This window comes from Stegostoma tigrinum, chromosome 5 (assembly GCF_030684315.1).
Source record: "Stegostoma tigrinum isolate sSteTig4 chromosome 5, sSteTig4.hap1, whole genome shotgun sequence".
NCBI lineage: Eukaryota > Metazoa > Chordata > Chondrichthyes > Orectolobiformes > Stegostomatidae > Stegostoma > Stegostoma tigrinum.
This window is the reverse complement of record NC_081358.1, coordinates 53,336,005-53,387,309: the sequence shown is the minus strand read 5'-3', so window position 1 is coordinate 53,387,309 and position 51,305 is coordinate 53,336,005. Positions and strand designations below refer to the sequence as shown.

Below are 51,305 nucleotides of genomic sequence, written 5' to 3'. Positions count from 1 at the left end.
TGAGCCATTGTACTAGTTACAGGGTGAACAATCATTGTGTCTTTTCTTAAATGGTTTTTGATAGTTTCTTGCATGGGAATGAAATCTAAAACACAGCAGTTAAGCAGCAATTCAAAACAGAATATGCATTCTAATTCCATACAGTATAAGCTTTCACTCAAGATAGAGAATTCAAGTTTCATAAAGGATAAGTATGTGCATGTAACCACTGACCTTAATTATATCCATGAGAAAAGAAAATACTGTAAAAAAAACAGGGAATATCGTAGATGGTGGGCGCAGCAAGAAGAGAAATAGAGGCTCAATACTTAAGTTAATGACTTCTTGTCAGAAAACTAAATTAATATTTACTCGTGTATGTGTTTTTTTCTAAAAAAACCTGAGATAGGGAGTCCAGTCATATAATATTTACTTCGCAAAGCAAAAGAATGAGAAAAGATTAGTATATATACCGTCGATCCCCGATTTTTGAACATTCTACTTACGAACAAATCCCATATGAGTGTATATTAATATTTATTTTAAAGATCTGACACAAACATTCCCTATTACTCACGAATGGCTATTTTAAATTGCTTTTCATTATGTTCCAACTTGCAAACATACTAAAGAACTGAATCCATTTGCAAACTAGGGTCTACCTATACTCAGTAGTTTGATGGTGTTTGGGCAACAATGATATGAGGCAGATGTAGAAGGGCATTAGAATTTGAAATTCTACAACATGAGAAGTAACATTGTAGAAATGAGAATGGAGGTTGAGAGTTCTAAGCTGCAGCCATGCTAGGACATGACAGCAGGCACTGGTATATATGCAGTTAAAGAAACCAGAAAAATACTCAGACAGATAGATACACTGACAAAGTGATCCTGAAATGGGAATAGTGATGTGAAGATAGCTGGTATATTGTTGAGGAAATGTCAAAAGTAGGGGTTCCATCTGAAGCGGATCTGGAGTTTTGATCTTGAGTCAGAAAGTGAAAATGACGAACAGTGTCAAGCAGAGAATGTGTAGAAGGAAAGCCGCAGGTACTTTAACTTTAGTGTAGGGAAACAGAAACACAAAAGAATTCTTCCACTGATGGTTAAAGCAAAAGATGGGTGTCTTCCCAGCAATGAACTAGAAGAACCTGATACTCAAAAATGAACTTAATTATGAGAACAGGGAAACTAAAACATTTTCTCCCCCAAGAGCAGGTAGCAAAGTCATACCTCAGAATCTAGAAATTTTGAATAAACTATTGCTTTACTTCCCATAAATATTGCATCTCTTACAAACTACAAGCTGCTTGCAGAATATTCTCATAGGTCTGCCAATTCTAGATCATTTGAGACCATTGCACTGTCTCTTCAAGCCACCATCCAGAAGATAACTAATATGCAGAATAGTTTGCAGAAATTAAAGTGATGCATCATTTTACACAAGCTGGCTGTGTTCTTTATATTATTGCAAAGCCCGGTTTTTAAACACTAGGCTATAAAACACCATCCATATGAAAGTTACTGCAACTGAGGACAATAGATATCTTCAGAAAGGGAAGCCAGACCTGAGCAAACTCTGGTGTTTCTAGCATCACCTTTATATAGAGAGTTATAAATGTAAAGCTAGTTCTGTCTTTAACAATAGCAATGAATCAAGTTGCATCTGCAGTAAATAAGTTCAAAATACCTCAAAGCAATGAGATTTTGCAAAAGCTGGAAGTTTTCAAAAACAAATTTGAAGAATTTGGAGGCAGTGAAGAAATTGCATTCACAACATTAAAAAATTTTATTAAAATAACTTTATTAAACATACAGATTAAAACAATTTAAAAGACAATTTCTATTAACACGTATAAAAACTATACACATTCAAAAAGCTACCGTATATTTACACATACCTGTTGTCTCGAAATTGGGCAGTGCCAACAATTAACAGTTCTTCACAAACATCTGAAACAACGGATGAAAGTTAGATTTCAAACTCGTTGTGGTCTTCATTTTCTCAATGTCCAACAACATTTTCTTTTAACTTAAAGAAAAAGGGGATGAGGAGGAGAGAGTAAGAGGGGAAATAAACCATAAGTTTATATCACCATTCATTTAATCTAAGACAGCCTACATTTGTAGCAATAGTCCAGGGATATATGATTATACTTTTTTGATCCCATATTCATTGATCTTGGATTGTTGTGTTTAATTATTTCCCTCAAAAAAATTCATAACATTTCACAGTGACTTTGGAGCAAATTGTTTCTATCAAATGTACTGCATGTTATCAAAGGATACAGTGTTATTTGGAAAACAGGAAAAAAAAAAGGCTAAAATTGGATATGCATTTACACCTAAGAGAAAGGGGAAACGTTGTAATCTCAGCATTACAAATTTCCCCCCACTCACTATTCATTATATACAAACTCTTATGTAGGTAAACATCAAGTAGTTCCTTCTGAAATGTTTGTACACAGGTGCACAAGCAGCTTATAACACCCAAGAGGTTGAGGAGAGGTGGAGAAGGTTCACGTGCTTTTACATATACACAAGACTACAATCTCTTCAAATTCCGTTTGCTTTGAGCACTTCCCGGTGGTCCTCCTTTATTGACCAAACGTTTTGCAGACCTGCTGCCACATTCTTTAGAACCATGGAAACCACAAAAACACTGAGTGCAGAAGTCAAACGCACACCCTTCTCGACTGCAGAGGCCTCGTTTCTTCATTGGATTGTACCGAGCAGGTGACTGACATCGTGGGCATGGTTTTAGAGCTTCATCGTTAAAGAGTGTTTTTGCAACCTGATGGTAAAAATAAATATTTAAGACACTTGATCTTATACTATTAATCATACTCAAAAATGTACTCCTTTTCTTAAGACACAATTTCAGAGCAAAAATAGTCTACCATACTGCTTTGAAGAATTAGCATCAGAAAGCATTCACGTCCAATACAATACTGCTAGCTTTCTACCGGAAGTGATAAGTAGAATGATACAAACAATGCCTGGTCTTCTTTTCTCCTTTAACTCAGATATACAAAGCAGACGCAGCAATCCTTTATCACAAGAGTTGAACATAAAAGGAAGATGTTAAGTCTCATTATACATGGGCACTCTTTGCAGTTTTGGTTTCTTTATTTAAGGAAGAATGCAAAGGTTTTGGTGACAGGTCAGAGTTGGTTTGCTAGATTGATACCTAGAATGCGTTGGTTGACATATGATAAGCCTGACAGCCTGGACTTGTTTTCACTGGAGCTTTTAAGTACAAAAGATCCTGATCAGTCCAAAAGGTGGATGTGGAAAAGCTGTTTGCGTTTGTGGCTGAGGTCAGAACTAAGGGGCACTGTTTTATAATTAGCGGTCACCATTTTATGATGGATGAGATTTTTTTATTTGACTTGAGACCACTTTGGAACAACGTCTCAGAAGGCAGTTCAGGGGGGATCTTTGAATTTGTTTTTAAGATGGAGGTAGATTGATAACCTTGGATTCTTGTTAGAAAAAGGAAATTGGGGAATATGAGAATGTGGAATTTGAAGCACAAAAGGATTAGCCTAGACACTATTGATTGAGAGAGAAGACGAGGGGCCAAAAGCCCAACATCTGCTCCTAATTCACGTGTTTGTAACTGCACATTGAAAGAAATGCCAAACATCAGGATTGATTTCAAAACGTAAAAATTCTCAAAACGTCTCTTGAAAGAATAAAAATAAAATATATTGTAATAGACCTGCAACGGGATCAGTGGGTTCCAGGAACTAAAAACTTGCATCACCAAATATTTGGGTTTATTTTCCATGTTATAATTCCTAATTACAGGTGGTCCAAAGCATCTGGCCTACCAATGCTCAGTGCACACATGGGACAGTACCAATTACATATGGTATTACAATTCGACTTGCTTGGTAAATGAATTTTTACAATCTTAATCGAGAAATTGATAGCTTACAGAAGGCACCAAGAGGTTTATTTCAACTAACCTTTAAAAACTCCTCACGTTTGCTAGTTGACTTAGAAACAGTGCTGCATCCACCAGGGGTGACATCTTGTTGAGGGGATGGAGTTGGAGTGAATGTAGCTTTTGCTTGGGCCTGAACAGATCTCAAAGCAGAACGACTTGGATGATTACATCTGGTTTCAGCATCTGCAGCCCGAGGAATGCTATTCTGTTGAACAAAGGTATTCAGTTATATATCCCAGCTCGTTGGTGATAAAATATCTACTTCAAATCATGCAAGTTCCTATTGTTAAATGAAATCCTATGGGATTTCATTTAACATGTATAAAATTTTTTTCTATCCTATCCTACAAGGTCCTCCAAAACAGAGTAAATGGGTCATCCTCACATTGTCAGGTTGTAACTAGTGCTTTTGTAAAGATCAGAAATTGGGCCTCAGCAGTTCCTAATGTACAAAGAATTGGACATAGGTACCAAATCTAATATTTCCACATTTATAGATGATATGAAGCTAAGCAGGAAATGTGTCTTTTATATTCATTAATGGGACATGGGTGTCATTAGCTGGCCAACATTTTATTGCCTGTCCCTAGCTGCCCTTGAGAAGGTGGTGGTGAATTGCCTTCTTTAACTAGTGCAGTCCATGTGCTGTAGGTTAACCCAAAAAGTTCTTAGGGAGGAAATTCTAGGATTTTGACCTAGCAGTGAAGGAACAGTGCTACATTTCCAAGTCAGGATGGTGAGTGGCTTAGAGAGGAACATGCATGCAGTAGTGTTCTCATGCATCTGCTGCCTGTGTCCTTCTGGATGGAAGTGTTTGTGGTTTTGGGAGGTACTGTCTAAGGATCTTTGGTGAATTGCTGCAGTGAATCTTGTAGTTTGTACATGCAGCTGCAGCTACCAATCATCAGTGGTGAATGCAGTGCCAATCAAGCAGGCAGCTTTGTCTTGGATGGTGTAAAGCTCCTTTAGTGTTGTTGGAGCTGCACCCATCCAGACAAGTGGTGAGCAGTCAATCACAATCCTGACTTGTGCCTTGTAGATGATGGACAGGCATTACAGGAGTCATGAAATGAGTTACTCTCCACAATATTCCTAGCCTTTGACCTGCTGTTGTACCCCTGTGTTTATGTGGCAAGTCAGTTGCATTTCTGGTTAATGGTAACCCCCCAGGATCTTGGCAGTGGGGGGATTCAGTGATGATAATATGACTGAATGTTGGGGGGCAGGGTTGGATTGTCTTTTAATGGAGAGCGTCATCACCTGGCATTTGTGTAGTGCAAATGTTTCTTGCCACTTGTCTGTAGTAATATTGTCCAGATCATTGCATTTGAGTATTAGTGAGCAAATGGATTTTTTCAATAATTGACAGTGGTTTTAGTCTTCATTAGATGCTTAATTTTTTTTTAAAAATTGAATTCTAATTCCACTATCTGCAATGACAGGATTAGAACCCATGTCCCCAGAACATTAGGGGACTTTGTGGATTAGTGGTCTAGCAATAATACCACTAGGCCACTGCCTCCCTAATGTGTGTCATCAAGATGATGCAAAATACTTCCACAAGAATTTAGAAGAACTGAGTGATTTGTCAAGAATATGACAGATGAAATACAATGTGAAAACAAAAATGGGATATTATCCATGTTAACAGGAAGAACAGATGGACAGAATATTTCTGAAATGGTGAGAGTTTAGAAAGTGTAGATATGCAAAAAGGACCAAGATGCTCTCACCAACAATCACTGAAAGCTAACAAACAGCAAGTTTTTAGGAAAGCCAATGGAATGTTAGCCATAACTGCAGCAGTACAGGAATAGGAAGGTCCTGCTTCAGTTTTATAGGAGTTTAGTCAGACTGCACCTGGAGTACTGTGAGAGATTTTCGTTTCCTTATCTCAGGAAGTGCAAAGGTTCACCAGCATTGTTCTCAGAATTGCAAGATTGTCCCATGAAGAGGGATTGGGCTTTCTGGCCCTGCATTCTCTAGAGTCTTGAAGAATGAGAAGTGATCTTATTGCAACCTACAAAATACTTACAGGGATAGACAGTTTAGATGCAGATATGTTTCCCCTGGTTTGGGAGTTAGAATTAGGAGGCATAATTTAAAAATAACTGGAAATATCATTACTGAGATGAGAACTTTTTTTTGAAAAGAAAGCTCAGAGGGCTGTGGAGCTTTGGAATTCTCTACCAGAGGGACTGTGGAAGCTCAGTTGAATGCATTTAAAGTAGAAGTTGACAATTTTTTGATCACCAGTAACAAAGCATTATGAGGATAATGCAAGTAAAAGGGTTTGAAGTGTTCAATCTATCACAAATGTATTGAAAGACAGTATAGTCTCAATTGGCTGAACGGTCTATTCATGTTCTTAAATGTCTTTTTAAAACGCAGCCTTCTCAACTTGACTTGTACCTTCAAATACCTGCAATGTATAAACAGGTAGTCTGCTTTTCAACCCTTTTAAAATGTTGCCACTTTTAGTTTACAGCACCCCTCATGTTCTTTTAAGTGTATCATTTGACATGTTCTGTCATTACTCTCCATCAGCCATGTGTGTGTTTCACCGTGCCTGTCCTTTACTATATTTCAAAACGCCTGCAAACTTTAATACTGTGCTCTATATGCTAGAGCTCAAACTACTAATCTACAAAAGCTAGTGATTCTAACACCAGCCTTTAGGGGGGCACTGGTGCATTTATTTATAAATCAACCTTTTCAGATGTGACATCTTCATAGCACATGGCTTGACCCTGGACCTGCTACCACTACACAACAAAAGTGCAAATTATTTATCTGTTCCGACATATCTCTGGGGCAGATTGGACTTGAACCCATGTCATCTGGTCTAGAAGCAGCATTACTACCACTGAGACCAGACAAATACTTTTAAACTTGTTTTGACATGTTACAATAAACCACCATGGCAGGTGGGTGAACACAACCTTCTAGCTCTGAGGTAAGGACAATGTCACAGTAGATGATGATTTCTGGACAGTAGGGATACATGTCCCTCCTGTCTGAGGATATATATATATTTACCATACTTTTCTGCCCTTCAACCAATGTTGGATGATCTTTAATTTTGTTAAGACAATCATTGTGTTGAATTTTTGCTTGGCAAAGTGCAAAGTCACCATACACATCAAACCATTTCATTTTTTCAAAAGAGCTTGATCAAGTTAGACAAACCAAACTTGTGTCATTAAAAGTTCTAAACTGGCTGCTGGTTATTATCGAATTCTTTTCCTCACAAACTAACTTTCTCTTATTGTCTCACGTCTCCCCCTCCCAGTGATAAACTGATTGGCTTTTTTCTTTCTAGGTGTAATCTTTGAAGTTCTATTGTATTCTGGCATCACCCAATCTTAAAAGGAGGATTGCAAGTTATGAAACTAGCCTCTGCAATTTCCACCATTTCCCGCATTTTATAGAATTATGCCCGATCAAGGCCTGGAATTATTTTACATGGAGGACTGCCACCTTTTAAAAGAGAAATGCTTATCTAATATAGTACCTCCTCTTTGACTACTATATTAGATAAGAGGACATGTACAGCAAAAAAAAATGCTTACCCCACCTCTGTCCTGTGCCTCTACAAGACCTCCATTAATGAACCACACCACTCTTGACTACTCAATTATGTAGATGCTACACAAAAACCTCTTGGATCTGTTAATCTATGTTAATGCATTGTTTTATCCCCCTTATCACCTTGAATATTACTTCTGTACTTTTGATAATCAGTTTGGTTCTCTACAATGAGGTACTGAAATTCAGAGTCATAAACCTAGTTTTCCCTTTATTTTTAATCCGTTAGGAGTTCTGGATGCCTGTGCTTTCATTCTTGTAGAAAGATGCCTATCTGTACTCAAACTATTTCTATTGAAAGGTCTCATAAGATCAAGACAGCCATATTCTAAATTCTGCAGGTTTAGATTAAATAATTTTACAAACATAATCAGGAGTTAATTGCTGTTATGGTTTGTTAGGCAGTGCCAAAATCTGAATTATTGGATATAACAAGAAATTATCCAAAATTTAAATCTTTATAATACAACCTAAGTGGAGTATGGATTCAAATAAAAGAAACACCATCAGGTATAAAAATAAGATTCTGTTCATTCAGGTTTATGTGTAAAAATAAAACTTGCATTAAATGCCCATAAGACTGTGATGTTTCTATAAACAAACTTCATTCTTCATTAGCTTTATATCTGCTGTGTTCAAAATATCCAAGAGTATGAATTACTTGTTAGATCGAGCAACCAGAATGGAGAAGTTGCTGACTATGGCAAGCTGCAGCTCAGGCAACTGTCTCACTCCAATAGGCTGTAAGAAAATGCCAGTTTTTAGCCAATTAATCCATTTTGATGCCCAGCTCCTTTCCCACTCCTCCCAACTGGATGTTTCTTTGGCACATTCCATGGTAACTACATCAAATGTTTCTCAACCCTTTCTGGTTTCTTCTAACTTTTGTTTATATAATGTTGAAAAGAAAAGACTAATTCAGACTATACTCCCAATTCAGTTCCACAGTTCTAAAATGAAGAGAAAACTACCTCAGTCTGCCTTCCTCTACAACAATTATATTTGTATGACTTAAGGTTAGCTTATTTTAATATGCAGAGTGAATATTTCCCTCCGTGGGGAAATCTAGAAAGAGGTATCATAGGTTTAGACTGAAGAGTGGCAATTAAAACAGGGATAAAGAGGAACTAAGTTTCTCAAAGGACCACAAATATGTGGAATTCACTACCTCAGTGGGTGGCTGTCAGGAGACTGAATAAAGTTAAATTTTAAAATCACATTGCAGAAGGATGATGGCCCTCTCAGGTTTTACTTATTAGTGTTATCGTTATGTAAAATTTAGCAAACCTTAATTGGATGTTGAATTGCAGACTGACAGAAGATGAAGATGAAGCTGAAGCTATAACATTATGGATACCAGCAAGAAACTACAAACATGAGCTTTTCAGGGATCTGTAGCATAGCAGGACCTAGATCAGATGGGCAAATGGGCTAAGAAGCGGCAGGTGGAGTTTAATTTAGACAAACGAGAAGTGCTGCATTTTGGTAAGGCAAATCAGAGCAGGATATATACAGTTAATGGTAAGGTGCTGGGGAGAGTTGCCAAAAGAAGAGACCTTGGGGTGCAGGTTCATAGATCCTTGAACATAGAGTCGCAAGTAGACAGGATAGTGAAGGCGGTGTTTGGTATGGTGTATGGCCTTTATTGGTCAGTGTATCGAGTATAGAAGTTGGGAGGTCACGTTAAGGCTGTACGGGACACTGAACACAATATTCCAAAAGTGGCTTAATCAATGTGGTCTCCCTGCTATAGAAAAGATGCGAAACTTGAAAAGGGTTCAGAAAAGATTTACAAGCATGTTGACTGGATTGGAGGGTTTGAGCTATAGGAATAGGCTGAATAGGCAGGGGCTATTTTCCCTGAAACGTCAGAGGCCAAAAGGCGACCAAACAAAGGTTTATAAAATTACGAGGGGCATGGATAGGGTGAATAATCAATGGCTTCCCCCCCCACCCCCCCCACCCAAGGTATGGGAGCTCAAAACTGGAGGTTTAGGTGAGAAGGAAAAGATTTATAACGGACCTAAGGAGCAACTTTTTCATGCAGATGGTGGTGCATTATGGAATGAACTGCCAGAAGAGATTGGGAAGACTGGTATGATAAAAACGTTTAAAAGGCAGCTGGATTGGTATATCAATAGGAAGGGCCAAATGCTGGCAAGTGGGACTAGATTAATTTAAGATATCTGGTCAGCAAGGACGAATTGGACTGAAGTGTCTGTTTCAATGCTATTCATCTCTATGACTCTGTGACCCTAAACATTTTGTCACAGGCTGTTGCACAAAATGTCTGACTTTTCAACTATCTTCAGTTAACATATGATTATGTTTTTTTTTTGCAATAGCAAGGACATGTTAGAAGAGAGTAAAAGTACAGGTAAAATTCAGAGCTTTCTGCAGAATTCTCATGTGTAGGGATGCATAAATTGCCGAATTATAATAAAAGATTAGTTCTATTATACTATTCTTCAAAATTAGATTGCATATCCAGGTCTGATACTCTGTAGGTTTATTGTTTAGCTCTAACTGCTTCAGGTATCTTGTTTTACAACATGGTTCTCCAACCGTTATTGTCCTTGAAAACAACTAACATCTTGGGTCATAGTCTTAAATCTTGCCCCCATTTTGCTAAGGCTATTAGTATATTATTTTATAATATTTTATATTATTTATATTACTATTGCTTCCTTTGTATCTCTCTTGCTCTACCCCTTAAAATTTTACTAGTCACTACCAAATGTTTAGTTTTTCCCTTGCCAAAGGAAATGTCTCTTGGTGTTCATTTGCAAACGTTCTTGTGTTGACTTTTCTTAAAACTTCATTATCTGTGTGTTTTGTCCAACTATTACACATCACAGAATCAGAGTCTATTACCGAGCTGTACATCTCTTCGGTCTAACTCATTCATACTGTTCGAGTTCTCAAACTGACCTAGTCCCATTTGCCCCACATCCTTCTAAATCTTTCCTATTCATGTTTCATTACTATGTTGTCTTCAGTTTGGCTTCCATTGTCTCATATTCCAACTATCTCATCCATATAACATCATTTGCCAGAAGTAGCATTTCACTAATTGCAATCTGCTTTCCATAAAAAGCATTCTTATTTCTAAAGCAGTCTGACATTCTTGTGAAGGTATAGATTGCAAGTGAACTTCCTGATGCCTTAATCACCTTTTTTCATTACAATAAGTTATTAGATTAGTTATCCAGATAAGAAAATGATTTGCCTCGTTTTATTTCTTTTGATTCCAGTGTTATTCTGCATCTAGGTGAAATCTTTTTCCTTAATATAACCATGCATATCTTTGTGTTACAGTTCAATAATAATCCATTAACTATTTTAGTTTGATTACAATTCTGTCTAAGAATATAGGAAAATCTTAAGAATCTTAATAACTACAGCAGATACAGAAGAAAACTCTGAGATCAGCACATCTCAAAGATTAATTTATATCCTGTCCAACTATTGAAACTCCTGTTAATATTAATTGAGTTAGCTTGATGAGAAAATGAGAAAGTACATTAGAATATTTTTTTTCATTTTGAACCCTTTGTCCTCAAGGTTCTAGTTGTGTCAGTCTTATTAGCTGAAGTCAAGAATAGAAAAAAAATTAACATAAAGGCTTTTAAAAAGAAAATAAAATCAGATAAGGGAGGTCTTTGCCCAACCATATGACCTGCTATATACATGAGTGAACAGACTTCTTCCTTGATCTGACTTTTAGGGTATAACTTAAGTCATCCACTTTTGATGCATTGGAAGAGATACCAGCTGTGTGTAGACAATTATGTGAGGTGGAGGAGTAGAAACTGGCAGCATCTTCTAAACAGCTTATTTTTCTTTCCCCTCCCCTGTCATGTGAGGCCACTTTGTTTAAGTGCATGGGGTCCTTTAACTACTTTTTGCATTGTAGCTTAAGAGGGTTGACATGTGCGGGAAAACTTACAGGCTGCAATGCTGTTTGGAGAGAACATCACTTCTAACCAAAAATGATAATTACAGAAAAATAACATGCGTTCGGTCTTTGAAAACTACTGCTTAAATGCCAAGTCTTATTTATTCTTAAATAAGAAATCAAACAAACAGTCACCAACACATTTTGGGCGTCAAAACATTGGACAGTCCAGAAGAGCTTCACATTTATTGGAAAACTCAATGCTTCTAAGGCATATTTATAAAATTTACTAAAACATGGATCGTTGACAGAAATTGCTACGGTTTCTGAAAAAATTGAAGGTCATATCTACAGCACATTGCTGTATGTGTTAGTACAGTGATGCACGAACAGTCTTTTTTTCCCCCCTAGAGACTAACTTTATAAAAAGGCTGAGGACCAGAAAAAGCACATACCATTCTTTGAATTCGAATTTCGTCCAAATAGTACTTCGTCCTGAGATATGATGCCTGATCTTGCTTGACAATTTTCTTCCAGATTTTGCTCACCATTCTTGTTCTGGCATGAACATACAAGCATTTCATTCACAAAACAAAATGGCATCAAGCAAAATACACATCAGATTTAAATTGCATCATATAGTATGGGCAAATGACATTTAAAGTAAATATTCAGTGCTTCTCAGACAAGAGATAGGTACTTTAGTTAATTTCAGCCCAGATTTTAGATTCTGAAAGGTGGTAAAGCTTGTTGCTGATATTCACATCCTATAAACAAATGAAAATTAAGTTGAGATATGAATTGTTTGGAGTGGGGAAAGAGAGAGAGAGCGCAAGAAAAAAAAGGGAAGTAAAACTGTCAGAATGTAGTTACAGCCTTTGAAATGTTTTAATATTGTTTGTGTAGATGGTGAAGTTATTGAGAAGGGACTCAAAAAGACTCCCTATTATTTCAAGGTTCCAGCAATTAGCTAAAATCATACATCAGTAAGTTTACTACGCACCAAGTTCATAATTTTTTGAGAGTAATAGGAAAAACTGCTGCATATCTGGTTAGGAATATACAGTGAAAGAATTAAAGAACACTGTACATGTTGTTAATCATTTAACTGTAATGTACAAATGTAAATAAAATGCTTTCAAAGTGTAAAAAGAGTTCTTCAGTTCTGTCTGTCACCAACTGGTTTTCTGGAATGCAACATATCTTACCTGCCAAGATCATCTATGGTTAAGTGGAACAAAATTGTAGCAAGAACATGGATCAGATTTCTGCTGAATAGTTCCTTTAGGATATCCACTTTGTCCAAACCCATTTTTCTGCCAATGAGTCTAGATAGTGATGGCATAGATTCATTCAATGACTTTTCCTCTGACTGACAGGGATTGTGCATAGTGGCATCCCCAAGCCTTTTTCTTTTTCTCATGCATATTTCCTGTACTAACTGTAAAGCAGGAGTACTAGACAAATCCTTAGGCTTTACAGGCTCCTCACAGGCTTTTTCCTCAAACACCAATTCATTTTCTCTAGTGCAAGATTCTAAGTTGCAATCTGATTTTAGAAGAAAAGCTCCTCTGTCTTCATCATCTGCCTCCGACTGGGAACCTCGCTCACTAAGAGTGGATAACCGCTTGGATCTTTCGAAGCTTTTTTGGGAATTTTTGCAGTCTAGCAACCTGGGTGTTCTCTTTTGGTTTTGCACCAACTCTTGGAAGGAATGTTCATGGTTTGAAAAGGAATCAGATTTTTCAAAGCCAACAGAAGTGTAGCCACTGTCTTCAGTTGTTGAGTTATTTAATTTGCCATCTGATGCAGTCCTGGGTGCTGCCCTGTCTGCCAAGTTTTCACTAAGATTCATTACAAAGTTGTTCACAGGAGTAAGGAACTGTTGGTCTTCATTTATTTCAGATTGTCCATGGTTAGATGGTGTTTCAAAGGGCTCAGTTGAAGTGCATTCATCATAGCCTTCAGAAAAAGAGAAACTGCTGAAATCAAGCTTACTACTTATTGTAGATTGCTCAAGGGTTATACATTCAACAGGTACTAACTCATTTTTACCCTTTAAGTCATCTATTGTAGAGGTACGCTGCTGTGCAAATAAATATCTTTTAGTTCTACATGAAGTGCCACTTTCCACGCTGTTTAAAGTGCTTGTTGCCAAAGCTTTAGAATTCAAGTCCTCAGGAGAGTCCAGTGAACTGTCTGAACAAAAAGAACCTTTACAATCTATTCTGGTACAGGACAATTCTACCACACCAGCTTCATTTGATTGGTTAAGAGTTCTATATAATTCTACGCTTCCACTGGAGGTTAAATGTGACTCAAGAAGTCGCCGCCGTAATGTGATTGTCTTGTAAGTTCTCCTGGGGGTTTCAAACTGAGGTGGGAACGTAGAATCAGTTCTTTTCTGATCACACCATTTTCTTTCTACTGAAAAGCATGATGGTCTACCAGCATACAATCGATTTTCATTGCACGCTACAGGAGACAAGTTAGCCATAAGTGATTCAAGCTCTTCTACAGTTCCACTGGAGTAATTAACTGAGTGAGTTGTGCTTTCTATTTCACCACAGTTACTGTCCTGTCCTAATGATAGGCATCCATCAGATGTAAAACTTTCTGTATGATTAGCCACTTGTTGCTCAGGGCCAGTTGCCAGATCACATGAATGCTTCAGTGATCGCAACATCTTGGCACAAAGGACCACACAACTTCCAGTCCTACAAAAAAGAAATTACTTGTGTTAAAACATTAATTATTAAATAAATTAATTGAAATTTTGCAAGAAATTTAAAAACAAATCTAGAATTTCATGCAACTTTAATGGAACAACATTGATCTTCAGCAAATGTAGAAATTTACCATTAATCATATATGGTTATCCTGTATTTTGTACTTGGCAATTGCACTTTTCTCAAAATTTGATCCCAGCCATTCCTCATATCTGACTCTGTAGTTTGAAGCGACTAAAATAAAAAATCTGACTTAAAAGTTAATCAGTTATTTGGTACATTTTCACACAGGAATTAACCTTGATGCAATATACAGGACAACGACTAGGGTATAGGTGAGCACAGATCAGAGAAAGTACAGGTGCAGACAGCATACAGTGTCCTGAACTTTATTAATAGGGGCGTAGAGTACAAGACCAAGGAGTTGATGCTGAACTTGGACATGGTACTTGTTATATAGTACTGGAGAAAGGATGTGAACACATTACAGACTGCAGAAATCATTTACAAAAATATCTCTATGGATGAGAAACTTCAATAATGAACATAGGTTGGAAAGCTTGGGGTTGCTCTCTTTTAGAGAGAAGGTGACTAAGAGGAGATGTGATAGCTTTGAAAATCATTGATATGGAGAATGTGATGCGCAAAAAAGATTTTTAAAGCAATGTGGTTAAGGTCTGGAATGCACTGTCTGGAAGCTTGGTTTGGGCAGTTTAAAATCAGTGGGAATTGGATGGATAATTTAAATCGAAATAATACGCAAGGGCATGAGGACAATACAAGAAGATGGCACTAAGTCAAAATGCTCATTTGTTGTTCTGGTGCAGACATGACTGATCAAATGGCCGCTACCTGCAACCTGCAACATAAAGTTCATGATTACCAGGCAAGCGATTAGAAGCACCAAGTTCCTAAAGGAACAAATAGAGGGGAACATTTTGTTGGACTTGTTTCTTCCTGCTCTGCTCACCCTAAATACACTATCATACAAATGTGAAAGAAACAAAGAAAGAAAGATGGAAAAACTCAGGTCAGGCAGCATCTGTGCTTAACTACTGTCTCAGAAACTTGATTGAGCTTTTTAAGGAAGTAACCAAGAGGATTGATGAGGGCACAGCAGTTGACATTGTTTACTCAGATTTTAGTAAAGCTGTTGACAAGGTTGTGACCAGTTGGTGAAGTTAGATTGCACGGGACTCAGGGTGAGCTTGTCAATTAGGTACTAAATTAGCTTAATTGTAGAAGACAGAGTGTGACGGTTGAGGTCATCTTTCAGACTGGAGACCTGCGAACAGTGGTGTTCCACTGGGGATTGGTGCAGGATCCACTTTTGTTTGCCATTAATGTAATAAGTTAAATGAGAATATAGAAGGCATAGTTAGTAAGCAGATGATACCAAAATTGGTGGTATAGTGGCAGTGTGGTTTTCTAAGATTACGAAGAAATCTTGAGTAATTGGATCAATAGGCTGAAGAACAACATATGGACTTTAAATGTATAAATAGGAGGTATTGCATATTGGTAAAAGAGCAGGACTTATAAAATTAAAATTAGGGCCTTGGGTAGTGTTGTAGAATAGCCAGACCTAAGGTTCTGATACATAATTCCTTGATGTTTGCATTACGTATAGATAGGGTGGTTAAAGGCGGTATTTTGCATGCTTGCCTTCATTGCTCAGCCCTTTGAATATGGGAGTTAAGGATCAACAAAACTTTGATCCGGCCTTTTCCTGAGTGGTGCCCAGTTCTGGTTGCCTGTTATAGGAAGGATATCAATAAGCCGGAGAGTGTTCAGTAAAGATTTTCCACGATGGTGCTGGGAATGGACAGTTTGAGTTTAAGGAGATGCTAAATAGGCTGTGACTTTTTCCACTGGAAAACAGGAGATTGAGGGGTGACTTTGTAGAGGTTTATAAAATCATGAGGGGTATAGAGAAGGTAAATGGCAAGTGTCTTTCCATTTGTTGGGGGAAATCAAGGCTGGCAAGCATATTTTTAAGGGGAGAGTAGAAAGATTTTGAGAAGACACAAGAGGCAATTTTTGAAAAAAAAAAGTGGTTTGTGTGTGGAATGAACTTCCAGAAGCAGTAGTTGATGCAAGTACATTTACAACGTTTAAAAGACATCTAGAAAAGAAACATTTGGAGGGATATGGGTCAGGCGCAGGCAGGTGCAACTAGTTTAGTTTGGGATTATGTTCGGCAAGGACTGCTTGGACCAAAGGGTCTGTTTCCATGCTGCATCACTATCGGAAAAGGAAAGGAGGAAACTAAAACAAAAGGAAACAGTTCTTTTTAATTCTGTGCCTTGTTATGACCCCAGTTATATGAATATTGGGCAAGCCAAATATTTGTTAGGATGGCTCAAAAGACCACATCATTTAATGGATCATTATTATACAACTGCTTTACTAAAGTAAATATGAGCAGTAATGACTAAATAAATACAATTAAGAAGATAATGATTTAAAACAATATACACTTCTACCTTTAATTAGAATGTAACAGACTTAGCTCAGATTTACGTGGACTCACAACTGGTGCTTGGAAGTCAGTTCTTTACTCCGCATCTCTGACTGCACAGTTCACAGCTCAGGTCTGTGGTATATCCCTAGCAATGCAACTTGCTCATTCACACACAGACACCCTTGTTATCTATCCCATAGATGGAATTCTCTCTTTACAGAGCTATTTGGCCATTCCCAATTATCTGGAACTCTGCTTTTAAATAAAAAAGCAAATCTAGGTTTTTCTTTTGAGCCTCTGTACATCTCCAACAATGATCTCCATAGCACGCTCAAGGCTTTCTTGCTTTTAAACAGTCTCTCAACTCATTAAGTACTTGAAGCATTGTTTACAAGCATATACATAAATTTTTGGGTGTTTTGTACAATACCCAGACTGTCATACACATAATGGTTGGCTATGACTGAAGAATGTGCATTAGGGTGACGACGTGTCAGCAAAAGTGCTAGAGAGCATCTCCTTAAAGTTGAGTCACTTTTTGGGGTTTTTAAAATATTAGTTACTTGTCCTCGGGTTCAATGCCAATAGTTCCTCCCATAAGTAGACCTGTGTACTGTAAATGCCCTTCAGCTCAATACCTCAATTATAATAGAAAATCATTATTGTTCACGAGTGTAATATACCAAAATTCAGACTTGATTGAGTAGCAGACTGAATGTAAACTCTGATTAGAGTCATGTTCCAAATCAAAATTGTAACTTAGAAAGTATAAGTAAATCATAACCGTTATTTGCATAGAATTGAAAGCAACCTTGGTGATACAAGTTTATGACTGTATTTGAGAGATAGAAAACCAATGTTTAAACATTAAAAACACATTTAATAGGATAAAGAAAGTAACTATTTCCCAACTGGAAAAATGAACTACTAAACTTGGAGGGGTTGAGGATCATCTAAAAAAAAATTTGGAGCTACACTATTTTGGGAGCAAATTCATGAAACAGTTTTTGTGATACTCATGAGTTAGTGATTAAGCTTTCTGTATTCATTACACTGAAATGTGACATATCATAATTTAAACTTCACTTGTTCTGAAGAAGCTACCAACTCAACAAGTCCTCCAATTGTTTAGTACTGCTACCAACTTAATAAAACAACTTGTGCATTTTAGTGTTAACCAATCATCCATGTTTGGTTGATGTCTCAATTTTATCTATGAAGTATATGACAAAAAAAAAGCACACATCACCCACCATCATACAAATAGAGGTAGTGGAAATGTGGAACTCAAGACCAAACAGAGTCAACTGAAGTGTTCAGGATTCAGAATGGCATATTTTTGCTGTGCAACAGACAAGGAGCAAAGACACGTAACAGTCAAGGTACAGGTCATCCAATTGTTGACAGCAGCAACTCAAGGGGTTGAATTGGCCTATTTCTGTTCTGATATTATATACAGGAGTGTTCAGTCCTGTTGATTATTTACATTATAAACTATGCCCCAAATAAATGTGTTTTATTCTCTGTTAATAAATAACTTTTATAGGTTTAAAAACCTGAGCAAGATTAATCATCTGCATGAATCCACATGGAAACAGTCTTTTCACTAGAAGTCATATCAGCCATGTATTTTGTAAACTCAGCATTTATTTTCTACAATGGTATAACATATACCCAATGTGCACTGCATCTGTTTAAAATGAAAAAGAAATCAGAACATATACCATTGGTTTTTGCAGCTAATTGTTATGTGTGCACAACATGTGTGTTAAAGCCTTAACGGGGAAGAAAACAGAACAGATAGAAATGTCAGGTAAACTGTCTACTCAACAATATTCAAATGGTGCAAATGTGAATAGTACCACTTTACAATAAAAATGCTCTTAATATCAAGTCACATTTTACAAATTTAATGAACTTTATTAAATCACCCAAACATAATTTTATATGGTAGTGCCCAAAAAAGTTTTCATAATGCCAAATATTAAGCTTAGCCTTGACAGCGTACCCCTCCCCCTTTCATAGCTAATACAGTCAAGTAAATATTTTCATCTCAGGCTCCCTGTTGTATTCACAATGAGCAAAGTGTTCAAGATATCAGCACCTCCACAATCAATTAAACATTCTTCATGCACTTTAAAAATAGAATCCAGACTCTAGTCAATAGTATGGTAGCTTGCCTACCCGTTATTACATTTTCTTCATATATATCATAACAGGCCAAATATGTTCCATACCAAGGACCAATCCATATCATAAGATACTTCAGCTCCCACCCAGTGCAAGACAACATAATTATGTTAATAGTCATAAATCAGTTAATTACACAGACAGGATTAAAATCCAAGATCATTCTCCTAGTCTTTGCTTAATATTAAGCAAAACAAGACAAAATTGCAAAGGTGTTGGTTTGTTTTGGTACACCCCAAACTCTAAAGAGGAAAAACATACATGGATGTTTAGACCACTCCTTGAAAAGTTTTAAGCATTCCTTACAGACTTCTAGTGAAAGCATAACAAGTACAGAATATGCCTCCATAACAGCACCAATTCGACTTCCCTGTGGGTATGTAATAACACCCTTATTCAGGATAGGACGGCACGAGCAGCCACCACCTACAAGCAAAAAGAAGAGACATACAGTGACAAACTCCAATAAAGATTAAAACTAAGCTGGAGCTTTAAGGGAGTCAGGAGACAGAGGTGAATGTACAAGAGCATCACAAAGGAAAAGGCAGCTGGGGAAGCTGAAAGATCTGAAGGTGGATAAATCACCTGGACCAGATAGGCCACACCCCAGAGTTCTGAATGGTTGGGGATATTGTAGAGGCATTGCATTGATGGTGATCTTTCAGGAATCACTGGAGTCAGGGAGGGTCCTAAAGGATTGGAAAATGGATGATGTAACACCCCTTTTAAAAGGCAGGTAGGGAGGGAGAAGACAGGGAACTATAGGCTAGTTAACCTGACCTCCATCATTGGTAAGATTTTAAGGGTCCATTATTAGGGATGAGATTGCAGAGTACTTGGAAAGGCATAGTAAAATAGGGCAGTCAGCGGGGCTTTGTCAAGGGGCGGTCATGTCTGAGGATTCTAACATTTGTTTGAGTAGGTTAGACAAAGAGGAGCCAGGGGACATGATTTATTTGGATTTCCAGAAGGTCTTTGACAAGGTACTGTGCAGGAGGCTGCTTAATTAAAATATAAGCCTCATGGCGTTAGGGGAGAGGTAGTGGCATGCATAGAGGATTGGCTGACTGGCAGAAGGCAGAGAATGGGGATAAGGGGTTCATTTTCAGAACAGCAGCTGTTGACAAGTGGAGTTCTGCAGGGGTCAATGTTGGGACCACAACTATTCACATTATACATTAACAATCTGGACGAAGGAACGGAGGGTATTCTTCCCAAGGTGCAGATAACTGAAAAATGGGTGAAAGGACAGGTAGCATTGAGGAGGCAGGAAGCTGAAGAAGGACTTTAACAGGCTAGGAGAGTGGGCAAAGAAGTGGCAGATGGATTACAATCTGAGAACGTGTGTGTTATGCACTGTGGTAGGAAGAGTAGAGGCATTGATTATTTTTAAACAGGGTAAGGATCCAGAAATCTGAAGCACAAGATGACTTAGGAATCCTCTTCAGAATTCCCACGATGAACATGCAGCTTCAGTTGGCAGTTAGGAAAGCAAATGCAATTTTTGCATTCATTTCAACAAGGCTAGAATAAAAGAGCAGAGATGAACTGCTGAGACTGTATAAAGCTCTGTTCAAACCACATTTGGAATCTTGACAACAGTTTTGGGCCACATACTTAAAGAAAGATGTGCTGGCCATGAAGGGATCCAAAGTTTACAAGAATGGTCCAGGAGATTAAGGGCTCATCATAAGGAGGGGTTGAGGACTCTGGGTCGATACTCAATGGAATTTAAAAACTTACAAAATACTAAGAAGCCTGACAGAGCCATACAGTCATACAACAGGGAAATGGACCCTTCAGTCCAACTCATCCATGTCAAGTTTTGTAAACTAAATTAGTCCCACTTGCCTGCATTTAATCCATGTCCCTCTAAACCTTTCTTATTCCAGTACGTGACCAAATGTCTTTTAAATGTTGTAACTGGATCCACGTCTGCTAGTTCATTCCGCATATACACCATCCTGTGTGGAAGAAGTTGTCCCTCCTGACAATTCTAAATCTTCCCGTCTCACCTTAAACCTATGACCTCTAGTTTTGGACTCCCCCACCCTAAGGAAAATACCTTGGCTATTCACCTTATCTACAACCCTCGATTTTATAAACATCTGCAAGGTCACCTCCTGGTATCCAGCAAAGATGATGTTTTGGCTAGTGAGAGAGAGAACAGGGCCCAAGAGCGCAGGCCATTGATGGCACGACCCTTTAGAACTGAGATGATGAGGAGTTTCTTCAGCCAGAGGGTGGTTCGTCCGTGGAGCTCATCTCCGTGGAAGACGAAGGTCAAGTCACTGAATGCATTTATGTCAAATATAGATAACTTGTTGCTTAGTAAGGGATTAAGGGTCACAGGGAGAGGGTAGAAGAAAGGGGTTGAGAAACATATCAGCCACGATCGAACGGAACAGCAGACTGGATGGGTCGAATGACTAATGCCTGCTCTTATATCTTCTGGCCATATTTTGAAATTACTTTTTAATTCTAAATCAAAATAGGGTCACCTTTCAGAATTGTACAGCCGCTCCGTCTTTTCCCATCCGTGGACATTATACAGTCCTTCCACCGTTTGACGTCCGTGGCCATTAACACCGTATACAAATACACAGTTGGTTCTGATGAACGCTGCAAATTAAGTTGGTAACACTGCGGGTGCCCAGTCGAGGAGGAGGTTGCTGCAAGAGGTGCTTTTGCTATAGCAACGCGCCCAGAGCTCCAATCCCTCTTTCTTATCGTCTTGGGAACCAGATGCTGTCTCCACGCGAAGCCCTCTTTGCAGGTTCCCTCGTTTGGATTTGAATTTTGCGCCACTGCGATCTAATTGGGCCGTTTGCAAATGCCCGCTAAATCTGTTTAAATGACCGCCAAATAATGCGTACACAAACTCATACACAAATTGCCGTCTGTAGGACAACTAAGCTGACACAGCTCCGAGAGTCGGTCGTTTAAAATGTCTTGCTTAATTAGCGGCGTCGGCTCCATGTACAGTTTATTAGTGTATTTTATTACGCGATGGGTAGTTGCCAGTATTTCTCACGCAAAAAAAGCAAGCAACCGCTTGCAAGTACAGTTTAAAACTCAGAGGTTTGGCGTTAAAATCCGTCGAAAATATGACGGGAATTTTGATACTGCTTCATAAAGACAAAAAAACCCGGAAAAACGTCATTTACGCTTCATATATTTTATTGATGCTCAAAGTCCTGACTAGCAACCGAGTTTACTGCATTTGGCGTACTGTTGAATTTTAGAAATACTATTATTTGAACGCCCTCACGAAGTTTGTCACTGATCCGATTGCTGTTTCGTGTTACATTATTCACACGAAGCCGATTTGTTCGGATATATGTTTTGTTTTGGGTTAAAGGAGTGTTACCTTGTTGCACCGGATTGACACCAAGTGTGCTAAGTTTGTAGGAAACAACTGTTTGGTGCAGATGGCTAGCGCACCCGAAAAATGCTACAATGTCGGCAGCTCCTTGCTTGAAATGCCCAGACAAATGTTTGTGGTAGTGAGAACAGCCGACAGCGAGACAGACAGCGCGCAGAACTTTCTCTCATCTGTCCGATGTCTCCACCACCACTGGTTTGGAGTGATGTGAATTAGATCATAGAATCTCTGCATTGTGGAAATAGGCTCATCGGTGCAACAAGTTCACACCGACTCTCAACTCATCCCACCCAGATCCATCACCCTAATAACCCACCTAATCTAGACATCCCTGAAGACTGGGCAATTTAGCAGGGCTAATCCACCTCGCCTGCACATTTTTGGACTGTGGGAGGAAACCGGAGCACCTGGAGGAAACCCACACAGACACCGGGATAACGTACAAAAGTTACCAATAGAAAGATTGTCTCACAAGCCTAGATCTTTATTTGGACTCTGACCCCTAACTTTTCTTATATTCTGTACTGGCAGAAAAGACTTTATTGGCAGGAGCCCAATTCTGCCACTCATCTTTTGTTACTGTAACTGATTCCACGTTAAAAGTTATCCTTTGTGAAAGTTAAACTTCCACTCTAAGAACTTCTGTAGAGTTGCTAAACACAGCAAGGTAGTTGCCAATAGCCACAGGTAATATATCTGATAGCATGGGAAGAGGCAACATGTGCAGGATTCCTTTGAGCACTGTAGTGCTCAAGAAAGAGTCAGGGAGATTCTAAAGGCACAATGGAATCTGCATGCTGTCTACTTTTGTGTACTTATATATTTAAAAGTGGAAAGGAAGTCCTGCAATACGTAAAAAGCATTTATAAAAAGCAAGGAAATGAATTATATGTGTAATATTCCTGGGCTGGGGCAGGGGACACATTCATGGCTGCACTACAGAGTCAAATGGCATGTCACAGGATGAAAATACCCAGTTATATTGTACATGGCAGCATTACAGGAATCAAAAAATGATATTTCCCTCCAAAAATAAACAGATGTAGAACTTTCTACACAGTAGAGAAAGGTATTATATGTTATAGTAGATTTTGAGATCAGAATTGGTATCGAAAATTGTTGAGGTCCCACTTAAAGTGGAGCAAAGCAAACTGTTGTAGAGTATAAAAGGCCCCAGAATAATAAGAATACGTGGAACAATCCCTCGTCCAAAGCTATACTGGCCCTATCCTCCAACTCTTCCTTCATCACATCGATGACTGCATCAGGGGAGCTCATGCTCCCACAAGGAGCTTGAGCAGTTCATCCATGTCACTAATACCTTCCACCCCAACTTTAAGTTCACCTGGGCCATCTCGGATTCCTGTCTCCTTTGTAGGTGTCTGTTTCCATCTCTGGCAACCACGTGGAAACAGATATCCATTTCAAGCCCACTGACTCCACAGCTACCTAGAATACACCTCTCACCCACCTTCCTGAAAAAATGCCGTCCCTTATTCCCAATTCCTTCGCCTCGGCTGCATCTGGTCCCGAGATAAGACATTCCACTCCTGAACATCCCAGATGTCCCTCCACAGTGGTCAAAAACGCCCTCAACCTCATCTCTCACCTTTCCCACAACTCATCCCTCACACCCCCTCCCCGCAATAACAACCAAAGCAAAATCCCCTTGCCTTCACGTACCACCCCACCAACCTCTGGCACTTCCACCACCTGCAATCTGACCCCACTTCCAAGGACATTTTTTACCTCCCCACCCTTATCTGCCTCCCAGAGGGACCACTATCTCCCTGACTCCCTTGTCCGCTCCACACTTCCCACCAGCCCCACCACTTTTCCTTGCAACCGCAGGAAGTGCTACACCTGCCCCTACACCTCCCCGGTCACCCCCATCCCAGGGCCTAAGAAGACCTTCCACATCAAACAGATGTTCACCTACACATCTGCTAATGTGGTACACTGCATCCACTGTTTTCAATGTGGCCTCCTCTACATCGGGGAAACCAAGCAGAAGCTTGGAAACCACTTTGTGGAATACCTGTGCTTGGTTCGTGACAAACAACTGCACCTCCCAGTCGTGAACCACTTCAAATCCCCCTCCCACACCTTGGATGACATGTCTATCCTGGGCTTCCTCAAGGGCCATAACAATGTCACCCACAGGGTGCAGGAACAGGACCTGGTATTTTGCTTGGGAACCCTGCATCCCAATGGTATCAATGTGGACTTCACATGCTTCAAAATCTCTCCACCCCGACTGCATCCCAAAGCCAGCCCAGCTTGTCCCCACCTCCCTAACCTGGCCAACCTTTCTCCCCCCTATCCACTCCTCCCACCTCAACCCCTATCTCCACACCTACCTACCAGCCTCATTCCCACCTCCTTGACCTGTCATTCTTCCCTGGACTGACCAAATCCATCCTAACTCCCCACGTCCACTCACCTTTACTGGGTCCATATCTACCTCCTTGGCCTGTCTGTATCCTCTCCACCTATCTGCTCCTTTATCCATCTTCCATCTGCATTCCCCCGCCTCTATATTTATTTCAGAATACCCTTCCCCTCCCCCATTTCTGAAGATGGGTCCACACCCAAAAGGTCAGCTTTTCTGCTCCTCTGATGCTGCTTGGCCTGCTGTGTTCATCCAGATCTACACCTTGTTATCCCAGAATAAGACAATCTCTCTCAAGACCGTGCACTAGTTTGTTTAGGAGCAGCATAATAGAGCAAATTCATATGCGGCTGAAAAACATGTTTAGCATGGAGTGTTTCAGATTTCAGGGGCATTGGGATCAATTCGGATGCATTAAGGACCTGTTCAAGATGGGCAGGTTTGGAATCAATGTTCTCACTGGTGTTGAAAGGGCTTAAAGGAGTTCAGTTGGCACCAGGATTGGAGGGATAAAAGTGCTGACTGAATTAGGAGAGACAAATAACATTACGATAAAAAGACAGTATTTGAAAAAAACCACACGGGGAGAAATGCAAAATAGGCAAAGAGGCATGTGTGTAAATCCACAATGTTATAAACAAGACTGATGAGTTGGAGGTACAAGGAATTAAGTGAATACATCAACAATGGACATGAAGTCAAAACAAGGGGAGGATTGAGAACTTTTACTCCTGGCTACAAGTCATTACAGGAAAGAGTTCAACATTTCATCCTTTGAAAACCATGGCTTCCTTTCTTGCTATGTAATTCTGAGATTCCATCAGGGTGCAACTTTATATTGAACAAGTGAACATGGCTAAATATGCGGAATTAAAACGAACAAGATACTGGAGCAGGAAAAAAAAATTTTGCATATCAAAATATGTGTATCTGGTTGCAAATATCAAAATCAAATTTATACAAAGTTTGAAAAATCACCAGGAGAAAAATATCCACTCAGCATGGGCAGAATGATCACACATGAGCCACTGAAAGTTCTGTTTCATGGTCATCGTTTGCTTGCGATCCATCCCTCATACAATCACAAAGCTCAGAATCACTAGGAACAGCTCTCTGAACTCTGGTAGTATTTGCAACCAGATACGCAATAAACATGGTCTCCCCAAGCTCCAAAATCATCCAAAATTTTAGAACTCCTACAACTTAGTTCAAGTCCCACACCACCCCTTTCCTCACAATGCTTATCCAATAGATTTTAAATGCCCTATTCTGACATAAATGGCTTCAACCTCTAACAATAATAATTGCCTCTGTTATCAGGTTCTAGCTACAGCACGGATTGAATATTCTCAATTCCTCCATTATTCTTAAAATGCCAATGCAGATTTATTTCTCACAGACACGTCACCCTCCACTCTAGATTCCTCTTCCAAATTTTGTGTTTTTAGTTGTTGTGGAATTTATTGCTGGTCCTTAACTATTCTGGAACTGAGTGACTTGGTGGTTCACTTCAGAAGGTAGTTAAAGATCAGCCACATTATAATGGATCTGGGGTCACACATAGGCCAGCATGGGTAAGGAGAGCAGATTTATTTCTGAAAATGACATTACAGAAGCAGATGGGTTAGTATAGCAAACTGAAATAAGGTTTATAGTCAACTACAAAGACGAGATTTTAATTCCAGTTTTGTATTGATTGAACTTGGATTCCAATTTCAGTCCACATCCAGAGAGCGTTAGTGGCTTCCGTATAACTGGTATTCTGTCCCGTTGAGAAAACTACTGAGCAAATTTAGCCTTTAAAGTTTTCTTCTACACTGCATTTGCTTTTGAGGAAATAAAGACTTGAATACAATACTAGCCCCATCTCTATCAAGTTGATTTTGACCATTTTCGTCACTTCTCTGATCCACTTATGGTTAATTGCAAACAAACAGGAGGCTGGAAGAACACAGCAGGCCAGGCAGCATCTGGAGGAAAGGAGCAGTGAACATTTCGGGTATTACCCCAGGTTAATTGTCTTGTTTTCTTATATTAATTGCAGTCCCATTAATTGCAATGGGACTATCACTTCATAGGAATACATTTTATTTTCTAAAAGTGTCTTGGTCATGGTAGCCTTTCTGCAGTTAATTTTTTCACATTCTTGACTGTTGATTTCACATGGATTTTTATTTAGTCGAATTCTCATTTTTAAGTAATTTATCATTTGTTTCCACTTCTACACTGAAATCAACCTATTTGCAGGAATAAATATTTCAATTACTTGCCCCACTCCATTTACAGTATAAAAAGTAAGCAATGTAAAAACAGAACGTTGATGATACTCAGCAGACCTGGCAGAACCTGTGGAGAGGAAACTCTTAGCACTTCGGTTCTATGACCTTTCATCTCTTAATGTAGCTTATTTTAAAGAGAGTGCAACATGAAAGGTTGTCGTACATAATAAAAGTTTGTGTGGTTGGGGTAATATATAAACATGGATGGAAAAATTGGTTAGAGGACAGAAAACAACAGTAATAAAATTGAAGATCGTAAGAACTGCTGATGCTGGAGTCAGAGATAACACTGTGGAGCTGGAGGAACACAGCAGGTCAGGCAGCATCAGAGGAGCAGGAAAGCTGATGTTTCGGTCAGGACGGATATAGTCAGGTTGTTACTAGTTGGGTGCTGTAATAATGCTCTAGCATCAACTAATTTCAATATACAGTAATAACTTGGAAGAAGGGAACCATGTATACGATATCCAAGTTTGTTGAAGATACAAAGCTAAATAGAAAGATCGGAGGACAAAAAGACTTCTCTTCTCCAGCAAGCTGTGGACGGTTTGTCGATAAATTCAAGGCTGAGCTTGATTGATTTTTTTGGACATAAGCCAATCAAGGCAAAATAGGGAAAATTAGTCAGAAAATGAGAGTTAAAATGAGAGTTAGCTGTGACTTTACTGAATAGCTTGAGACATACACCCTCTAACTGCTCCTATTTCTTTTTTCTTGAATATTAGCTCTGTTGAATATGCTGAACTGCATCTGACATCTATTTTTCCAAACAAATCTTCTAGCGGACTCTCTCAATCCCAGTCTTTCAATCCAACATGAAACATTTGCATATAAAATAAAGAGTGGCAGCAGTAACATTGATCAATGTGCAATCTGTCATCACATCATTGCAATCTGAAAATGCCAATAAAATCTAACTTTTGGTTGCTGCTGTCCATTGTCTACCATTTTCCTAATGCATGAAATACATTTGTCCTTCAATTGCCGGATGGCAACTTGAATTCCCTTGGTAACAAGGTGACATAGTTCTATGAAAACTTCATGTTTTGATTTTCTGGCCCCACATCACTTTGAATTGTGGTTGCCATCTACCAATCTATTTCTAGAAACCATTACAAATTAATTTGTGCTAATTAAGTTACTTTGCTTCAACTTTAAAATCCAGAGCTTTTAAAATCCTCATCAATGGTGATCCTTACATTAAGCTTAAAGAGCCTACAGTTTTGGAAGTGAGAGAAAATGTTCTGAGAAGGAGCCACAGGATTAAAAAATTAACACTGATTTCTCTCCACAGATGCTGCCAGACCTACTAAGCTTTTCCTGAAATTTGTTTTTGTTTCTGAATCTGCAGTTCTTTCAGTTTTTTATTGGGAGAATATATTCATAGTTTTCATGCAATGCTGTTTCCTGGGTATTTTGGTATGCATAAACATGCTTGGATCTCTATATCCCCAAATACAAACTTCCATATTTAAATCAAAAGTAAATTATCAATACAATTAGTGAAACAGTGGAATTCCTTGTAAATACATATAAATATTGAAAACCCATAAGATTAAAAACAAATTCAAACATTTTTGTTCAACGTATTTCCTGACTTTAAAGATGCTGTAACTATCACCATTGGAATTTTGTAAGTGCCCCTCTTGAATCCAAACTGCTCAAACAAATGAGGAAAATGCTCACACATCCCAGGGAAACTCCTCTGATAACTGCCATGGAATAAAACTGCAGAAAGTAAATCTTCTTATAAACCCAGAAACATATTCCAAAGAGTTTGCATTGCCCCTATCCTGTATGCCAAAAGAGCATCTTTGGAGCAATCCTACAGCTGGTTTGAACATGGATCTTTAAGGCCTCCAATGGAACTGCTTTGGAATACTCCATGTAAAGGTTCAGTTTAGCAAGCAATAAAACCACATTTAATTAAGATGCTCAAGACAACATGAATATAGATAAAATTAAATCACTCTCTTTGGTGGGGTTCAGTATTTTGAACAAAAAAGGTCATGCCCAGACTTTTTGTTGTATATAAAACTATGCACCCAATGAAGGTTTCCAGCAGTTCTGGCAAGGTTTCTGCATTCTCCTTTTCTTAAGGTGATGGAGGCTTGCTGGAATACAATTTATAGGCATTGGCACCTCTACAAAAGTCCACTTACTTGCCAAAACACAGATTCTATCTCCTCCTCCCACCTTAAGCCCCACCCCCATCTCCTACCTACTAGCCTCATTCCAGCCCCTTGTCTTGTCCATTCTCCCTGGACTGACGTATCCCCTCCAGAAACTCCCCACCTACCCTCACCTTTACTGGCTCCATCCCTCCCTCTTTAACCTGTCTGTCTCCTCTCCATCTATCTTCTCCTTTATCCTTCTTCTATCTGCCTCTCCCTCTCTCCCTATTTATTTCAGAACCCCATTCCCTTCCCCCATTTCCGCTGAAGGGTCTAGGCCTGAAACGTTAGCTTTCTTGCTCCTCTGATCCTGATTGGCCTGTGTTCATCCAGCTCTACACCTTGTTATCTCAGATTCTCCAGCATCTGTAGTTCCTACTATCTCTGTACAATAGCTAACTAGCCAAGATCACATAGACTGCCAGTGAAACATGTAATCCAACATCTTCAATTGCAGACCTCATTAGTATCTTGTAAAATTTCATTGAATCAAAAGAGCTGTTTATAGATAGATACAAAGAAAGGCAGATTTTTTTTTATTTTTCAGGAAAAAGACATATATAAAGTCAGAGGTTATAACAGCCTTATGCAAAAGATTCCTTCAAATTATCAAACCAAAAATCATTCAGTATAAATCTATGTAAGGCAAAAGGAAACTTTTTGAGATCCAGATTGAAAAGGCCTGAAATCGTGATCAGAGATTTTATCAATTATTCAAATAAGAAGAGATTATACATAAAAATATTTACCAGAGCATGCTGAATTAACACGATATAAATGATGCCAAGCAATGTACAACGGAATCAAATGTTGACATTTAGAGGGGTTTGGGAAAGAGACAATGCATTCTACTCCCGTCTCGTTCACCACCCCCTCCCCCGCTACCCCTCCACCACTGACTCCCGTCGTCTCTACGAGATGCAAGAAAGCATTCCCTCGAGCACGCAAACGTACAACTTACTGAAGCGAAGGCAGACTCAAAGTTCTTTCGAGTTTGTAGAGACGCCTCGAGGCTCAGCGAGTTCAATAGAGCAGAAACACTGAGGGAGACAGACGAGGCTCTATTTAAACCACGAAGCACCGCCTCGTACTTACCATAGAAGCTGCTGCAAAAGCCCGGCAGGTCCGGCTGCAGAACCGGTTCTGTGGACCCGAAACGTTAACTCTGATTTTTTTTTTCTTCACAAATGCTGCCAGACCTGCCGAGCTTTTCCAACAACTTCGGGTTTTCTTTCGGATTTACAGCATCCGCAGTTATTTCGGTTTTTGTTTCATACTTACGTAACTGATACAGCAGAAGCTTTCAATCCACCAAGAACTGAGTGAGAAACCTCTGGTTAAACGGCACTTACATTTGCATTTTAACAGAATACTTTCCGAAAGTTTATTTCTTCAGATGTCACCCCTCCTCATCATCCAGTGCCGCCTCTGCCGTTCGAATTTCGTATCCAAAATTATGATTGGTTAGCCGGGCGACCTGTCAGCGGCCGCGTTACTGTTCTCGCCAACCGGAAATGGTCGGCCTGTCGCGCGTTTGTGCTGCAGAGGCCATTTTTCCAGACGGTTTCAACGGGCGATGGTAGGTGCCGCAAAGGTAGGAGGGAGGGAATGAGTACAAACAGATCGATATCCCGAGAATAATCTCGAAGTAATTGGTCTCCGGATCGATAAAAAAATTCTTTGGGGGAAGAGAGAGAAAGAGAAGTTATTGGTAATCCTAGAGGCCTCGGGCTTAGTGTGGGATAGGAGTTGTTGGAAAGCATCGGAGCGAATCGATGGAAGGGTAACTGTTGCTTCTGCTTTGAGTTTTACCATCTTGTTTCGTTGCTAGGATTCTAGTGGCGGGGAGCAACTGTGGAGGCATAGACGGGTGCTGTTCAGCCCGCTAAGTCTGATTGAAAAATGCGTTGGATGTGTCACTTCTTCTTAAAAAAAGTTTTCTGACTTTCCCACACTTAACCACTTCTTAAACTACCTTTCTAAATCTCACTTTTGTATATTCTGTGTCAAATTTGGGGAGTGGGGGCAGCAGAGTGATGAGTGGAATAGCATGCTATTAATCATTCGTTCATGTCTTGAATTCAGTATTACTATTCCGAACAACCTTGTCAATCTCCGCTGTCCTTTTTAAAAACCGAAAGAACTGCAGATGCTGTTAATCAAGAACAAAAACAAAGTTGCTGGAAAAGCACAGCAGGTCTGGCAGTATCTGTGAAGGAGAAAACAGAGTTAACGTTTCGGGTCCGGTGACCCTTACTCAGAACTCCGCTGACGTTTTATTTATACGTGGGTTGGGGGCGTCTTTATTGCCCGTCCCTAATTGCCCTTGAGAAGGTGGTGGTAAGCTGACTTCTTGAACATGCAGTCCAATACTGTTGATAGACCTAACAATGCCATAGGGAGGAACTTCCGGGATTTTGACCCAATGAAAGAATGGCAATATACTTCTACGTCAGGATGGTTACTGGCATGGAGGGGAACTCGCAGATGATGGTGTTCCCATGTATCTGCTGCCCTTGTACTTTTAGATGAAAGTGGTCATGGTTTTGGAAGGTGCTGTCTAAAGATCTTAAATGGATTTCTTGCAATATAGTGCCCAGAACTGTAGGCAGTTTGAATTTAACTAGTGCTGTGCACAGTTCTCTCATGTCTCCCTGATCTTACTTTCTTCTATTAGTTCAGGCAGAGACCATATACTGTATACCTCCCTGATCACTTTAACTACCTCTCTGTTACATCAGGGATCTGTGGATCTCTATCCAATGGTCCTCATTGTCTACACTTCTTATTGTCATACTATTTAGTGTGTATTTCCTTGCCTTATTTGGCTGACAACTGCATTGATTTTTCTCATGCAGATTCCTCCCTTACTAGGAACTATGTTTATTTTTTAGTATCAGTAAGCTTAATTATGCCCCAGATGAGGTTTCCCACATTGACCTGTGCTTGTATGACCTTGTAAAAAAAACACATTGTCACGCATGACCTACGTTCCAATCCATTCTGACGATCTTGCTTTATACTGTCACAAATTTTTTCTCGTAATTTGTCCTCCAAATACGGTCGGATTCTTTTGACCTGTAAGAAACTTGGGCTATCCTTTCCCCATTCTGAAACAATGAATGACTCGCCTGAAACCTGAAGCCAGAAGATTGGAAAATGACACAACTTTACTATTAGAAATAATAAGAACTGCAAATGCTGGAGTCACATAACAGTGTGGAGCTGGTGGAACACTGCAGGCCTGGCAGCATTAGAGGAGCAGGAAAGTTGGCATCTCGGATCGGGACCCTTCGTCGGAAAACTTCACTATTTCCTTGTTTGTATTCTGTTAGCCTGCAATACGTTTCATCCTGGAAAGGCCCTGGCAATGTAATCACTTAAAACCTGTAAATACTGCCTTGCTAAATTGGTGTACAAATATATATTAATCCTATGCAATATTTCTTTCTACATTGTCAACCTGTTTCATGAGCACAGTTGCAATATCTTCATTAAGAGTCATGCCTGGGCCTTTCACCTCCACTCGTGACTTATGGATCCTTAAGTTTCCTTAGTTGTCCTCTTGCTCTTTTTATAGAGCATGTTTGGTTTACTTTAATTTTAAATGCCAAAATTTCTTCATACTATGTTTTGGCTTTTATAATTTCAGCCTGCACTTTCTAAACTCCTTTAGACTCCTTCAGTTTTGAGTTTTCAGCCTTTGCCACAAGATTTTTTTTGCCATCTCCTACTCCATGTGCTCCTTGATATTCACAGGTACCATGTTGGCTTAATCACACCTGAGCTTTGTAAAGTGGGACATTAAAAAAAATCTTTCTTGTGTTTCATTTTCCATTACTGCAGTAAAACTCACTGCATTACAGTCGCTAAGAAAATGCTAAGCCACTGATCTGCTTACCTTTACTTTTCAGAAAGTTGGACCTTAAACAGTAATTTTATCCCAGTTAGCATTGAGGTAATTGAATTCCTGGCTATTGTTATTGTTCTGCACTTGTGTATTTATTCTTTGATTTATCTCTAACTGTTTGGAAGTGTACAGTATACTGTCAATGGTGATTATGATTATCCCTTTTATATTCCTTAGTTAACTTGTTTGGTCTCATTTGATCACCCTTCTGGCATATCATCTGATGTTTTGTCTATAACTGTCTCTTTAATATGAGAAGGGGTACTGAAGTCTGACAGGCACTGTGTGGGGCTGAGGTGTCCCTGCTACTCTGTTATTGTGCGATTACCTACCCTTATCAGAAAATAATGGAACACTTTGAATTCTAATTGCTATTTTACCTTTGCTGTTTAAATCTAATTATTAATTTATAACTTGCTATTACTTCATTATTAGATGAGCTGAACCAAATTCCCGAGCTTGGGGATCAAAATTCAATTTGTAACACTCATTAAACAACTACTTACCTGCTGCTCTGTGATGTCACAGCTTAATTTTTTTTCTCTGTTGCTTTTGAAACCTTTTGACTGACTGTGCTGTCTGCCTCCCGTACTGCATATTCTACTGTGATCTTTCAGTATTGTGCAGTTCAAGAATCTCTGCGCTATCCCTTTAAATGGATGCTTAAAAGATGTGATCTGGTTACTTTTTTTTAAAAATTCCTAATGGATAGGAGCAATGCTGGCAGTGATAATTGCTCTTGTGAAGGTGCTGGTTAACCCCTTAATTGAGCTGCTGCAGTCAATGTGTTGTTGATATGTTCTCAGTGCTGTTAGGAAGGCGATTCCAGGATTTTAAATGAGGAACATTGAAGAAATAAAAATATAGTTCCAAGTCAAGATGGTGTAACTCAGGAGTGGAGTTTGAATTTGATAATACTGTACATCTGCCCTTGTCAAAGTTGGGAAGAAGTTGCAGCTTTAGAATCTGCTGTTGAAGGAGTTTCACCAGAGTCTGAAGTGCATCTTGTAAATTTCTTGCATGTGGCACAGACATAGGCTGCTTTGATACATGTGCGTTGGTTTATAGTCCACTTTTGCCTCACCTAAATATATCGCACTGTGGATGGAGGCCATTCAACTCATTGTATGCACAGTGGCTCTCCAATTGAGCAATTCTCCTTGTGCTACCTTTCCACAGGCTTTTCCTGCAGCTGTACATTATTTTCCTTTTCAAATAATGGTCTAATTCCCTTTAGAATTTCTCAGTTGAGCCTGTCTCACCACACGGTTAGTCCCTAACTAATTATGTTGCAGAAATGTTTTTCTTTGTGCTGTTTTTACATGTTTTGACAGTTACTTTAAAGTTGTGTCCTCTCTTTCTCAATCCTTACACCAGTGGGACCAGTTTCTTCCTATCTACTCAGTCCACCAAAAACCTCATGATTTTGAATACCATTGACAACTCTCCTCTCAGACTTCTCTTCTCTAGGGACATGGTACCATGTTCTACAGTATATCTCTATTTTGATGTTCTTCATTCCTGAACCATTCTCATGAAACTTTTCTGCACTCTCTCCAATGCTCTCACACGTTCTTTTTGGAGCCCAATAATGGACGCACCTGTCCAACAGAGGTGGGACTATTGTCTCATACGAGTTCAGCACTGTAAATCTGTTTCTCCCTAATACTTTTGCCTGGTTTCTCTTACATCTATACTATTTGCTTCAGTCGCGCTCTCGTGGTAGGAAGTTCTGCATTCTCACCACGCTTTGGGTATAGAAAATTCTTCTGAAATTTCTGTTGAATTTCTTCGTGATAATCTTATATAAATGGCCATTCCCTCAACAAAAGGAAATATACTGTCCACTCTATTTCCAAAAACAAACAATAATTTTAAAAATATCTACTGGGCACCCATCAGCATTTTTTCAAAGGAGAGAAATATAGTCAGCCAATCCTTTCTTGTTATATATACTCTTAAATTTGAGTTAATGTTCTTGTAAATCTTCTGCATCCTCTCCAGTGTCTCCATATCCTATTTGTAATATGGTGACTAGACTGCACACAGTACTCTATGCTGTTACCAAGTTTCAATTCAGGTTTAGTGTAACATCCCTGATTTTCAAGTTCTATCCGTCCAGAAATAAAGCCTGGTGCTTTGTTTGCTTTACTTATGGGCTGTAACCTTTGGCTGAAATTCTAATTATTTCAGTATTTGTACCCAGTTGACACTTCCAGGTAACAACTGACTTGCTTATTCTTGTCAAAATGCACTCTGTCACCTTTACCTGTAGTGAACTTCATTTGCTAATTCTTTTCCCATTGTGCATAATTTTATAAATGTCCTCCCCTGTGGTTTTTCTTTTGAAGCCCTTGATGTTAACCTTCCCTTGACCAGCATCACCACCATTTGTTTTCTTGATGACTATATTATTACTCACATTTGATTGTCTTTCAGTTTAACCTGAAAATTGGATAGACATGGACATCCAGAAGGACTTGCAGCCTCCAAAGCAACAGCCCATGGTCTATATTTGTGGAGGTAATGTTAACAAACCTGGACCACTGTCGACATTTCTTATTTTGAATAACAAAATGGATTGTATTGTTACAGCTTTGATTTGATTTGTTATTGTCACATGTACCTAGGTACAGTAGAAGGTTTTGTTTGCATGCAGTAGAGGCAGATCATACCATACAAAGTGCATAAGAGTAATAGAACAGAGCAAGGAATACAATGTTATGGCTGCAGAGAAGTTGCACAAAGAGCCGAGGTCAACATTAAATTTGAGAGGTCCACTCAGAAGTCTAATAACAATGGGGAAGAAGCTGTCCTTGAATCTGTTGGTACACGTTCACCTTCTACCCAACAGAAGAGTTTGTGAGAGATTATAACCAGCGTGCGAGGGGTCTTTGATTATGTTGACGACCGAAATGTGGAGTTTGTTAGGGAACACTTGCTCCGAGTAGTGGATAGGTTTGTCCCACTGCGGTAAGGAAGAGATGGTAAGGCGAAGGAACCTTGGATGACAAGATATATGGAACATTTCTTCAAGAGAAAGAAGGAAGCTTACTTATGGTCGAGGAAGCAAGGATCAGACAGGGCTCTAGAGGGGTACAATGTAGCCAAGAAGGAAATGAAGAATGGACTTAGGAAAACTAGAACGGGGCATGAGAAAGCCTTGGCGGACAGAATTAAGGAAAACCCCAAGGCATTCTACACTTAAATGAGGAACAAGAGGATGGCCAGATTGAGGGTAGGGCTGATCAGGGATAGTGGAGGGAACTTGTACTTGGAGCCAGAGGAGGTAGGGGAGGTCCTTAATAAATACTTTGCGTCAATATTCTCCAGTGAGAAGGACCTTGTAGTTTGTGAGGACAGCGTGAAACAGGCTGATATGGTCGAACAGGTTGATGTTAGGAACGAGGATGTGCTAGAGATTTTGAAAAACATGAAGATAGATAAGTTTCCTGATCCAGACAGGACATACCCAAGGTTACTGTGGGAAGCGAGGGGGAAAAAATAGGTTCACTTTTGGCAATGATTTTTGCATCCTCACTGTCCACTGGAGTGGTACCAGATGACTGGACGATGGCAAATGTTGTTCCCTTGTTCAAGAAAGGGAATAGGGATAATCGTTGGAATTACGGACCAGTCAGTCTGTCTTCTTTGCTGGGCAAATTATTGGAGAGGATCCTGAGAGATAGCATTTATGATTATTTGGAAAAGCATTGTTTCATTAGAAATAGTCAGCATGGCTTTGTGAGGGGTGGGCCATGCTTCACAAGCCTTATTAAATTCTTTGAGAATGTAACAGTACACATTGACGTTAAAGCAATGGATGTGGTGTATATGGATTTTAGCAGGGCATTTGATAAGGTTCCCCATGGTAGGCTCATTCAAAAAGTAAGGAGGCAAAGGATCCAGGGAAATTTAGCTGCATGAATATAGAATTGGCTGCCCAGTAGAAGACAGAGGGTGGTAGTAGATGGAAAGTATTCAGCCTGGAGCTTGGTGACTAGTGTTGTTCCGCGGGGATCCGTTCTGGGACCTCTGCCGTTTGTGATCTTTATAAATGATTTGGATGTGGAAGTGGAAGGGTGGGTTGGTAAGTTTGCCGATGACATGAAGGTTGGTGGAGTTGTGGATAGAGTGGAGGGCTGTTATAGGTTGCAACAGGACATTAACAGGATGCAGAGCTGGGCAAAGAAGTGGCAGATGGAATTTAACCCAGAAAAGTGTGAAGGGATTCATTTTGGAAGGTTGAATTTGAATGCAGAATAGAGTTAATGGCAGGATTCTCGGCAGTTTGGAGGAACAGAGAAATCTTAGGGTCCACATCCGTAGATCCCTCAAAGTTGCTACCCAAGTTGATCGGGTTGTTAAGGTGTATAGTGTGTTGGCTTTCAATGTCAGGTGGATTGAGTTTGAGCCGCATGGTTATGCTTCAGCTCGATAAAACTGTGGTTAGACCACACTTGGAATATTGTACTCAGTTCTGGTCACCTCATTTTTGAAGAATGTGGAAGCTTTAGAAAGGGTGCAGAGGCGATTTACTAAGATGCGGACTGGAGTGGAGGGCAGGTCTTATGGAGAAAGGCTGAGGGAGTTTGTGCTTTTCTCACTGGAGCGAAGAAGGATGAGAGGTGATTTGATCGAGGTGTACAAGATGACGAATAGCATAGATAGAGTGGGTACCAGAAACTTTTTCCCAGAGCAGAAATCACTCATGAGGGGACATAATTTTAAGGTGATTGAAGGAAGGTATAGGGGAGATGTCAGAGGTAGGCTCTTTACACAAAGAGCCGTGGGTGCATGGAATGCACTACCAGCGGTGGTGGTAGAGTCAGATACTCTAGGGACATTTTAGCGACTCTTGGATAGGCACATAGATGATAGTAAAATGAAGGGTATTCAGGCTGGTTTGATCTTACAGTAGGATAATAGGTCAGCACAACATCGTGGGCCAAAGGGCTTGTACTGTGCTCTCCTGTTCTATGTTTTTGTCTGCCATTCCAAGGCAGCAGGAAGTAAAAATTGAGTCAATGAAAGGCAGGTTGGCTTGCAAGATGGATTGAGCTGTGTTCACAACACACTGGAGTTTCTTAGGGTCCTGGGCAGAGCAGTTGCCATGCCTAGCTATGTTGCACCCATACAGAATGCTTTTTATGGTGCGTCCATAAAAATGTTCAGTCTTCATGGACATGCTGAATTTCCTTAGTCTTCTGAGGAAATATAGGTGTTGTTGTACTATGTTGATTGTTGCATCAGTGTGGGTGGACCTGGACAGATTGTTGGTAACCATCTCTCCTAGGAACTTGACACTCTTAACCATCTGCACTGACATAGATAAGGGCGTGCACTCTGCCTTGCTTCCTGAAGTCAATGACCAGTTCTTTCATTTTGCTGATGTTGAGGGAGAGATTTTAATCTTTACTCTATGTTACCAAGCAAACTGTCTCTTTCCTGTATTCTGTCTCCTCATTGTGAGAGTTCTGGCTTACAACTGTGGTGTTGTCACTGAACTTGTAGATGTTGAGGATCCAGTTGCAGAGGGTGGAGCAGAGACTTAGGTCTCAGAGTTTGGAGATTAGTTTGTTTGAAATTATAGTGTTGAAGGCTGAACTGTAGTCAATAAGTGTCTACGTTATCCTGATGTTCCAGGGATGAGTATAGGGCCAGGGAGATGGCATCTGTCATGGTGCTGTTGCAGCAGTAGGTGAATTGCAAGGGCTCAAGGCAGGCTAGATTAGATGTAAGCCATGACTAACCTTTTGAAGCACTTTTATAATTATGGAGGTCAGAGCCATTAGGTGGTAACATTGAGGCAAGCTGCTTGAGTTTTCTTTGGTACTAGGACAATGGTGATCTTGTTCAAACAAGTGGGGATTTCAGATTGTAGTAAGGAGAGGTCAAAGATATCAGTGAATACTCTTACCAGCTGGTATAGGCAGAATCTGAGTGCTTTCCATAGGTTCACTCTCAAAAAGGCCAATCTGAACATAAAATGCATTGAGTGCATCGTGGAAGGATGTATTTTTAACCGTTTTTCTTCACTTCATAGCCCATTATGACATGCACACTGCTGCAAACAGTGGGTGCCTGTGTGTTTGGTTTGGATCTTTAGCTTAGTGCAGTATTGCCTCTTGGCATCTGTAATGGCCTCGAGGTTGTATCTGAATTTCCTGTAAAGGTCAGGGTCATCTGATTTGAATGCCACACACCTGAACTTCAGTTGATAATCCATCTCCCAGTTCATCCATGATTTCTAATTGGGAACATTTAAACTGACTTCCTTGGTTTTCCTGTACACGTTTTCTAATGAAGTCTGTAACGGTAGTGGCATACTCATCCAAGTTGGCCCCTCAGCTCTTGAATATGGACCATTCCACCAATTCTGAGCAGCCCTTGGAAGCCCTTCCACTGCCTCAGGCCAGCACTTTTTGTATATTGGACAAATACTTTTTGTATTTGGACCACACTTTTCAATTTCTGCTTGTAAGCCAGGAGGAGGAACACAGCATTGTGATTTAATTTTCCAAAGTGTGGATAGGATATGGAACATTAGGCATCTTTAGTTGTGTAGCAACGGTCAAGGATATTCTGCCCTATGATGGGAAAGGAGACGTGTTGATGGTATTTTGGTAGCACACCCTTAACAATGGCCTGGTTGAAGTCACCAGTTACGATGAATAATGCCTTGGTAATCTATCCCAAGTCCATTTGTAGCAGCAAATATTTCATCAACAGCACTCTTCACTTTTGCATGGGGTGGTATGTAGACTGCTGTCAGGATAGCTGAGGTGAATTCTTGCAGGCATGTAGGAGGGATGGCACTTCAGTGTTAGGTACTCTAGGTCGGGGAGCAGTAACTCACCAGGTTCGCTACATTTTAACTACTTTTCACTACTTTTTAAATCTTCCTCTTCTCACCTTAAACCTATGCCCTCTAGTTTTCAATTACCCATCCCTAGGGAAAGAAGACTATATGTATTCGTCCTCTATATGCCCCTCATGATTTTATACACCTCAATAAGGTCACCCCTCAATTCCCTACATTCCAAGGAATAAAGTCCAATCTTGGCCAATCTCTCCCTATAACTCAGGCCTACTAGTCCTGGCAGCAATCTCATACATCATCTTTGCACACTTTACTGTTTAACTATCTCTTTCTTGTGACCAAAACTGTACATACTCCAAGTGCAACATCACCAACAACTTATACAACTGTAACATGACATCCCAACTCCAATACTTATTGCCTCAACTGATGAAGGCCGGCATATCAAATGCCTTCTTCACAACCCTGTCTACTTATGATGCCACAATCAACAAACTATGGACTTGTATTCCTAGGTCCCTCTGTTCTACAACACTCCTTAGGACCTTACCATTTACTATATAAAGCCCGACCTTGGTTTTAAAATGCAACTCCTCACAGTTATCTGTATTGAATTGTATTTGCGAATCCTCAGCTCGCTTCCCCATCTGATCAAGATCTCTGTATGATCTATGATAACATTCTTCACTATCAACTGCACTTTTCTAATTTTATATCATACGCAAACATACTAATTGTGCCGTTGTACATTCACGTCAGATCATTTACATTTATGCAAATAACAAATGTCCCAACCCTGAGCCTGTGGCACACCACTCCAGTCCGAGAAGCAGTGTTCAGCCATCAAACCCTGCTTCCTACCGTCGAACCAGTTTTGAATCCAATTAGCTAGCTCTCCCCGAATTCCATGCGACCTAACCTTCATGACTAGCCTGCCATGTGGGACCTTGTCAAAGGCCTTACTAAAGTCTATACAGACACCATCTGCTGCTCTTACCCTCATCTATCTTCTTGGTTACCTCTTTGAACAACTCTAAAAGACTTGTTAGACATGACTTCCTGCACACAAATCAATGCTGACTATCCCGAATCAGACCTCGACCATTCAAATGTTGGTTGATCCTGTCCCTCAGTATACTGTCCGATAGCTTGCCTACCACTGATGTCAGGCTCACTGGCTGGTCTTTGTTACCTTTCTTAAACAATGGAACAACATTAGCCACCCTCCAGTCTTCCAGAACGTCACCAGTCGCTAAAGATGAAGCAAAAATCTCTGCACTTTCTTCCCTAGCCTCCCACAATATCTGAGGATGGACTTAATCAGGGGATTCATGCACCTTAAACGTGATCTAAGGCTGCAAAGACCTCCTGTCTAGTCATGTGTGTACGGTCCAAAACATCCTCACTTGTTTCCCTTGTCCCCTTTTGGAAGGGGATTAATGGTACAGAAAGAGGAGGAAACTTGCTGTCATGTTGGTCTGATGCACTTTTTAGCAATTAACATAACACCATACACATCAGCTGGAGAATAGATTGTTGTAGTGCTTGCTATAAAGACAGGAAAAGAAAATGTTTGATTTACGTTGTGATTTCAGAAATTAGTAAAATTGGGTGGAGTAGGAAAAGCCAGTTGCCTTAACTTGCAGTGAACAAACTTTGTATAAATTGGAGTTGGATTTATTTTGTTGTGTTGTTGCTGAAGACAACCCTGATTTTTGATGAAGAAGTGACAAAGAAAAATGCAGTCGTTCCAGTGCAATTAAAACTCAACAAAGTAAACCACTGTCTATTTCCTGATCGCCTTGCACAACCTTGTTCATCCATTGGGGTGGGTATGGTAACAGGAACTGCAGAATGCTTCCAAAGCTGTGTAATCCACCTTGGAATCATAAGCATGTGTTGCCTCAGATATTTAAAACTACTTTACAATATTGTATGAGGGTGAATTCTTGTTTTTCAAACATTTCGTTTTGACATCTGAAAGAAAAAGCTTCAGTATTTGCAACAGTCTTCTTACCTCACCTGATGTTATTACTGGACAAACCACATTTTCTAGACTGAAACCTGGCTTGATGGATCATATTTTGATCTGTTCTGGTTTTAACAAAGTGGTCTTTTACTAAAATATAAGTATATAAAACTCACAAAACACAAGTTCTTTATTTTAGAAAAGATAAATTAGACAGAAACTAAACAACGTACATATTTTCAAGCACAATAAAAATATGATCTCACTAATCCTGAAACATTCTTCTATAAATTAAAAAGAATTAAAAAAAAACAACTTCTCTGCAGTATCCAAAACCTACCACTTGTATAAAACTCTCACCAACGACCTTGTATCTGGCACCTGAGTAGGTTGCTTATAGACTGGAGCTGCAGATAGCCTCTTCCTGGAGCTGTTACATACTTGAGCTTAAATGCACTTTACTTTAACTAACTTTTTCAGGGTTTCATTTCTGGCCTGGGACTAATACTAACTTTTCACGGTAATGCAGCTTAGTTCACTTTATATTGTTCTGTTCCTGATCCAAACAACAATCTTCCCCACTCAAAGTAAAACTAAAATCAAAAGTCTCTGTCTAAGTTATCAGTATCTTCCTTAAGCTTAAACAATACCAAGTTCCTGAAATACCCATCAAACTTTAAGACCCCATTATATACATTGCTGCAACTCTAAACAAACTAAAATGAACAGTAGTTCATTAATGGTGCATGAAAACCTACTCACTATAAAGCCAGGCCAGAAAGTGGCAATTTTTCATTGTAAATGTGACAATAGAGCTAATTCAATTCAGTTTCAGTCAAGAAATCACCATGGCTACGGAAGTACTTAAAAATTAATAATTAACTTTAGACACCTATATTCAGTTATTACAGAAGACCCTCATTAATAACTCAAACACAAATGTATGATAAATATCACTAAACATCACAATCAACATATTTGTTAATTTTTTGATGCTTCTTCAGAGAAGATTTAACACCATCTGAGTTGATTCTGCCACACATCCACAATATATCCAGTTATGATATCTAACTTTAAATTTTCATATTAAATATATTATCTTAAATAAAACTTGTCATACATGTTTCATGCAAGAAAATATTTTATTGATTCTGTAACCATAATAATTCAATCATTGTGCCAGTGTTTCATTTGTTCCGGAGCTTCTGACTAGTCATGAGTTCTTGATGATTTCCCACTGTGTAAATTTTCTGTATGATCTAAATTACAAGAGATTACCTTGAATGTACCAGCTTCAAAGGTGTCTCCCAATTTGAGGTCAACAAATTGTTGAGTTCTCATTTAGCTAGTTATGGTGGCCAAGTTGATGCTTTGTTTGGTAAATTGTTTGCAATCAGAACTTTTCCTTTTTTTTTAAAGCTGCATTTGCTGCATGAGTCTCATGCTATTTTCCAATAAAGCTTCATCATTGTGCACTAAAGATCTATACTTGTGTTTATTAATCTTTCTTAACACCTGAGGTTTTAATTGACACCAGTGGCAGTGAATTGATTTGCCACAGTAAATTGGCAACAGGTCTCACTGACCTGCAGAATTCATTCCTCTAGCTGAGAAACTGCTCAGAAAACTAGTTTTTTTTTCTCTGTGTGCACACAGGTCTGTATACAAGCAGTATTTAACAGACATATATTTATGCACCTTTTTTAAAAATGAATCTGACATGAATATAATTATGACAGATGTTGAACACTGGGCTGTTTAATTATTTATGTATTGCAGAATGTCATACTGAAAATGAAATTAAAGCGAGAGATCCAATCCGATGCCGAGAATGTGGTTACAGAATAATGTACAAGAAGAGAACAAAGAGATGTATCCTTAAACAATATAACATTACAATAGTTTAATGCCTTGATGTTTTGCCTGTAACATATACAGTGTATATGGGGATCTGAACTGAAATGTGACCATTATTAAACACTTATGCTTATTTTTATTAATAATATCCAAGTTTGGGCTTCTTGGATTGCTGGATTGATTGTAGTAATGCTATTAACTTGAAAACTACAGCAATTCTTCACTTAAAGTTGCATACTTGAAATCACATCTCTAACTGAAACACAAAAACAAAGTGCAGAAACACAGTAGTCTGGTTTCTGGTCAGAAGAAAAGTCATACTGGATTCAAGTCATTAATTCTGTGTCTCTGTCTGTAGATGCTGCCAGCCTGCTGAGTTTCTCCACATACTATTTAAGTTTCAGATCTCCAGCATCCATACTACTTGCTTTAAGTAAAGTATGATTTCCCAAGTCAGTGTTAATGCCAGAGTTGTGTTTCTGTGGAATAACTTTCGTTCAGGAAAAGACAATGTCCAGGTTGAAATACTACACTGTAAGCATATTTGTAGTCAAAATTATTTGCAAGCTAAAATAAGTCACTAAATATCAAATAAGTACCATATTGAGTGGAATATATTATAGTGTTTTAAAACCGCTTTCTGAAGTATTGTACTTTTAGATTGGCCAGGTTCCAATGAGTGGCAGAGTTAGTCAGTTCAGATACCTGCTGGCCAGGCCTAACTACTTGCATCAAACAACTTTTATCAGTTGATAGAACACAGGACTCATGAGCTGAAAGGGAGGTAGCGGCCACACGCAGAGAACAACTGTAGAACAAACCCAGGGCCAATGTCAGAAAGAGAGTAATGGAAGGAGCCCAGGTAGAAAACCAAGCAGAGTGGGAGGAGCAGCTGAAGTGCCCAGTGCTTACAACAGACACTTGGAACTTAAGAGTTGAGGGTGGTGTCAGGAACTCGGAAGGGGGTCTTGAAGACCTGAGGGAAGGACCATGAGCACTGCGGAGGTCATGAATGATCAGGTTGTTGACTTGCTCACCTAGCTGGCTTGTTCTCATTCGGACTTCTCGTCACCATGCACATCATCAGTGAAGTCTCCAAAGAATCAGTGTTATTCTTCTCAGTTTGGAATTTATATTGTTTGGTCCATTATGGCGACTAGTCATTTATGGTTTTGATCTGTATGGGTTTGTTTATGGGATCCAATTCTGTGTTTGTCGATTTGAATTACGGGTAGAGAACAATGCCTGCAGGAATTCTCATGCATGTCTATATTTGGCTTGGGCTACTATGGTTATTATGTCCCAGTTAAACTGATGGCCTCCATAGTCTGAGTAAACTGATAAAGGAGAGTTTGTCGTGCCGTTTTCCTGCTAGCTGATGTTCACATATTCTGATGGTTAGTTTCCTTCCTGTCTGTCCGATGTAATGTTTATGTCAGTTGTTGCATGGTATTTTGTAAACCACATGGTTCTGCATGTTGTCTTTAATGGGGTCTTTAATCCTTGTGAGTGTTTGTCGTAGAGTGGCTGTGGGCTTGTATGCCACCATGATTCCTACTGATCTTAGGAGTCTTGCTGTCACTTCTGATATGTTCTTGATGTAGGGCAGTGTGGCAAATGTGTTAGGGCATACTGTGTCCTCCTGTTGTTGTCTGTTTGGGAGGTAGCTACGGATGAAGTTGCGGGAATATTTGTTCGTAGCAAAGATTTCGTGTAGTTGCTTTTTCTTTTGCCTTCCTAGTTCTGGAATGTTGCGGTGTGTTCTGGCCAATTTAAATTGTGTCCTAATGCAGCTTTGTTTGTGAATGTTGGGGTGGATGCTGTGGAAGTTGAGGATTTGATCAGTGTGGGTTGCTTTTCTGTATACTGAGGTTTGGAACTCGCTGTTGGTCATAAACTCAACTTTTAACATCAGAAATGGAAGTTTTCTTCTTCCCTTGTGAATTTAATCCTTGTGAATTTGTTGTTGCTGAGGTGGTGGGCCTCTTCTAATTTGTTCAATTTAATAAATACAAATGTGTCATCTATGTACCAGATCCACAGTTTAGGTTGAATGCAGGGGAGGCTTCTGCAATGAGTATTGAGATGGGTGACTCCATTAGTGTACTGTCGGTCTATTTGTATACTTGACCATTAAAGACACAGTGCGTGGTGAGGCACTGTTCTAAGAGTTTAAGTATGTTGTCATTGCTGATGAAGCTACTGGTCTGTGTTGCTGCTTCCTCTAGTAATGCGGCCACTATTTCTTTGGCTAGTGGAATATCGATTGATGTGAATAAAGCTGCAACATCAAAGGATACCATAATCTTATTTTTGTTTTCATCAGAGGCTTCACTGATGATGTCACCTAGCATGGTGACGAAACAGCTGAACAAAAAACAAGCCAGCTCAGGAAGCAAGTCAACAACGTCACCCACAACCCGAGCTACAGATTTTTACCAAAACTTTAAAGGTCATGAAAGATGTTAAAGCAAAACTCAATGTTAAACGAATATATTGACATTTCTTTAATTCCACTGAAGAAGTAATGTTATGAGAGTTAACTTTGAGCGGGGACTTAACTGTATTACATTGTAGTTTATGTACTGATTGTTGAATTTACCACTGTTAATGTCTGTAACAATGGAAGGTTTTCTGCTTAATTTTAAATAGCTCTAGTTTTACAATTCATATTTTCTTCCTTAACTTGAATCTTCACAGTGGTTGTTTTTGATGCCCGATGAACGTCAATATTTTCCTTAAACTTAGACTGAAAAGAATTGCAGGTGTTTCTGTTTAGCCTTGTCTCACATGTAAATTTCCTCAGATTGGAAGACTAATATTTTTTGTTACTATTTTAGTTAGATTATTTCTTGCATTCTTCAAAATGAAGTATTTACAAGACTTGTTCTGTTTTATTTGATGGAAATAAATTGCTATCTTTAAAGCTTGTTACACCACTTTATTACATTTTTCTTTCTGATTGCTCGCAATATAAAATATAAAAGTAATTCTCACTGCACTGAGGATTAATTGCATTAAAGAAAATATTTTATCATAACAGTATTCAGGTATGACAAACCTACAAATGCCAAGTATGATGTGGCACCTCCAGAGGACGAGTTGTTCAAGACACAGATGAAGCAAGATTGATTTGTCTTTTCCAGCGTAGAAGTTTTATTTCTATTACTTGTAGGTTTTGCTGACTAAACCAGCATTTCCCCAATCTGTAATTGCCTACATGGCAGTTAAAAGTCAAGTACATTGCTGTGGGCCCAGAGACACATGTAAGCCAAACCAGATAAGATTGATTGATTTCCATTCTTAACCAACTCTTCTGAACTGGATGGGTTTTTACAATAATTCAGCAGCTACAAGATCTGCCAATAGCTTCAAAATCTCCCCCCTCCCCTCACTACATCACAAAACCAGCCCACCTCCCCCCCCACCCCCCACCTCCCCCCCCACCCCCCACCTCCCCCCCACCCCCCACCTCCCTAACCTGTTCTTCCTCTCACCTATCCCCTCCTCCCTCCTCAAGCCACACCTCCATTTCCTACCTACGAACCTCGTCCCGCCTCCTTGACCTATCTCCTCTCCACCTATCTTCTCCTCTATCCATCTTTGGTCCGCCTCTCTCCCCCCCCCCGCCATTTATTTCAGAACCCTCTCCCCATCCCCCCCCTCTGATGAAGGGTCTAGGCCCAAAACGTCAGCTTTTCTAACCTTTAGACATTATGTACTGCATCTAGTGCACACTCTGTCAGCAATGTGTACAATCTATAACATGCACTATAGTTAGTCACCAAGGCTCCTCAACATCATCTTCCAAACCAATGACTCCTACCACTGTATTGGACAAGGCAACAGATGCATGGAAAGATACTACGTGCAAAATTCCTGTCCAAGACACCATCTTGACTTGGAATTAACTCACTGTTCCTTCATTGTTGCTGGATCAAAGTCTTGTAATTCCTTTCCTGACATCCCACAACTTTTAAAAAGAGAGGGCAATATCACGTTGTTTCTAATAGATGGTTTTGGTGTGTAGTTCGTGAATGATTTACTGCAGAATGCCTGACTTTTGCTGCTACAATATTGATGGCTTGTCTAATTACATTCTGAATAATGCTGTCCCACTTTATCCCTCTGCAGCATGGTGGTGGATTGAGTGATTGAGGTAGGATAAATGCCAAAGAAAGATCATGCAGCCTGCCTCAATGAGTACCGCCCAGTGGCTTTGACCTCCATAATTATGAAGTGCTTTAAGAGGTTAGTCATAGCTCCCAGCCCATCGAATTATCTTGATTCTTTGCAATTCACCTACTGGCACAACAGATCCACAGCAGACACCATCTCCCTGGCCCTACGCTCATGCCGGAAACGTCTGGATAACAAGGAAACCTATTTCAGACTCCTAATTATTCACTACGGTTCTGCCTTCAACACAATAATTCAAAACAAACTCCTCTGTATACTCTGAGACCAATGTTTCAGCTCCTCCCTCTAAATTGATCCTCAACTTTCTGACCCATAGACTGCAATCAGTAAGAACAGGCAACAACGCCACCTCTGTCCGAATCCTCAACACTAGTGCCGACAAGGCTGTTTACTCAGCCTCCTATTGTGCTTCTCATAAACTCACGATTGTGTGGCTAAATTCCATTTCAACTCCATTTATAAGTTTGCTGATGACAGCACCAGTGTGGGTTGGATCTCAAAACACAGGAAAGAGATTGAGTGCTTAGCAGCATGGTGTAAAGACAACAATCTCTGTATCAATGTTAGTGAAACAAAGAAGCTGGTCATTGACTTCAGGAAGGGGTATGGGGCCATGCATCAAAATCCTGGGAGTAATGATCACCAACAATCTGCCCTGGTTTAGCCACATTGACGTGACTGTCAAGAAAGCCCAACAACGTCTCTATTTTCCTAGGAAATGCAGCATGTCTGCAAGGATTCTTACCAATTTTTATAAAAGCACCACAGAAAGCGTCCTATCTGGATGCATCACAGAATGGTTTAGCAACTGCTCTTCCAAAGGACACAATAAACTACAGAGTTGAGAACGCAGCCCAGTCCATCACAGAAACCAGACCCCCCATCCATTGACTCAATCTGTATTTTGTGCAGGCTTGCGAAAGCAATCAACATAATTAAAGACCCCCTCCCTCCTCAGTTATACTCTCTTCCACCCTCTTCCATTGGGCAGAAGATGTAAAAAAAAACTCTCTCTTTCTGCACCCTCTGTGACTGTAACACTATTCTTCACTCTGTTCTGCTACCCTGATGCACTTTGTATGGTACGATCTGCCTGTATAGCATGCAGAACAGCACTTTTCACTGTATCTTGGTACAATCAATCAATCAGTTAGTATTACCTTTGCATGTAGTGATATTCTGTCATTGGAGATAGTAATTGCCCTTTCTGGCACAAATAGGACTTCCCTCTAATCGCTCAAACTTGAATATTATTTGTCACTACTAAATATGGGAGTAGACTGTTTCATTTTCTGAGGAATTTCAGATTACTACCTGTAGACAAATTGTCAACAGACCTTCCACTTCATTCTTACGATAGAGGGAAATCTATAATTGAATAGTTGATGGTCAGGCCTAGGGCATTACCCTGAAAAACCCCTGCACAAATCTGGGATGAGATGATTAGACCATATGTCTGTTATTCAGCCCCTCAAGTTTGCTCCATCATTCAATTAGATCTGAATTGCACTTTATTGCTATATCCCCATAAACCTTGATTCTCATTACTGAAGATCTATTTCATTCTTTTATATGCTTGACAACTGTCAGACTTTGGGAAAGAAGTTGAGGGTTGGATGGAGAGATGACGGCAGTGTAAGGGGAGGGGGTGGATGTGTCATAGATGTCTACAGTACAAAAGAAGGTCCTTTGGCCCATTGAGTTAAAACAGGTCAAATGTAACTAATTGTTCTCTGCAGTGGGAGGGAAGGGAAAGGTGGGGTTGGATGAAAGGAGGGAATTAGTAGGAAAGGACGTGAGTTGTCAGAGACCATATTTTCCTTTTTGGAATTGTAAACTGAAATGGAAGTTGGACTGCTGTAACTGAAAAAAAAACAGCTTTGCAACTTAATGATCAACTGTTGCATGTTACTTGAGCTGTGCAATGATGCTTCTTGAAACAAGGAGCATGAGCAGCCAGTGGTTGTCATCCAGTTTGGTACCAATGACATAGGTAGGAAAAGGAATGAGGTCCTGCAGAGTGAACATAGGGAGTTAAGGCAGGAGGTTAAAAAGCAGGATCTTAAGGGAAATAATTTGTAAATTGCACCTGGGGCTACGTGATAGTGAGAATAAGAATAGGAGGATAGGGCAGTAGAGCTGGTGCAGGGGGCCAGAATTCAGATTTTTGGATCATTGGGATTTCTTCTGAAGCAAAAGTTGACCTGTACAAGAGGGAGAGGTTGCACCTGAATTGGAGGGGGACCAATATCCTGGCGGGGAGATTTTGCCAGAGTTACTGAGGAGAGTTTAAACCAGTCTGTGGAGGGGTGTGACCTTAAGCAGTACTGAGACAAGAGGGAAGGTTGAGACTGGTCCAGAAGTTAAGAGTCCAAGTTAAATAAACGAGGCACGTAAGTGTATGGGAGAGAGCAATGGAAGAATGATGAATTAAACTGTGTTTATTTCAATGCAAGAGGCCCGACAGATAAGGCAGATAAACTGAGGGCACGGATGTGAACGTGGGACTGGGATATCATTGCTATTACACAAACATAGGTGAGGGAGGGAAATGAGTGGCAGTTCAAAGTTCAGGAGTACATATGCTATAGGAAAGGTAGAAGGGGAGGTGACAGAGGAGAGGGAGGTAGTGTTTTTGAGTAGGGAAAATATCACAGCAGTACTTAGAGAAGTTATTCTCATGGGATTGTCCAGTGAAGCTGTACAGGTGGAACTGTGAAATAAGAATAGGATGATCATTTTGATGGGATTGTACGATAGCACCCCCCACTTCCCGTAGTCAGCAGGTTATTGAGGATCAAAAAAATGTAGGGAGATCACAGATAACTGTAAATATAATAGGGCTCTAAACAATGTGTTTAGAAAGGGATTTTGCCTTTTCAGACAGACTGGAACTGCCATAGTATTAAGGGCCTGGGTGGGAAGGAATTTAAGTGTGTTTGAGAACATTTTCTCAATTAAAATGTAAATGGCACTTCTAGAGAAGGGGTCACACTTGATCTTCTCTTGGAACTAAGGCAGTGCAACTGACTGAAATGTTCGTCGGGGAGCACTTTGGATCAGTGACCATAATTCTATTAGTTTTAAAATAGTTATAGAAAAGCATAGGCCTGGGCAACAATGAAAGTTCTAAACTGGAGCAAGACCATCTTCCAGAAAGAAGTTGGTTGGGGGAGGCTGTTCGCAGGTAAAGAGATGTTTGGCAAGTGGGAGGCTTTCAAAAACAAATAACAAGAGCTTGGGGGCTCGGGTCAAGAACATAAAGGAGGTATAGGCAGCCGGGATTAAGTGAATCCCTTGAGGAATACAGGGATGTAAGAGTACAGCAAAGAAGAAAATGAGGAGGGCAAAAAGGGTTCATAACATAGAAGATTCCAGTGGCTGATCATCCAACTCAATAGCCTAATCTTGTTTTCTCCCCATAACCTTTGATCCCATTCGCCTCAAGTGCTATATATTCGATGTTTCGACATCAATTACTTCCTGTGGTAATGAATTCCACAGGCTCACCAA

The 51,305-nt window shown here is 39.7% G+C and overlaps 2 protein-coding genes across 8 annotated transcripts; one reads left to right on the top strand and one right to left on the bottom strand.

The window, feature by feature from the left end:
- Window positions 1-1,865: 1,865 nt before the first annotated feature.
- On the bottom strand, window positions 1,866-30,459 carry fbxo43 (F-box protein 43). Of its 5 annotated transcripts, XM_048529975.1 has the most exons (6): window positions 30,386-30,431; window positions 29,995-30,073; window positions 12,629-14,137; window positions 11,876-11,978; window positions 3,954-4,139; window positions 1,866-2,773 (listed from the first exon to the last, which is right to left on the bottom strand). In XM_048529975.1, the coding sequence occupies exons 3-6, from the start codon at window positions 14,104-14,106 to the stop codon at window positions 2,525-2,527; spliced, it is 2,016 nt and encodes a 671-aa protein (XP_048385932.1). In that variant the 5' UTR covers window positions 14,107-14,137; window positions 29,995-30,073; window positions 30,386-30,431; the 3' UTR covers window positions 1,866-2,524. The 5 variants fall into 5 exon arrangements, with proteins under 5 accessions (XP_048385932.1, XP_048385930.1, XP_048385934.1 ...); XM_048529973.1 differs by lacking the exon at window positions 29,995-30,073 and having other exon boundaries at window positions 30,386-30,459; XM_048529977.1 differs by lacking the exon at window positions 29,995-30,073 and having other exon boundaries at window positions 30,315-30,439.
- A 28-nt stretch (window positions 30,460-30,487) lies between these two features.
- Window positions 30,488-46,518, top strand: polr2k (RNA polymerase II, I and III subunit K). Of its 3 annotated transcripts, none has more exons than XM_048529978.2 (4): window positions 30,488-30,612; window positions 35,383-35,466; window positions 43,515-43,607; window positions 46,293-46,518. In XM_048529978.2, exons 2-4 carry the CDS (start codon window positions 35,406-35,408, stop codon window positions 46,313-46,315), a joined length of 177 nt encoding a protein of 58 aa, XP_048385935.1. In that variant the 5' UTR covers window positions 30,488-30,612; window positions 35,383-35,405; the 3' UTR covers window positions 46,316-46,518. The 3 variants fall into 3 exon arrangements, with proteins under 3 accessions (XP_048385935.1, XP_048385936.1, XP_048385937.1); XM_048529979.1 differs by having other exon boundaries at window positions 30,539-30,627; XM_048529980.1 differs by lacking the exon at window positions 30,488-30,612 and adding an exon at window positions 30,659-30,816.
- The last annotated feature ends 4,787 nt before the right edge of the window (window positions 46,519-51,305 follow it).

Excerpts from the sequence above, each read along its gene's own strand:
- polr2k (XM_048529978.2), top strand. The coding sequence starts at position 35,406 with ATGGACATCCAGAAGGACTTGCAGCCTCCAAAGCAACAGCCCATGGTC. Across the intron at positions 35,467-43,514 it reads CATGGTCTATATTTGTGGAG|AATGTCATACTGAAAATGAA; the intron begins GTAATGTTAACA and ends TATGTATTGCAG. Across the intron at positions 43,608-46,292 it reads CAAGAAGAGAACAAAGAGAT|TGGTTGTTTTTGATGCCCGA; the intron begins GTATCCTTAAAC and ends GAATCTTCACAG.
- fbxo43 (XM_048529973.1), bottom strand. Across the intron at positions 4,140-11,875 it reads AAATTCGAATTCAAAGAATG|AATAGCATTCCTCGGGCTGC; the intron begins GTATGTGCTTTT and ends TTTGTTCAACAG. Across the intron at positions 2,774-3,953 it reads AACGTGAGGAGTTTTTAAAG|GTTGCAAAAACACTCTTTAA; the intron begins GTTAGTTGAAAT and ends TTTTACCATCAG.